Source organism: Loxodonta africana, chromosome 15 (assembly GCF_030014295.1).
Source record: "Loxodonta africana isolate mLoxAfr1 chromosome 15, mLoxAfr1.hap2, whole genome shotgun sequence".
NCBI lineage: Eukaryota > Metazoa > Chordata > Mammalia > Proboscidea > Elephantidae > Loxodonta > Loxodonta africana.
This window is the reverse complement of record NC_087356.1, coordinates 83,602,271-83,674,359: the sequence shown is the minus strand read 5'-3', so window position 1 is coordinate 83,674,359 and position 72,089 is coordinate 83,602,271. Positions and strand designations below refer to the sequence as shown.

The following is a 72,089-nucleotide window of genomic DNA, read 5'->3' as shown; positions in this document are numbered from 1 at the left end:
CTCGAATAAACTAAATATATTTTAGATATTAAACTTTAAATATGCAGCCATAGTTATAGCACTTTTTTCTTATTCTGTTGCATCTTCTTTTGTCTGTGTTTTTGCAGAATTTCATTATTCCAAAGCTTTACATTTTTATATAATTGCACCTGTCATTATTTTTTCCTTTGAAATTCTTCTATTCTTTAAGCCGTAAAGGAAACCCTGGTGATATAGTGGTTAAGTGCTATGGCTGCTAACCAAGAGATCCGCAGTTCAAATCCGCCAGGTGCTTCTTGGAAACTCTGTGGGGCAGTTCTACTCTGTCATATACAGCCGCTATGAGTGGGAATCGACTGGACGGCAGTGGGTTTAGTTGTTTTGGTTTAAGCCGTAAAAAGAAAGACTCTATAGTTAGGAAAGCATTCTATTTTCTTTTTTTTAATAATACAATGTTTAACTCTTTGATGCACATATACAAAATGAAAAATCCAGGGCTTTGAACCGGTTCACTCTGGTTCGAACCCCTGCTGATAAATTGGCATTTCTAACAAGTTCCCAGCTGATGCTAATGAGTCCACCTCTACCGTTTAACAAGATCTCCAAGTGATTCTTATATACTTATAACACATAAGAGTCCCCTGGGGATTAGTTAAAAGGTATCTTCTAATTCAGTATATTTGGGGTAGAATCATTAACATCGACTGGAAATTTGTTAGAAATCCAAATTTCTCAGCAGGGGTTCAGACAGGAATGAACTAGTTCAAAGTTCTGGAAAAATCCTTCACTTGTGTAAAATGTGAGGGTGTAAGTAAAAAACAGACTTGCCTGTTGACTATCCTTCTACATCAGTGGTTCTGAACACGTGGTCCTGGACTAGCAGCATCAGCATCACCTAGGAACTTGCCAGAAATGTAAATTCTCAGGCCATATTCCACATCGAAAGAATCAGAAACTCTGGAATGGTACCTAATAATCTGTTTTAGCAAGCCCTCCAGATGATTCCGATGCAACCTAAAGTTTGAAAACCACGCTTCTAAATCAGTTCTAACACATTTCTACTTTGATAAACTCAGTGCAGCAATAATGGTTACTTCTAACTTTTTTTACATATATAATTTTTATTGTGCTTTAAGTGAAAGTTTACAAATCAAGTCAGTCTCTCACACAAAAACCCATATACACCTAGCTACACACTCCCAATTACTCTCCCCCTAAGGAGACAGCCCACTCCGTCCCTTCACTCTCTCTTTTTGTGTCCATTTAGCCAGCTTCTACCCCCTCCACCCTCTCATCTCTTCTCCAGGCAGGAGATGCCAACATAGTCTCAAGTATCATCCTGATCCAAGAAGCTCACTCCTCACCAGCATCCCTCTTCAACCCATTGAACATTCCAATCCATGTCTGAAGAGCTGGCTTTGGGAATGGTTCCTGTCCTGGGCCAACAGAAGGTCTGGGGGCCATGACCACCGGAGTCCTTCTAGTCTCAGTCAGACCATTAAGTCTGGTCTTTTTACGAGAATTTGGGGTCTGCGTCCCACTGCTCTCCTACTCCCTCAGGGGTTCTCTGCTGTGTTCCCTGTCAGGGCAGTCATCCGTTGTAGCTAGACACCATCGAGTTCTTCTGGTCTCAGGATGATATAAGTCCATGTGGCCCTTTTTGTCTCTTGGGCTCATAGTTACCGTGTGACCTTGGTGTTCTCCATTTTCTTTGATCCAGGTGGGTTGAGACCAATTGATGCATCTTAGATGGCCACTTGCTAGTATTTAAGACCCCAGATGCCACTCTTCAGAGTAGGATGCAGAATGTTTTCTTAATAGATTTTATTATGCCAGTTGACTTAGATGTCCCCTGAAACCATGGTCCCCAGACCCCTGCCCCTGCTATGCTGGCTTCTGAAGCATTCAGTTTATTCAGGAAACTTCTTTCCTTTTGGTTTAGTCCAATTGTGCTGACCTACCCTGTATTCTGTCTTTCCCTTCACCTAAAGTAATACTTATCTACTATCTAATTAGTGGATGCCCCTCTCCCACCCTCCCTCCCCCCTCTCATAATCACAAGAGAATGTTTTCTTCCCAGTTTAAACTATTTCTCAAGTTCTTATAATAGTGGTCTTACACAGTATTTGTCCTTTTGCAACTAATTTCACTCAGCATAATGCCTTCCAGGTTCCTCCATGTTATGAAATGTTTCACAGATTCCTCACTGTTCTTTATCGATGCGTAGTATTCCATTGTGTGAATATACCATAAATTATTTATCCATTCATCCGTTGATGGGCACCTTGGTTGCTTCCATCTTTTTGCTCCTGTAAACAGTGCTGCAATAAACATCAGTGTGCATATATCTGTTCGTATAAAAGCTCTTATTTCTCTAGGATATATTCCAAGGAGTGGGATTGCTGGATCATATGGTAGTTCTATTTCTAGCTTTTAAAGGAAGCGCCAAATCAATTTCCAAAGTGGTTGTACCATTTGACATTCCCACCAGCAGTGTAGAAGTGTTCCAATCTCTCCACAGCCTCTCCAACATTTCTTATTTTGTGTTTTTTGGATTAATGCCAGCCTTGTTGGAGTGAGATGAAATCTCATTGTAGTTTTGATCTGCATTTCTCTAATGGCTAATGATGGTGAACATTTCCTCATGTATCTGTTAGCTACCTGAATGTCTTCTTTAGTGAAGTGTCTATTCATATCTTTTGCCCATTTTTTAATAGGATTATTTGACTTTTTGCAGTTGAATTTTTGCAATATCATGTAGATTTTAGAGATCAGAAATGGCATAGCTAAAAACATTTTCCCAGTCTGTAGGTAGTCTTTTTACTCTTTTGGTGAAGTCTTTGGATAAGCATAGGTGTTTGATTTTTAGGAGCTCCCAGTTATCTAGTTTTTCTTCTACATTCTTTATAATGTTTTGTATACTGTTTATGCCATGTATTAGGGCTCCTAACGTTGTCCCTATTTTTCTTCCATAATCTTTATCATTTTAGATTTTATATTTAGGTCCTCGTTCCCTTTTGAGTTAGTTTTTGTGCATGGTGTGAGGTATGGGTCCTGTTTCATTTTTTTGCAGATGGATATCCAGTTATGCCAGCACCATTTGTTAAAAAGACTGTCTTTTCCCCATTTAACTGTTTTGGGGCCTTTGTCAAATATCAACTGCTCATATGTGGATGAATTTATGTCTGGATTCTCAGTTCTGTTCCACTGACCCATGTATCTGTTGTTGTACCAGTACCAGGCTGTTCTGACTACTGTGGCGGTATAATAGGTTCTAAAATCAGGTAAAGTAAGGCCTCCCACCTTGTTCTTCTTTTTCAGTAATGCCTTGTTTATCCGGGGCCTCTTTTCCTTCCATATGAAGTTAGTGATTTGTTTCTCCTTCTCATTAAAGAATGTCATTGGGATTTGGATCGGAATTGCATTAAATATATAGATCGCTTTTGGTAGAATAGACATTTTTATAATGTTAAGTCTTCCTATCCACAAGCCAGGTATGTTCTTCCACTTATGTAAGTCTCTTTTGGTTTCTTGCAGAAATGTACTGTAGTTTTTTTTTGTATAAGTCTTTTACATCTGTGGTAAGATTTATTCCTAAGTATTTTATCTTCTTGCGGGCTACTGTAAATGGCATTGATTTGGTGATGTCCTCTTTGATGTTCTTTTTGTTGGTGTAGAGAAATCCAGCTGATTTTTGTATGTTTATCTTGTATCCCAATACTCTGCTGAACTCTTCCATTAGTTTCAGTAGTTTTCTGGAGGATTCTTTAGGGTTTTCTCTGTATAAGATCATGTCATCTGCAAATAGAGATACTTCTTCCTTGCCAATCTGGATGCTCTTTATTTCTTTATCTAGCCTAATTGCTCTGGCTAGGACTTCCAGCACAATGTTGAATAAGAGTGGTGATAAAGGGCATCCTTGTCTGGTTCCCGATCTCAATGGGAATGTTTTCAGCTCTCTCCTTTTAGGGTGATGTTGGCTGTTGGCTTTGAATAAATGCCCTTTATTATGTTGAGGCATTTTCCTTCTATTCCTATTTTGCTGAGAGTTTTTATCAGGAATGAGTGTTGAACTTTGTCAAATGCGTTTTCTGCATCAATTGATAAAATCATGTGAGTCTTGTTTTTTGTTTTATTTATGTGGTGGATTACATTAATTGTTTTTCAAATGTTGAACCATCCGTGCATACCTGGTATGAATCCCACTTGGTCATGGTGAATTATTTTTTTAATATGTTGTTGAATTCTATTGGCTAGAATTTTGTTGAGTTTTGCGTCTACATTCATGAGGGATATAGGTCTATAATTTTCTTTTCTTGCAGTGTCTTTACCTGGTTTTGGTATCAGGGATATGGTGGCTTCATAGAATGAGTTTGGGAGTATTCCGTCCTTTTCTACGCTCTGAAATACATTCAGTGGTAGTGGTGTTAACTCTTCTCTGAAAGTTTGGTAGAACTCTGCCGTGAAGCCATCAGGGCCAGAGCTTTTTTTTGTTGGGAGTTTTTTGATTACCTTTTCAATCTCTTCTTTTGTTATGGGTCTATTTAGTTGTTCTACCTCTGTTTGTGTTAGTTTAGGTAGGTAGTGTGTTTCTGGGCAATCATCCATTTCTTCTAGGTTTTCAGATTTGTTAGAGTACAATTTTTCGTACTAATCTGATACGATTCTTTTAATTTCGGTTGGGTCTGTTGTAATATCGCCCGTCTCATTTCTTATTCAGGTTATTTGCTTTCTCTTCTGTTTTTCTTTTGTCAGTTTGGCCAGTGGTTTATCAATTTTGTTGATTATTTCAAAAAAACAGCTTTTGGTTTTGTTAATTCTTTTGATTGTTTTTCTGTTTTCGATTTCATTTAGTTCAGCTCTAATTTTTTTTATTTGTTTTCTTCTGGTGCCTGTGGGTTTCTTTTGTTGCTCTCTTTCTATTCGTTCAAGTTGTAGGGATAATTCTTTGATTTTGGCCCTTTCTTCTTTTTGGATGTGTGCATTTATTGATATAAATTGGCCTCTGAGCACCGCTTTTGCTGTGTCCCAAAGGTTCTGATAGGAAGTGTTTTCATTCTCATTGGATTCTCTGAATTTCTTTATTCCATCCTTAATGTCTTCTATAATCCAGTCTTTTTTTGAGCACAGTATTGTTCAGTTTCCAAGTGTTTGATTTCTTTTCCCTGCTTTTTCTGTTATTGATTTCCACTTTTATGGCCTTATGGTTAGAGAAGATGCTGTATAATATTTCAATGTTTTGGATTCTGCTAAGGCTTGCTTTATGGCCTAATATGTGGTCTATTCTAGAGAATGTTCCATGTGCACTAGAAAAGAAAGTATACTTGATTGTTGTTGGGTGGAGTGTTCTGTATATGTCTACGAGGTCAGCTTGGTTGATTGTGGCATTTAGATCTTCCCTGTCTTTATTGAGCTTCTTTCTGGATGTCCTGTCCTTCACCGAAAGTGGTGTGTTGAAGTCTCCTAGTATTATTGTGGAGCTGTCTACCTCACTTTTCAATGCTGATAGAGTTTGTTTATGTGTCTTGCAGCCCTGTCATTGGGTACATAAATATTTAATATGGTTATATCTTCTTGGTGTATTGTCCCTTTAATCATTGTATAGTGTCCTTCCTCATCCTTTCTGATGGATTTAACTTTAAAGTCTATTTTGTCAGAAATTAATATTGCCACTCCTGCTCTGCTTGGATTGTTGTTTGCTTGATCTATTTTTTTCTTCCTTTGAGCTTTAGTTTGTTTGTGTCTCTAAGTCTAAGTTGTGTCTCTTGTAGGCAGCATATAGATGGATCTTGTTTTTTAATCCATTCTGCCACTCTCTGTCTCTTTATTGGTGCATTTAGTACATTTACACTCTCTGTCTCTTTATCGGTGCATTTAGTCCATTTAGATTCAGGGTAATTATGGATAGGTACGAATTTAGTGCTATCATTTTGATGTCTTTTTTTGTGTGTTGTTCACAGTTTCTTTTTCCCATTTGATTTTATGTGCTGAGTAGATTTTCTTTATATATTTTCCTTTCCTCATATTTGTTGTTGTTGATTTTGTTTCTGCTGAGTCTGTATTTTTCCCTTGTATTTTATTTTGATGAGTAGGAAAGTTTGTCTCCTTTGTGGTTACCTCATTATTTATCCCTATTTTTCTAAATTTAAAACTAACTTTTATTTCTTTTTATCACTGGATCTTCCTCTCCATATGGAAGGTGTATGATTACATTTCTTAGTCCCTCTTTATTATTTTAATGTTGTTTTCTTGTATATAATAACATCTCTGTTACCCTGTTTTGGGTTTTTTTTTTTTTTAAATAATCTTGCTTTGTTTTTTTGGATTTCCCTGTTTGGGTTGACTTGTGTTTGCTCTGCCCGGTGTTCTAGTCTTGGGTTGATACCTGGTATTACTGATTTTCTAACCAAAGAACTCCCTCCTTTAGTATTTCTTGTAGTTTTGGTTTGGTTTTTATGAATTCCCTAAACTTGTGTTTATCTGGAAATATTTTAATTTCACCTTCATATTTAAGAGACAGTTTTGCTGGATATATGATTCTTGGCAAGCAATTTTTTCCTTCAATATTTTAAATATGTCATCCCATTGCCTTCTTGCCTGCATGGTTTCTGCTGAGTAGTCCGAGCTTATTCTTATTGGCTCTCCTTTGTAGGTGACTTTTCGTTTATCCCTTGCTGCTTTTAAAATTCTGTCTTTATCTTAGGTTTTGGCAGGTTTGATTATAATATGTCTTGGTAAGTTTCTTTTAAGATCTACCTTATGTGGAGTTCAATGAGCATCTTGGATAGATATCTTCTCATCTTTCACAATATCAGGGAAATTTTCTGCCAACAAATCTCCAACAATTTTTTCTGTATTTTCTATTATCCCTCCCTGTTCTGGTACTCCAATCACTCATAGGTTATTTCTCTTGATAGAGTCCCACATGATTCTTAAGTTTTCTTCATTTTTTAAAATTATTTTATCTGATTTTTCTTCAAATATATTAGTGCCAAGTGATTTATCATCGAGTTCAGAAATTCTAGCTTCTACTTGCTCAATTCTGCTCCTCTGACTTTCTATTGAGTTGTCTAATTCTGTAATTTTATTGTTAATCTTCTGAATTTCTGATTGCTGTTTATAGATTTTTCCAGCTTATTAAACTTTTCATTATGTTCCTGAATAATCTTTCTAATTTCTTTATTTGCTTTATCTGTGTGTTCCTTGGCTTGTTCTGTGTATTGCCTCATTTCCTTCCTGATGTCTTAAAGGGTTCTGTATATTAAACTTTTGTATTCTGCATCTCATAATTGCCAGAATGCGGTTTCATCTAGAAGATCCTTGGATTCTTTGTTTTGAGAGCTTGTTGAGGTGATCATGCTGTTTCTTTATGTGACTTGATATTGACTGTTGTCTCCGAGCCATCTATAAGTTATTGTACTAGTTTATGTTTGCTTACTCTGTTGTAGCTGCTTGCTTTGTTTTGTTTTGGTATACCCCTATGGGTTGCTTGAGTGAGTTAGCTTGATTATTTTCGCCTTTGGAGCTCTGGTATCCTGCCCCCAGCTGGCTAAAGCTATTATCAGGTATATCAGTCTAGGAGTCCATTCAGTTTTCTTGTATGAATTCAGCTCAGGTTTCCAGGTAGCTGATATCAAGTGTGTGGTACAGGCTCTGTCCTACAGTCTTAGAGTGGCAGGGGTGATTGGTATATATACCAGTATCTGATTGCAGCAGGGGGTTAGGCTCTGAACAAGGCAGGGGGCTGAGAACTGACCCCCAAGTGTCTCCGAGGAAAATGCGTCTCTGTTCTCTAAAGCGTGCTTGTGGGTGGGTTCTGCACAGGGACCGTGGGCACCCAAAGTTTTTGGTTGTAAGGACTGGGAGGTACCAGTTATCTTTGGACCCCTGTTGTGCATGGCTGGGTGATCTGAGTGAAGCTACCAGTCCTTAGGTCCTTGGGTACGTGAGGACCTTGTTTAATAGGCAAAGCAATGTCAAATGTCAAACACCCACCTCTCCACCGCACAGCTGAAATGGTTGGCATTTGGCAACAGGGGCTTATTTTCCTGAAATAGGCCCACACAGGTCCATGCAGATGGGAAAGGTGCTCAAGGTCCACGGACGGTTTATGCCTGGACAGAAACTGCTTCTGTATTGAGCTCCCTCGGTTAATGGAGCTAGCAAATTATCTTTTCCCCCCAATTGTAATTTTTTTTCCTTCACCAAGGCTGGGAGGATGGCTCTACGTGCTCAACAGGGTCTATCTCAGGCCCAGGGATTCGGCTGCTGAAGCTAGCTTGGGCGTAGTGGTGGAGGGGAGAGCGCAGTAAAATATACACAAGTATTTAGCTTTTGCCAAGAGTGCCGTTCTCCTCAGGTTCCAGAGGTGTGAGTAGGCTGTGTGGTTGGCTGCTTCTCCCTGAGGAAACTGCGGCCAAATGCTAGTACCAGCCTGCCACTGCCGCCACTCCGGGAATGGTGCCTGAGGGCTCCCCGCTGTTCACGTCTGGTAAGTCCTCTCTACTTCTGAATGGTCTCTTCCTCCCCTGTCCCTCAGTTGGTTGTCTAAGCTTGCTTTTGATGCTCAGGGCTCCCACCTTGTCACAAATATACTCGTTTCACTTGTTTTTTCGGGTCTTTATTGTAAAAAGGGCTCGCCGGAAGCGTCTATTCCGCCGTCTTGGCTCTGCCTCTCTGGTTACGTCTAACTTGTAATTAACTGACAGTAGAAATCATGTTTTTTTTTTACTAAGCAACTCTTTTGGGGCTAATATAACATCAATGATTTGGTTTATCAAAATGCCTAACTACAATCCCTTTCCACTCCCACCCCTTACTAGTGGGAAAAAATTACATACCCATGTCTTCAAATTGCAGTTTTGCTTGTAGCCACCCCTTTACCAAACACCCCCAGTACTACTTTTATACTCTTTAAGATTTGCATGAAGATATTCTTCAGATCCCCTCATGAGTTATTAGCTTTGAGATGTTATGTAAATTTTTGTCTCTGCTTATGGAGAGTTTCTCAGCTATGCTTTGTTTTCTTTTTCCCAAGGTCAGTTTTGAAGCACCCTTCAAAAATAAATACAAAATTAGCTAAAGACAATATTCTTAAAATATTGACTTTTGAAATACCAGAGGAAATTTTCAGAAAAATATAAGAAATATCAGTGTTGCTAAATAGGCATGCCATTAGCTATACAGGAAGTCTTCCAAAGCTCAGGATGTGGATGGTGTCACAATAGGTGCTCCACATTATGGTCCTCATCTTTGGACATCCACAAAGTGGATTTTATCAGTTTACCCAGAGTTGATCAGGCTGCCAAGAAACCGATAAATAAAAATAAGCTTCAAATATGCCAATACTGTCTGGGACTATCTTCCAGAATCCTTCTCTCTCTGGTCTATTCCATTTCAAATTATTTCCCATCTATGAAGCCTCACCTAATCTGTTAAACCATTCCTGCTACACCTGGCCTGTGTAGAGGCCACTCTCCATAACTCAACTGGCCTTTACAATCTGAGATAGATGCAATGCAAAAAGAACTATATTTTTACCAGCACCAGCACCAGCTCCATCACCTGATGCACTGGAAAAAGGACAACCCGAGAATGACCCTTGAAACCAGCAACTCCCTGAAGAATGCTTTACAATGCATCACAACTATTGTCTGGAGAGTCTGCGTATGTCCCAAAACTGCTTTGCCAGGCAGAAGGTGTCTGAGAATGTTTGACCAAATCTGTATCTGTAGGTTGGACAATCACACTTATATTTCATTTCTTTCAGCTGATGAAGTTAAGTTGTGGACATCCCAATGTTTTTCACAGCAATGATTCAGTCCTCTTAATAACCTTTTCCCACTTGCCACCATTCCAATTCCCAGAAAGACAATAGCTTGAATTTGCCTCAGGCTTTCCCATTCTAGACCTCCTCAGGCAGGATCTCGCTCTATAAGCCTCAGGTGTGACAATCTTCCCAAGAAATTTTTAGGAGATTTCTGGTATTTACCACACATATCAGTTCTAGAGTGTGATGGTTAAGATTGTCTAACGACTTGGCTGGGCCATGATTCTCAGTGTTTATATGTGATCCCCCCACGATTGAGTCTGCTGTGAGTAGCCAATCATTTGAAGGGATGTTTCCTTGGGGGTGTGGCCTGCATCTAAATATAAGCAGACTTTCTGGCTTTTTTTGCTCACTCTGGCTTGTACTGGCTGCCTCCTATTCATCTGACCTCCAGCTCTTGGGGCTTTAGCTATCAGCTTATCTGCAGATCTTGGAATTTGTGGATCTTCACAGCCTAAGAGTGGGAGGCCCGCTCTCTGACCTGCCAATCTTGGGTTCGCCAACCCTTGCAGCTACGTAGATTGAGAGAAGCCTCTATTCTGATACACAGACTTGGGACATTTTAGCCACTACAATCATGTGAGCCATTTCCTTGATATAAATCTCTATGTATATTTATACGCTTTACTGGTTTTGCTTCTCTAGAGAACTAGCCTAAGACATAGAGCCATATCTATTGCATAGCAACATGGAAGCATTAAAATCCTTGTGCCTGAAAAACATGGGGCAGTGGAGATAACCAATCGTGTGGCAGGCTACCACCTTTACTAGGTAATTAGCAGAAGTGAGGAGAGAGCCGTTGCACTCCTACGCTCTGCATCTCATATCATTTGTGGAGGCTTCAGTGTAATCTGAACTCCCAAAATATTTTAAGGTAATTAGAACAATTTCTCAGGCTCCTCATCCAACTTCAAATCATAAATATTTGTAGCCAGGATCTGTGATTTGAGGGAAAGTACAGAAATGGGTTATTTCTTGTTGAAACACGGCAACCTCCTGTTGATGGGTTACATAGGGCATCTCCCCTTCATCAGGACTCAGGGTCCCATGTAGGAGAACTTAGTTAACTTGTCATCCAGAAGCTCAGTCAGGGAAGGATCCAGCTAACTGGAGCCAGTGAATGTGGGCTGCAGACCCAGCTGCCATCTTGGAAAATACACCTGCAGAGCATAGTTCTGAGACGGACACAGAGGGTTCTGAAGGATCAACAAATTCAGAACCCTGAGCTTGTCAATTCCCTTTGTAATTGGCAGCGCAGGCAGGCCTTTTCTGACCCACCCCACAATTAGAGATTTAGACATTCACATGATGATCCTTATACACCCCAGGGTACCAGTTCATTAATTCACAATGGTGGCTATACATTTGCAGACAGTGGTGGTTCAGTGGTAGAATTCTCACCTTTCAGGTGGAAGACCCAGGTTCAATTCCCAGCCAGCTACTGCCCGTCTGTCAGAGGAGGCTGGTGTGTTGCTAAGATGCTGAACAGCCTCAGCTCAGCTTCCAGACTAAGATGGACTAGGAAGAAAGGTCTGGTTGTCTACTTCTGAAAAAAATCAGCCAATAAAAATCCTATGAATCACAATGGTCCAGGCCCATTGTACCTGGGGTTGCCGTGAATGGGGTGAAGGGTAGGGGGAAGGTCGATTCAATGGGAGCTAACAACAACAGCAAAATACATTTCTAGTGACTGAAAGTGACCTCTTTTCAAGGAACCCACTTAATAATATCGAGTGACTGAACAATCATTGGCTGAAAGGCTGCTTCCAAAAAAACCCACTGCTGTCGAGTCACCTCCAACTCATAGTGACCCTATAGGACAGAGTAGAACTGCCACATAGAGTTTCCAAGCCTGGAAAGGCTGCTTAGTGGGCAAATAATCAGAGTTTATGGCTTGAGTGGTCTTGAGCGATTTTATTCAGGTCACACATGAAAGCCTACTCTACAGAGAGAAGAATGGTAAGAAGGTCTGTGCTCATCAGCTTTTGTTACTCTCTCTCTTCTCTGGGATGCGCTGGGTAAAAACTAACACATTCTTACTGTTCAGTTGTCTTTCTTGTACAAGCTAAACATATTATTCCCATAATGATACACTAATTATAAGAACAATAAAATAACTGATGTGGATTAATGATGCTTATGTTCTTAAGTTTCATTCCACTTATTGTGTTGTTAGGTGCCATTGAGTCGGTTCCAACTCCTAGCAACCCTATGTACAATACAATGAAACACTGCCCGGGCCTGTGCCATCCTCACAATCGCTGCTGTATTTGAGTCCGTCATTGCAGCCAGTGTGTCCCATTCCATTATATTCATTTATTCATTTGCTTAACAAGTATTTATTGCGGTTCTATTAGTCAGGTAATATTCTAGGAACCAAGGAATAAAAAAAAAAAAAAAGGAATAGTTGTGAAAAATATAAGAAAGATCCTGCACCTATGAGGCTTGTATACTCTCCTTTATATTTTCTAGTATACACACCATCCACTTTAATCAGACCTGGGTTTTTCCCAGTATCTCCACACAGTGATGTTACAAATCACACTTTGAGGTGACTATCTTAGTTTTGAGGGTGCCATTACACGGACGGAAGGCACCCTGGTGGCGCAAGTGGTTACGCGTTCAACTGCTAACCAAAAAGTTGGTGGTTCAAACCTACCAGCTGCTCTGAGGGAGAAAGATGTGGCAGTCTATTCCCGTAAAGATTTATAGCCTTGGAAACATTTTGGGGCAGTTATAGGGTTGCTATGAGTCAAAATTGACTCGATGGCTATGGGTTTGATTTTTTGGTATACATGGACCACACTTGTATAAAAGAAAATAGTTTACTTTGGTAATGACCACTAATATCTGACATCATGGTAGCATTTTCCTAGTTAAACAGTTAGCTTTGGCACCAACAACATGTAAACAAATGTGGCAGATTTCATGACCAGGCAGATTTTTTCCAGTGACACATAGGAAGCAAGATAATTCAATTCAAGGGAATACGCTGAGTTTTCCAAATGCAATTTGACAGTGTTTGGAGATTTGTCCCTGAAAATGTTTATTTCTGAAATAAATGTACATCTCACATTGGATCTGTATCTTATGAGCATAATGAAAAAAATTATTCTGTAATGTCATGGAAACCCAGGTGGCATAGTTGTTAAGAGCTATGGCTGCTAACAAAAAGGTTACAGTTCCAATCCACCGGTGCTCCTTGGAAACTCTGTAGGGCAGTTCTACTCTGTCTCATAGGGTCGCTATGACTTGGAATTGACTCAACAGCAATGGGTTCTTTTGGTTTGTAGTATTGTGGAAGACTCAGTGAGATTTCCCTCACTGTAAAGGAGCCATCGGCAATGTGTTACCTGAGCCCTATTCACATTTGTTATCGTGTGCACTCATTTTGTAATAAGATCTGCATAGTGCTTGTACCAGACACTGTCAGTTCCCTATCCAACAGCATTTCCTTTCCTTCTTCTTTACTAGCACAGTTGGGACTTTCTTAGGGTGGTTCAGGGAGAAAGACTCTCCTGCTCCTCAGTCCAGAAGATGAAGCATGATTGGCCTGAAGTCTCATTCTCCTTGCCAGTAATTGGCTTAGGTGTGAAACTTTGATGTGATCTGGCCAAGGAGGCATGCGGGGAAATCTGCTTGGAGGCTTCCAGGATGGGTTTCTTCACTTTAAAAATGAGGAGGGCAAGGAGAAACCAACTTTTCCCACCTCTGAATGTTACAGAATGAAGATGGGATGCTTGAAGTTGTCGTTTTGCAATCACGTGAGGAAAGACATGAAGAAAGACCTCAGGACAAAAAATAAAAACACGCACATGCAGGATGGCAGAGCATAAAAATGGAAAAAACTCTTGGGCTCTTGTGATGTCCTTGAGGAATCACTCTGAACTTGTTGGAGATAGTAAAAACCTTATAATTTAAGTCAGTGGTCTCCAAAATGGAAGGAAGGGGAAAAAAGAACATTGACTTCTGTTTAAATTTTTTTTGTTGTTGTTAAATCATAAACATGTTGTTACAGATTGAATTGTGTCTCTCAGAAAGCTATGCTGAAGTCCTAACATCTGTACCTGTAAATATGACCCTGTTTAGAAATAAGGATTTTCTTTTGTTTTGTTTTATGTTTTTATTTAAATGAGCTAGGGGTGTACAGTACAGTCAAAAAAATATAGAGGACCACTGGTTTGTTCTAATTTTCTTTGGGCCTTCTGTTCCTTGTAGTCAATATATCCTCAACTAGTGCCTTACTAGGAAATGACTTTCATGTACACTTTTGAAATTCAAAACCCTGACTGGCACAGAGGTAGGTCAAAGGTCTTTAATTTACTCATTTACAGATGAGCTAAGTGAGGCCCAGGGCTGTTAGGGAGTTTGGTCATTGTCTTTCAGAGACTCAGAATCAGGTCTGCTGCTGCCAAGCCCCCAGTGTTTTCCTCTGTATTGCATCTCTAGATTGCAGGGTCAAACATATATATGCACTGGCTTCAAAATGAGTTGAGTGCCTAGTGTCTACCTGGCCTGTGTGCAAAACGAACCCAGTGTTTAGCAGAGACACAGAACTACTCCATAACAACCTGACTACCAAGCTACCAGCAGCACTTAATGACTGGGGACACTCACTGACATCTTGTGGCATCCAGGGGACCGGAAGTGAGGAAATTGGCAGCCCCACATGCCAGAAATGAAAGTGGCCAAGCTGTTAGGAAGCGGCTGCTGAAACCTTCCCTTAAACATCAGACTTACCTCACTGGAGCTATTGTCTAAATACTAAGAATCCAAGTAAGTGGCTGGTACTGAACTACAGCTGTCCCGCGCTCTCAAACCTCTTGCTATTTCACAAGTACGTCCCCAAAGCTGAGTGGGAAATCATTCTCCTGGGTTGTATATTACATGTGACATACTTCCAAGCCATCTAAAAAATCCATTTTTCTTTATTTTTTTTATTAGAAAATAATACATGTTTGAAAAAAGAATTCAAAAGTATAGACAATTATAAGAATAAAATAAAAATCACATACTTTTACCACACAGAGATCACCACCATTAACAAGTTGGTAATTCCCTGCTAGCATTTATTTCGTGATTATATCTAGTGTTTGAGTGTTGCTCTTTCTAATTACTTTTAATTAATTATTTTTCATTGGATCCACCAAAACTGGGTGTGTGTTTATCTGGATTTTTGGGTTATGTTTTATAATGGGTATTTCCTGTGACATTGCATATACTTCATGAATATGACTTTCAATGGTTGTATTATACTCCACCATACGGTTCTATAATTATTTAATAATTCCTCTACTGTTAGAAAATTTGCTATCATAATTATATTCTCAAAGCACAACTACATATATATATATACATATAACCTAAACCAAACTCATTGCCGTCAAAGTCTATTCCAACTCAGTGTGACCCTATAGGACAGAGTAGAACTGCCCCATAGGGTTTCCAAAAAACGGCCGATGGATTAGAACTGCCGACCTTTTGGTTAGAAGCCATAGTTTTTAACCACTGCGCCATCAGGACTCTCTCTCTCTGTATATATATATCTCTTCATTCATATCTCTCATTTCAAAATTACCCTTCTTAAATATGGACAAGGATATTTTTTGTCCTAGGAGGCAACCCTCTTGAAAGATTTTGTGTCAGTTTTGTCAAAATATGTGGTTTTAACACAGCAGTGCCATATTTCTTCCCACTGTCTTCACATTTGAAAACAATGTGAGACACTTACTTGTCTCTTTTCCATCAATTTGTTCTTGTCCTTCTGGTAGCTCTTAGTCAGACATAAATATCTTTTTTTTTTTCATTTAAGATAGAGATGTAAGATAGTAGCCTTTAAAGGGAGGTACTAAAATGAAAACTAATCCAAAGAACCGTCAAAAACAAAAAACAAACAAAAAAACCCATACAGACTTGTCATTAATAAGGACCCGCCAACTAGAACTTGCCAATAGTTTAAATGCTTCTCTGCAGGAGGATTACTGAGATGACCCAAAACTTGAGTTTCCTCACTTTTGAAATGTACATATATAAATGCAAGGTTCTGATAATAAATTATGGTGTTAGCGAAGAATATTGAATATACTATGGACTGCCAAAAGAAAGAACAAATCTGTCTTGGAAGAAGTACAGCCAGAATGCTCCTTAAGAGCGAGAATGGCAAGACTCCATCTTACATGCTTTGGACATGTTATCAGGAGGGATCAGACCCTGGAGAAGGACATTGTGCTTAGTAAAGTGGAGGGCCAGGGAAAAAGAGGAAGACCCTCAATAAGATGGATTAACACAGTGGCTGCTATGATGGGCTCAAGCATAGGAGCAATTGTGACGGTGCAAGACAGGGCAGTGTTTCGTTCTGTTGTGCATACGGTCACTATGAGTCGGAGCTGACTCAACAACAACTGGGATGCCTGTATATATATAGTACACATATATATACACACACACACACACATATATGGTTTATGGAAACCCTGGTGGTATAGTGGTTAAGAGCTACGGCTGCTAACCAAAAGGTCGGCAGTGTGAATGCACCAGGCACTCCTTGCAAACTGTATGAGGCAGTTCTGTTCTGTCCTATAGGGTCACTATGAGTTGGAATCGACTCGACAGCAATGGGTATGTATGTGTATTTATGTACATAAACCCAAAACCCACTGCCATTGATTCTGACTCATAGTGACCCTATGTGGCCCTGCCACACCACTTGAGAAATACCATTGTAACATTTATTTTTCTAATCCCTAGCCATTCCTAGCTCATAACAGCCACCCAATATTTGTTTGTTGAACTGAAATGGTCTGTATGAACACTTCCTGAAAGAATCCTAATTGTACAACCCTGGCAGTGGCAGCTAAGATGGGCACCTACACTCCTAGAGTCCTTTTGGAGGCACCCATCTCCAACTGGCAGAGGAGGTTTCTACCTCACCACAGCATCATGCCCTCAGGGCTCCTCTGAGGCAGCCAGCCCACACCCTGACCACAGCAGCAGCTCCTGGAGATAGCTCAACTGATCTAAGTCTTATCATAAAAAGGACAAGAGCTGGGCTTCCCAAACCCCTCGCCACAACTGTGTTTTCTCTGATAAACAGGACTGGCTTTTGTTGGGCTCTAGCCAGGTTCTGATCCAGTAGCACATCCAGAAACTGGGCTGGCCCAGGTATCTGTAGTTAAGATGATAACTAAATCAACCAATGACCTGCATTTCAATACAATTGCTTGTCCAGTAGATTAAAACACTTGGGGACTGAGTAGACCCAATGGTTATTGATAGTTCCAATCTGTCCAGTACATAAAGCACAAACAGTAACGGAAGATACATGCCTTCCCCTTCTTAACTCTTTAGGCTTTGTTATGTGGATACAGCTACCGTTACGGCCATCGATCCCTCATTTTCCAGCTCAGAGCTGTCTTCCTTGTTCCTACCACAGATGTATCACTTACTTGTTAGACCAAATCATGGAGTCCATATATAAATGCACCACTAGAGGTTTCCACAGGAAGAAGACAAAAAAAGCTGGTTTCCTTGCCAAGTGCATATGTCAGTCAGCACCCAAGCATTTGGGGAACGTGATGGAAATTGCATATACAGAAAAGTAGGCCGTTAGTGCATTAGCTAGGGTGACCTATTCTTTTAGGCGATTCAGAGAAATAACTGTCATTTGCCGTGATTTCAGTCAACTGCTCTCTCTGCCATTTTATGTAATTGGGGGCAGCCCTTTTCTTGAGGGTGGCAAAACATGCAGGGAATCAGGTTCCCCCACCCCATGGGACAGCTCCATTTCTGTAGCCCTCAGAACATGAATGGACTTTGAGGGGAGAGAGTCATTCAGGCAGCAGTGGCGTCCACATGGAACACGGCGGTAGCCAGGCAAAGAGACAGGTATGGCTAACATGCTCTCACCTCCGTGGTGCAGGAAAGATGAGTGACAGAGCTGTTTGCTGCATGTCCTATCTGTCTGTCACCTGTGCCAAAATGCCCCCTTGGATATCTGGCCCCCTATTTTTATCACCTGAGATGAGAACCCCTAAAAACTTGAAAGACCATGTATTTTTACATGTTAGAGGAGGGAGTGATAAAATAAATTTTTCCTGCCACACAGGATGAAGAGAATTTAAATGTGTGATTGTTTTCCGCAGTTGCTTTGTTCGAGCACTACCCCTTTTTCTACTCCTCTTAGAAATGACTTCATTTAGCCAAACTGTTCCCCTCCTGCCTCCCACCACCGGCTTTCTCAAAGCATCAGCCACATGGCTCCGCTTTATTAGCATTTTTGTTTGTGTACCGGCATCATAGATGATATCATTTATAGCTCTGGGAGTAGGGTTCATATACGAACATCATTAGGAACAAACAGCAAACAGCTTCTCGCGGGAGCAAAGCCCATTCCCTACGCTGACACTTAGAGCCTAAGAAATAGAATTCCTTCTCGGTCCTGCTTATGCTGATACTTAAACTTTTTCTTATATTAACTCTGGTGTATTCTCCAGAGTTTAGACAACTAATCCCCTATACCAGTATAGGAAGAGTTGTGTTTTTTAAAAAAACGAGATTCACAAACAGTAGCCCTGTCACTGCCAGTATCTAGGCAATCCCAGAGTTGTAATTTTTCATGTTTTTTAGCTGTATCAGGTTGTCATTAAGTCACAATCTTATCTGTGGCATCCAGAGACTAAATGAAGCCTTGGCTCTCCGCATTTCAATTTATACAACTAAATTAAAAAACATACACACACACACAAAACTTGCACATTAAAAAATAACTCTTCTGTTGTAGATTTGCTATCTAATAAATGATGGATTTTGACAATAAAAATCAAACTACTGTGTTGCTAACATTTGAGAGATATGATTAGAACAATACCAATAATACTTTCTCAAGTGAATTTCCTGTGGTTTTATTTATATAAATGCTGAAAGACCAACTTCTGAAGCATTGTAAACCTGGAGAATGGCATTACTGAATCAAGTATTTCAGCTGACCACATTTTCCCAGTTACCTCAAGGCCACATTGGCAAGCAACCTATCAACTACTGAATGGCCAGTGCTTCCTACCAACTAGCTCATATTTGCTTTTTATTTGATCAATTTCTTAGGCCAAAGCCGTTAATAAAACAAAATGTCTCTACAACAGTAGAGTCCATAAAACACACAGAGACGTGGCCAATAATCTGCTATCTTTCCAGTTTAGCTTTGATCACCTGTAAATAGTGGCTTCTTGTTGTTGTCAGGTGCTGTGGAGTCCATTCTGAACCACAGGGACCCCATGTGACAGAGTAGAACAGCCCCAGAGGTTTTTCTAAGCTGTAATCTTTATGGGAGCAGCTGGCCAGGTCTTGCTCCTGAGTAGCCAGTAGGTAGGTCTGAACTGCCAACCTTTCTATTAGCAACTGAGCACTTAACAGTCACACCATCAGGGCTCCTTTGTCTATGGTCTGAACTGTCCTATTATTAAGTACCCAAAAGAATTAGTTCTGTTTTCCTGGTCTGGATCCTCAGGCAAAATGTATCTTAGACAACAAGGATAGGTGCAAACAGTCCTTCTGCCAACTGACCACATCTGCTTGAACTCTTTGTTACACTTTGTCCAAGCAGAAAATCACTCTACTGTGGCTGACAGCCTGCAGGTGAAATGTGAGAGAAGGTCCTTGGGGAGCATCTTCACAGCCCTGGGGAAAAGCCCGGGACTGTGCTGAACTCTTGGTGATTTACCAGTTGCCAGAGTTGCTCTCCTCCCCATGGAGAAGCTGGTGGTTGGGGACAAGCAATGTTTGTGTTCTCTGCCATAATGTCACAGCCTTAATGTATGGTGGGTGTGATGTCTGTCATAAACTTGCAGGTTGGTCCTTGCAAGGCTGGATTTTCTGATGTTATCTGAGTCATCCTAGATATGATGTCTATACTTCAGCTAAGACACCAGCAAGCATAGAGAGGTCTAGACCAGGAGTCGGTAAACTTTTTCTATAAAGGACCAGGTAGTAAATATTTTGGGCTTTGTGGGACAGGCAGTTTCTGTTACAGCTACTGCATTTTGCCATTGTATGGGTTAGGGCAAAAGCAGATACCAAACCATGCTTGTTGCTGTCAAGTCGATTCTGACTCACCGGGACCCTATAGTTGCTATAGATAATACATAAACAAATGAGCGTGGCTGTGTTTTCATTGAATATTATTTACAAAAGAGGTAATAGACTGGATTTAGCCCATGGGACATAGCTGCCAATCCTTGTTCTAAAGCAGTGGTCTCCATTTTTTTTTTAATTGTGCATGCTACCGGCCAAAACAAAACACACACAAAATCAAAACACTTTTAAATACGTGCCCCCAGTATATGTTTACTCATTTATAAATTATATACATGAATGCATGTGCTAATATATTGTGTACATTACAAAACATACACAAAAATGGAATTAAGAAAGTAATATATAAATTCAATAATGCTTCAAATATAATTTTAATTATGATAATTTCACATTATTACCTGCAATCTAAAAGTACAATATGTACTAAGGACTAGGTTCACAGTTAATTATTTAAAAAAAAAAAAACATATGCTACCATTCAAATCAGCTGGCATTGAGTCGATCAATGGCTGTTTTTTGGAATTAGATCACCAGGCCGTTCTTCCGAGGTGCCTCTGGGTGGACTTGAACCTCCCACCTTTCTGTCAGCAGTCAAGCTCTCTAACAGTTTGCACCACCCAGAAACTCCCTGAAGAACACTTCCTCAATAAATCACCTATTCCCAAATCCTCATCTCAATCTGTGAACCAGAAATCTTGGTGCCACATCCAACCTCATATCCTCAGGGTGTCCACTTAGGGCTACTCCTGTTGCCATGTCTGATCCCGTGCCTGTTTTGGTTCAGTTCTTGCTCAACAACCAGCCATTACAAAATCCACCTTCAGCAGAAATTCTTAGCCTGCCCTGGAACAGAGGCTAGGATAATTATAGAGGAATTATACGAGGCTGTACACTTTTCCCTCTTTTCACTCTACATTCTTTCTCTGCCCAATTTCATGTAGTCATTTACTTGTTGCAACTAACCCTTTCAAGGTGGTAATTCCTAAAGTGTACACCTATAGCTCTCACCTTTGTTCTGAGCTCCAGACCTGCATATCCCAACTGCCCATTGGACATCTTCACCTTGATGGGCCATAGATATCCCTTCTCCTCACCAGTAACCCTGGTGGTGCCGCGGTTAAAGAGCTAGGCTGCTAACAAAATGGTTGGCAGTTTGAATCTACCAACTGTTCCTTGGAACCATCTGGGGCAGTGCTAGTCTGTCTTATTGCGTCACTATGAGTTGAAGGTGACTCCAAGGCAATGGGTTTGGTTTTTTGTTGTTGTTGTTCACCAATAACCCCAGCTTCCCCTAAGTTCTTTTTTCAAAAAATAGCATCAAAGTCTGCAGTCTTCTTGATCATGGGAGCTAGAAACTTGAATTTATTTTATAGCCTTCTTTACCCTTCATATTCTATTGTTAACTCTATCTCCTATCTAACTTTCCCTTTAACATTTTGACCATTGCAATAGCTTCCAAAGTGTTTTTTTTTAATAATATTTTATTGTGTTTTAGGTGAAATGTTACCCAGCAAATTATGTTCCGATTTAACGACTTATATACAAATTGTTCTATGACATTGGTTACAATTTTAAGAATGTATCAGCATTTTCATTATTTCCATTCTCTTTGTTCTGTTTTCATTTATCCAGCTTCCCTTCCCCTCCTTGCCTTCTCCTCTTTGCTTTAGGGTAAATGTTGACCATTTGGTCTCATATAGTTGATTGTTTAAGGGAACACGTTACTTATGGGTGATATTTTTTAATTTGTATGCCAATCTATTATTTGGCTGAAAGGTGACCTCCAGAAATAGCTTCAGTTCCAAGTTAAAGGGTTATCTTATGTTGATGGTCTCAAAGGTTCATCTAGTCTCTATCAGTCCAATAGGTCTGGCCTTTTTTAGGAACTTGAATTTTGTTATACGTTTTTCTCCCATTCTGTCTGGGACCTTCTACCGTGTTCCTGGTCAGAACGGCCGGTAGTGGTAGCCAGGAGCCATCTAGTTCCTCTAGTCTCAGGTTAGAAGAGGCCGTGTTTTGTGTGGGCTGTTAATCCTATGGACTAGTTTCTTCTTTGAGTCTTTGGTTTTCTTTATTCTCTTTTGCTCCATACGAGTAGAAACCAATAGTTGTATCTTAGATGGGCATTCGCAAGCCTTTAAGATCCCAGATGGTACTCACCAAACTAGGATGTAGAATATTATCTTTATGAACTATGTTATCACGATTGACTAAGTGCCCTGAGTCTTCAGCTTTCTCGTATTTCCAATTATTTCTTAATATCAGCTACAATAATGTCTTTAATATGAAAGTAAAATATTCACAGCTTACTTTGTGCCAGGAATTGTGCTAAGTTATTTCACATGTACAATCTTATTTGATCCTCCCAATTACTTTAGATAGTAACTACTATTACTATCTTCATTTTACGGATTAAAAACCTGTGCCCCAAAAGTTTATTAATGTTTACCAGGGGCTGGGGGATTAGAGAGGGAAATGGGAGTTTATTGCTTAAAGGGCACTGGGTTTCTGTTTAGGGTGATGAAATACATTTGAAAATGGATAGTGGTGATAGCTGTACCACATGGTGAATGCAATTAATGTTACTGAATTGTACACTTAAAAATGGTTAAAATGGCAGCTTTTTGTTATATATATTTTACTGCAATAAAGTTAAAACAAAACAAGCAAATAACTTGTGCCCAAGTTCACAAAGCTCTCAAATGTCAGAATTGGGATTTGAAGTTTTACCAACTCTGACATAGTGCTTCCTTGGATCACATCATAATATCTCAAAACAAAGCACTGGCACGGCACGTCGGCCAGCACTCAGCTCTGTTCCCAGCCTTGTTGCCCTATACGTTCCTCCACAACCCTCTGCTCTGAGCACACCAGGCTGCTCACCATTCCCTGAACACGTGGCTTCACTTTCCTGCCCTCACGGCTTTGGTCATGCTTTTCCCTCAATCTAGAAAGCCGACATTTTTCCACTGCCTGAAACGCTTCACACACCTCAACACCAAACTTACCTACTACCTCTTTTACTGATGCCGCCAAGTCAGAATTTAAAAAACAAAAGAGCAAGCCAGTTGCTGTCAAGTTGACTCACGGCAGCCCTGTGTGGTCAGAGTAGAACTGTGCTCCACAGGGTTTTCAACGGCTGATTTTTTAGAAGTAGATCACCAGGCCTTTCTTCTGGGGTGCCTCTGAGTGAACTCTGACCTCTAAACTTTTGGCTAGTAGCCAGGGGCATCAACTATTTGCACCATCCAGGGACTCTCAAGTTAGAATTAGCTGCTCCTTTTTTTAGGTTGCAGATTTAGAATTTAGGCTATTCCACCTTGCTTTATAGCTACTCATTTACATTTTTATTTCTTCCATTTCTTGCTGGCCTCTTAATTCAAGGACCATGTCACTCAGTGTTGTCATTTATTTTCCTCCCGTCTCTATCACAGTGCCTCAACAAATGTTTGCTTATTTGAATTGCTAATAATAGTAAGTCATTAAGATAATAATGTTGGAAAGCCATTGCTAAGCATTAATACTCAATAGTTTTAGCAAGATTTGAAAAATAAAGTTTTTTTTTTAAAACATTGCATCCATTTTCCTTTTCCCACAACTGAAAAGAAATATCTTAATCTATTTATTTTTTTTTAAGTAAAATGAGAGCTTCCTTTGAAATACCTACCCATGTCTATTCAATTTAATGCTTTGGCATGATGGATACTCAGTTGTTGTGTGATGAGTGTGCTCTGTTAGTGACTTAAGGCTATGTCCCAGGTAGTTGGGATCTAACCCGGGACCTGTTATACTTCATGAGGTCAAAATTAGTTGAAAATAATGTATGCACTCTTAAAATCAAATGAAAGTTTAGCTTAACTAGTAAAAAAGGTCTGCCTTGAGCATTATGCTCTTTTAAGATCTATCTGTATGGGATCAAACTGACAGCAGCGACTTGAAAGACTAGATAGGAATGTTAACGGGCAGTGAGTTTATGTTAATGAGGGAGGAACAACTCAGGAAAGGAGGATGAGAACGGCTACACAACTGAAAGAATGTAATCTGTGTCACTGAATGGCACCCGTAGAAGCTGTTGAATTCGTGTATGTTTTGCTGTGTATATTCTCAACAACAACAGCAAAATAAATAAAATTATAAAAAAGTACATGGAGTAAATAAAATAAGAATATGAGTTCAAGGAGAAACAAACACACACGCACAACAAAACCCGTTGCCATCGAGCCGATTCTGACTCATAGCAACCCCACAGGACAGAGTAGAACTGCCCCATAGGGTTTCCAAGGAGCGCCTGGTGGATTCGAACAGCTGACCTTTTGGTTAGCAGCTGAATTAAATGGAGCATTAAACTGATAAAGAAGAAAAAAGAAAGAAAACACATGCACCTCGTACTCTTACGATTCTGGCATCTCCAATCACTTATTTCAGAATCTCTGTTACCTGACGTGGGGTTAAGTCTCAGGCTTTGGGAAAACGAAAAGAACCCAAAGAAGAAACCAGAAGAAACTAAATGATCCCCACGGGAAATCCGGCCAAAGTGGACATCTTGGCAAGTTGACAGAAAAACTTTCTGCTCAAAGGAGAAATGATTTAGAAGTCAGTCATGTGCAAATGATTAAACAAAATGGTTATAAGTGTTGGGTGCCTTAACAAGGAACAGACTGAAGAAAGTGATTGGGAAATAATTAAAAGGGAAACAGAATATTCCGATAGCACAGGAAAGTGATGAAAAATAAAGTTATCACCCTTCCCTCTTGGGCTTTGCTTTTTCCAACTAGAGAAATATCCTTGTTTCTGTCTGTAACTGGAAATATCTAGAACATTGAATTTATTGACAGGAAATGTACTTACCATCTAATCAGAGAAATCCTAAAAGGAAACGAGTCTTGTAGACATCAGAGGTACCCCAGAGACTTCAGCTGTTCATAACTCTGCATGAATGGGGGTAAGTGCCATATTCCCATTAAAGAGCAACACAGTTGGTTAAAGGATGAACAAAAAGCAGCATTTCTTCATTAGTGTCATTGCAGGAAGCTGATGCTGTGAAAGCTGGAGGCCATCAAACGGGATATTGCAGCAATAAAACAGAATGAAAAAATGAAATGCTGCACTCCCTTGTCAGTCTCACAGGCTTGCCTCGTTCTGTTATACACTGGGCACTACCCTAGTAAGCTGATGCCTTCTGCGGTGTCGTTTTGTGCCTGGTAATTGTGCTAAGGGCACTTAGTCATTTGACAGAATTTGCTTTAAATGAAGGAAACTGGCAGGTTATAAGAAAAAACCCAATGTTGCCAAGTCACCAATTAAGGAAGCTCCCAGGGGGAAAGCTGGTCCTGAGACTGGTATCAGTAAAAACGATATGATGATGCTGTACTTCAAAATCCATTTTGAAGAGACACTTAATGAAGGAGATAAAAAGAGATGGATTACAAGGTAGCTAAATATATATGACTGTCAAATTTAGACCGTGAAGATAAAAGACAATGGGGGACAGTCATTTTTGCAAAGTTTTGGACATCTAAACAATAAACATACCTGGTTGCGATGCATTTGACAGAAAGGCTGATTCTCTTTCCACAAATGGAAGCTTCATAATCAATTCTGTTTAAGACTCCTTACTGTGAAAAGATGTCACCTTGGTAGGCACTGGGGATATGAAAATGAGTTAGAGATAGTCCTGGCCCACACTCGTGAATCTCATAATCTGGCAAAGGAATAAGTATGCACACACGCTAATTGTATGTAGCCCCTTACTTATGCCTTCATACCCGGGAAGGCACGTAAGTACCAGAAAGAAAATATATAGAGTCCAAGGATGAAGCAAAACATTCCATTACTTTTCCTGAAATATGAACATAGGTAAGACATCTCCTAGAGACTTCCAGAAGGGCTTGGTGGCTGGGATTTTGCAAAGAATCGAATTCCTTTCATGAGCAATTAAACCCAAGAATTAGCAAGATTTAGGTATGAATCTTAAGAAATCCCAAGCTTGGGTCCACAGGCTGATGATGCCCAGAGGCACTTGAGTCACATCACACAAAACCATTTTATTTTATAGTGGTGTCCTGTGAAAGTTCAGGATTGAGGGAGGTTGCCAGGGTGGTGGTGGTCATGCACACCAATGCAGAAGATGACCAAACATAATTGTTTCAATCTGGGTTGCTTTTGCTCATTGAATTCTTACTCTCAGTAGGCTGATCAAACCGAAAAAGTGGAAGCAGTTAAGAGCATAGGAATTTTGGAAGGATAGAAACCAGTGAGAACAGGAACAGCCACAGAAAAAACATTCGTGGTAGGGGTAGATAGCCCAAGAAATTTGGCAAGGAGAGTATTAAGTAAAGGATTTTTATTGATACTGGTATCCGATTATATGTACCTGAATACACTCTCCACAGCCTGGGACTATCAGGCAGATCAGCTACTATCTCAACATTCTTGTACTTGGGAGTAGGAAAAGAAGGCAGAAGAAAGATTTGGTCATAATCCTGTCCATATCGAGTACCATACCATACCTTTAGGTTCCATATATTGAAGTTAGTTAGACACCTTAGACAACCTGTCAGTTTCTCATACTGTGGTGCCTTGTGTGTTGCTGTGATGCTGGAATTTATGCCACTAGTATTTCAAATATCAGCAGGATAACCCATGGTGGACAGATTTCAACAGAATTTCCAGACTAAGAAGACTAGAAAGAAAGGCCTGGCAATCTGCATCTGAAAATTAGCGAGTAAAAATCCTATGGTCACCACAGAACATTGTCTGTTACAGGGCTGGAAGAGGAGCTCCCTAGGTTGGCAGGTGCCACACAATAGCCACAACAATCAACTCAAGCATACCAATGATTACGAAGATGGTGCAAGACCAGGCAACATTTCGTTTTGTTGTAAATATGCTGCCATAAGCCAGAGCCAATTTAACAGCAACTAACAACAACAATAATCTTTTCCAAGGCAGCTTTGTCTTCAGAGAATGGTAGGGATAAAAAAGAACTGAAGAGCTACCTGTGTTATTGCTCCAGAGCTGTCCCTTAGCCAGCTCTGTGCCCTTGACCAAGTCACTTTATGTCTGTGATCCTGTTGCCTCATCTGACTTTATGTAAGTGTGAAACACACTGCTGGCTTTCATTCTTCCTGTCCTTCAGAGTAACAAGGCAATGTACCAAGGCGCAGGGCTGGCCAGCTATACTGGCCAACTGCAAGGCTGGCCAGTAGCTTTTTAAATTCACAGCCATCTGTGCAAGAAGATGTGACTGTTTTCTCCCATGGAATGTGCAAGAGTGATATATCCTATTGCCAGGGTGGTGTCTAAAAACCAGACCAGGCAAGGCCATACACTCTTCCCTTTCTACTGACTGCAAACCAGATAAGGTGACCACCCAGAACAGGTTAATGCCTTAGCAGATGACAAAGAAACAAGATGCAGGAGCTTGGCTCCTGAATAATTGCAGGAGGGGAACTTCCTGCTGAGCCAAATTGTCTACGTGAGAAAAAAAATTTCTTATCTTGCTTGAGCTACTACATCTTAGAGATCTCTTTGCTACTGAAGGTTAACCTTATTCTAGTTGAGAATACCTCACAGAACTGTGGGAAGCCAAGGAAAATAGAGACTGTGACACCTCTTACGAACTATAAAGTGTCTTGCAAATGTATTATGGTTGACACATAATTGAGTGAGCTATCAGTGAAAACAATTCTGAAAAATTAAAAATATTCTATTATCCATCCCAGTTAATTGGCCTAATACCATGTTTACTGCTTCTGTTCTATTTCCTGGTTCACTGCATAGTTCCCAGGGTCTTAAAGGTTTGCAAGTGGCCATTCAAGGTATAACGATTAGTCTCAATTTTCCTGGAGAAACAGAGTAAGAAGGAGAGTCAGAAATAGGAGGAAATGGAGTGCATGGCTAACTGCTTCCATGAGTAACCGCCTCCTTTGCCATGAGACCAGAAGAGCTGGATGAGTTTGGTATCTATTACTGAACATTTTGATCAAACGTTCTATAGGAGAATTGTGACCAAAAATGGAAAAACGTGAAATAGAATTTCAGATTCTCAGAGAATCCAGACTTTCTGGAGCCATAGAGGCTGGACAAACACCCAAAACTATTGTCCTGAGATAATCCCTCTGAAGTCTTCTTTAAACCAAACAATAAAAAAAAAATAGTGTAGCTTAATTAGTAAAGATGGTCTTCCCTGAGCATTGTGCTCTTTTAAAGAACTATCGTTACAGGACCAAACTGACAACAGCAACTCAAACGGTTAGAGAGGAAGCTTAGGGGGCAGTGTGTTTATGTTAATGGAAGGAGAATCAATTCAGAATAGGAGGGTGAGAATGGTTGTGCAACTCGAAGAATGTAATCAACGTCACAGAATTGTACATGTAGAGATTGCTGAATTGGTATGTGTTCTGCTGTGTGTTATGTCCAACAACAATAAAAATAAAATATTAATTAAAAGAAAAAATATCCTATTGTTTAGCTGAGTTATCCAGCCTGATCTTGAGCAAATTAACCAAGGGTAATGGACACATCCTTCCTGTTAGCACCCTTCTCTTCCCATCAGCACCCTACTCGTCTTTGGGAAGTCTTGGTGGTAGTAGCCACGAAGCCTCAGGAGCCGGCGCCCCCTTCTGCTCCTACACATAATCAGCCTAACGTGAAGACAGCTGGAGTTCCTGTCCGTCACCAAGCAGAGTGGCGGCAATGGATTGGACACTGCCCTTTGCCACCAAGAACCTTGACTGATGCCTCAGGCAATGGTCAGCTCTCCGCATCTGAGCTTGCTTGTAAGACACCACCTAAGCTATCTGTCTCAAGGAGCTCCTGGTTCTCTTCACTACGGTCCTTCCGAAACCCCTCAACATCCCGGAGAAAGTGAAAAGCAGGTATATACCTTTCCTAACCTGACAGCAAGCAGATGTTTGGGGAAGGAATTAGGCAATCCAGAGGGCAGACAGTAACAGAAGAGAGTGTAGCACAGCTGCCTTGGGCACCTGTATCTGATCAGCCCTAGAAAGCCTACTTTCTACCTAAAAATATTGCCCTCCCTGCGCCTTGGGGAGCCAAAGAACTGTTGGAGATGAGAGACTCATTCTTTTATCTTTCCTAGGTATTACTTTCTTTCTTTTTTCTTTTTTTAAGATGCAGAAAGCTTTGGGGAGGGGGCTCACAGTTTTCCTTATTACCTGAAGGGATGAGTCACAATGGAGGCGTCCAGCCCCTGGGGGGAGGGGCGTCCAGAACACCAGGCTATAAATGACACACCTGGGATTAGAAGGCATCTCTCTCCCACTGTAGAGCGCAAGAATGCCCTTTCCATTTTCCCACACTCCGTCCCCAGAAGACAAGTCAAGAACATTAATTGGGTCCCATTTCTGAAACTTCTTCCATTTCCTGTCATTTAACCTCCCCAGAATAGCTTTTTTGCTTCCGGTAATTTTCTGCTAGGCTCGTTTTTCCTGTTTCGTTGTTCTGTCAGGATTTCCTGTTATGTCGTTGAGGAGCGGTGCAAACGACAAAACCTCTCCCAATGGCCCCCGCAATGCGAGGCGGCTAAGAGAAAAATGGCGGACCTCCGGGTGCAGTCAGACAACCACTGATGGGGCACCATGCCATTGCTGTTTTTTCCAGAATGTTTACTTACATACAAACTTAACCCTTGGATTCAAGTGTAACCCACCGACCCACACACTTACGAACAACAAGGCACAGCCTCTGAATGTTTTCCATCCGTTTTGGAAACAGAAATCCTTTCCTTTTCCCCCAACTTCCTATTTGCTGCACTTGTGTAGCCTTCTGATCTCTCTTTAAATTCTAGCCTCCTGCAGTAGGCCATGGTTCTCCTGAAGACCGGTTTCTCCTCCCAGTTACTATCCCTTGAACTTTCTTAGAGGCAAGTGTCGTTTCTTGGGGGGAGGGGGGAGCGGTTGCTGTAGAGTCGATTTCGACTCATCGAGACCCTATAGGACAGAGTAAAACTGCCCTATAGGGTTTCCAAAGGGCAGCTGGTGGATTCGAACTGCCAACCTTTTGGTTACCAGCCATAGCTCTTAACCACTGCACCACCTAGAACGCAAAGGAAGTTCTAAAAGCTTGTTTCTAACTCATACCTTCATTTGCTCTAACGGTAGGCAGGTGCCTTTAAGGAGGCATCTAGAGAGCTAGAATCTGACATGAACCCTCATGTAGTCACACCTGGATCTGAGGACCAGGGTGCCTACTCACTTGCTGTGACAATATGGACTAATTTCTTCACGACTCGGTTTCCTCCTCTGTAAAATGGGGATAAACACCCCTTCCTCATGGGCTTGATGTAAAAATTTAAAGATATAACATATTTTAAGTACCTAGCACTCAGTAGAAAAACAAACCTGAAATCAGCAGTCAACTCAGGGACCCTATAGGACAGAGTAGAACTGCCCTGTAGGGTTTTCAAGAAGCAGCTGGGGGATTTGAATTGCTATCCTTTTGGTTAGCAGCCAAGCTCTTAACCATTGCACCACCAGGACTCTGACACTCAGTAAATACTGTTATTTTCCAGTGAGTCATCTCCAACTCATCGCAACCCCACGTACAACAGAATGGAACACTGCCTGGTCCTGTATACCATCTTCACCACCATTGGTATGCTCGAGTACATTGAGGCCACTGTGTATTTTGAGTGCCTTCCAACCTAGAGGGCTCATCTTCCAGCACTGTATCAGACAATATTCTGTTGTGATCCATAAGGTTTTCATTGGCTGATTTTCAGAAGTAGATTGACAAGCCTTTCTTCCTAGTCTGGCTTAGTTTAGAAGCTCCACTGAAACAGGTCCACCATGGGTGACCCTACGGGTATTTAAAATACCAGTGGACTAGCTTCCATCATCATAGTAACACGCAAGGCGGTAGGACAAACTGACAGATGGGTAGTGGCAATTAATACTAGTTTCCCTCGTTTTCCAGTTTCCGGTAGATAAAGAATCTGGAGGAGGTAGTGGTGTTGAGACCAACAATACTTTAGATATGCTTCAGCACTGTTTCCGTAGTAAAATATAAAGAAACATTACAGAAGAGACTGCACCCTGCCCCCCTTCCAGCGCTTCGCTCTCCTCCAGTGAGATGCTGTAGTCTGAGTGGGCTCTCATTAAATGAAAGCAACAACAGCCTATTTTAAATTCACTACAACTGATGTGTTAAAGTGACTCCTGCAGTAATTAAAAAAAAAAGTAAACTATCAACTTAAAATATAAAATATTAAGCTGGGCAATAGAATGAAATCTGATAATTTGCTCATTTATTTCTTCGATTTTTAAAAACTTTTGAATAGCTATATTTGGACTCTCCTAAATAAAAGAAGTATACTTGAATTTTTATTCGGTTCTTACCTTTGAGATAAACCATGTGTTCCCAAACAGTCCAATATTTGGCCCTAATTTAGGCTACTTCATATATTTTGTTTGACCAAAGAAGATATCAGTGTCAAAAGATGGGACAAAGTATGAACCTGCCTGTGTGTGAGAGCCAGCACGTGCCTTAGCCTTAAACTATAGCTTAACAATAAAAAATACAATCATTTCAAAGAGCAAGTTTTATAAAGAAATCTGTAGGACAAAAACTGAAATGGTCTTGTGCTCCATATGATGTGGTAACTTCCTCTTCAACACTGGTCGGGTGTAAAATAGCTTTGAATTAGGTCCTTAGAGAAGGAGCTCTGTGTTTGGAGCAGGAGTTTTTACCTGGCGCTCCAGACTCTTTAAAATTATCTGGCAAATTTTGCACACGTATGACTATGCACATATTTTTTTTTTTTCTGAGTAGAAAGCCCATCTCTTTCAGTAGGTTCTCGAAAGTGTCCTTTACTCTCTAAAAAGTTTAGAAGTCTGATTTTGAGGTTGTTGTACAATGCCAAGATGAAACCCATTTTTTAAAATATCTTATTACCACTTCTAGGCCAGGATATCAACTCCACCTCTCTCCCACTGTTCTTCCCAGTTGCAGGTCCAAGTAGATGTTAATAGAGAGTCTTCTCTATTTTATTACAGAAGGTACAGTTCATCAAACCTCCCCAACCTATCAGGCCAATTTCCTTCTCCCAGAAAGTCATCTCATCCTGATGCCATCAAAAGCAAAACAATGGGTGTCAACTAGAAGCTGTCTATTCATTAACAGACCCTGAGCACTGCTTCTTTTCCAGGTACTTCCCTACGACTAAGTACTTCGTCTAATTTGATCCTCACTACAACTTCTTGAAGAGCTATTTTTATTACTATTTTACGGAGGAAGCAAACAAGTCTCAAAATGGTTAAGAAACTTGTCCAGGTTCAGACGTCTGGCAAATTCAAAAGGAAACCAGTGAAGGGAAGTAAATTAGAGAGCAAGGTAATCAGGTTTGCATTCTTAAAAGGTCACTGATGTCAGTGTGGAAAATAAGTTGAAGTGGCACAAGAGTGCGAGTAGAAAGAACAGTTTAGAAGCTATTACAGTGCTATAGACAACAGAGATGGTGGCTTAGAGTGTTAACAATGACAGAGTCAAGGTATAGGTGGCGTAAACTGGATTGACATCGACTGAAGGTGGTGCAGAGAGTAGATGTCAAAGATGACTCTCAGATTCCTGGCATGAACAGCTGGAGAGGCAGTTGTGGTAGCCAGCCTCCAAGTGGCTCCAGTGATCCTTGTTTCCTGGTCTTCACACCTTTGTGTAGTAAGTACCCTTCCACACTGAATCATGGCTAGCCTGTGAGGAAGGGACAGTGTTTGCCTTCTGAGGCTAGATCAGAAAAGACATTGAGGCTTCCTCCTTGCTGTGTCTTAGATCGCGTGCTCTGGAGGAAGCTAGTCACCATGTTCTAAGGACACTCAGGCAGCCCTATTAAGGTACCCATGTGGAGAGGAACTGAGGTCTCCTACCAACAGACAGCACGTGAGTGAGCCATCTTGGAAAAGGATCTTCCATTCCCGTTCGAGTCCTCAGATGACCGCAGTCCTGGCTACCATCTTGACTGCAATCTCATGAGAGATTTTGAGCCCAAACCACACAGCTAAGCTACCTTCGGATTCCTGACCCACAGAGCCTGAGATAATACATGTTCATTGTTGTTTTAAGCCACTAAATTTTGGACTAGTTTGTTTCACAGCAATAGATAACTAATTCAACAGTAGTGCTATGTTTGGGTTTTTTGAAAGAGGGGTGATGAGTTTGGTTTGGGCATGTTTAATTCAAGATGCCATCTAGGTAGAGATATTGAGTAAACAGTTGTACATAGTTATATGAAGCTCAGAAGATTGCTGGGGCCGGAGACTTAAAATTTGTAGTCCTTAGCATATTGATGGTATTTGAAACTGGGCAAGAGTGTGAAGAAACGGAAGATAGAAAGGAAATCTTCTGAGATGAAGTAATACCTGAGCTAAATTTTGATATACAACTGGGAGTTAGCTTGGAAAAGGAGTTGGGTGATGTGAACAGGAGGGATATTCCATGTCCTTTAGGAACTTAGGGTATTAAATAAACTATGTGTTGAAAACTGGCATCCATTTCATTGGAGGGTATGTGCATTTCTAAGGATCTCCTGGCAAAATGATAAAATTCTCAATCCATACATATATCCCCTCCAAAGGAAATCTCTAATATCACGTTAAAGGATAAATGGAATTAGAACATAAATATAAAGTTCGTGCTTAATAAAATGCACGTGCAGCAAAATAGTCCATTTTGCACATGGAAAATTAGAATTAGCAATAACAAAGAAATTGGTAATTTATATTCTACACCCTGACAGACCCCCTTTCACAAGCCAAGAGGCTTGAAAAATAGGTTATTTCCACCCAGCTGACCCTCATTTCTCTCTGTGTCCTGGTTGCTACATTGAATCTATATTATAAACAAAGCTTTGATACTTATTCGAATGATACATAAAAAGTGGCAGAGAGAATAGCTGGAAAGAGTTTAGACATGAGTTAGACTATAAGAATCAAATAAGAACTGCAGAAGTAGTAATCAGAAAACTGACACACAGATATTTACAGGTACACTGCTGTTAGACTGGATGGAACGGTGAGGGTCAAGGTACACAATCCCTATGTTCAATAGAAAAGAGGAACATTTTTTCTTTTCTGGCCACAGACACGTGACAAAGGATTAACTCAGCTACCTGACTTTAGAGATGTAATGGGTGTATTTATGGAGGAATATTTTTATTAGAGGTGGCTGGTCTCGGTTCGCTACGAGTCGGAATTGACTCCACGGCAACGGGTAACAGGTAATGGGTGTTGGTTCAAAAATGCTAAATTCCCTAAACCAGGACTCTGTTTTCAAAAAAAAATTCAAGATGCATTTAGCAAAGCAAGGAAAAATAAATTCAGGCTGCTAGCTTGGCGGCTGGTCTGGATACAGTATTTTGCTCCGTTCACTCTGTCAGGAAGCCAGTTCCATTGGATTAAATTCTGAAATTAGAATGCAGGCACTCAAGAAGACACCCAGCAGCTTCCTGCTTTTACCCTCACGGAAAAAGCGATTACGGAAATGAACTCCAGGGCGCAGCAGCAGAAGAGGTCAGTGCAACAGCTGTATCCAACCAGGCTCGGTGGGCTCGACCTTTGCTTTACGAAAACGGATGGCTTCAGCAAAGGAACCGTGCCCACACCACACAACTGCCGTGTTGCTCTGAACTCAGGGCCGGAGAAGAGCCAAGTGGGACTGCCGGCAAACATCGTGGCAGCAGCACCCATGCAGATCCACTCGCACACCACAAAACTAAAATTCAGCCAAAAGGGGAGATAATTGAAGAATTTATATGCACAGTCTGCCCACATCGACGTATTGGATTATTTTCAAAATTGCTGTTATGTCCTAATTGGGTGATGTTTTTCAGAATTCTCCCACAAAAAAAAAAAAAAAACAAAACTCTAAGTTCTCTGTGGGTGTGGCAACATCTTTCACTTTCCATGAAATGAAGTAGGATATGAATAATCCTTTATATGTGAAATACTGTCTGAGGCCAGATATAACCAGAAAACTTAGGCAAAACTGCCTCACTGTGTTAATTTACCCAGTTAAGAGAGAGAAAAGGTAGGACGGTAAAATTTCATTGGAAAACATTTAAATTGGAATCTGTGGTTGCCCAAGTCTTCACTTTAGCCACGCTATTGTTGTTAGTTGCCCTCAGATAGATTCCAACAAATGGCAACCGTATGTGTGCAGAGCAGAACTGCGCTGCAGAGCATTTTCAGGCTGTGGACTTGCGGAAGCACATTCCCCAGACCTGTCTTCTGAGGCACCTCTGGGTGGTTCAAACTGCCAACCTTCTGGCCAGTAGTTGAGCTACTTTGGCCATACAGATTTGTTAATGTGTAATATTGAAAAACAAAATGGAATGAACGTATCATTAATTGATATACCTGAAAAGCACAGACTTGTGAAGGGAATGGGACCCATGAGATGCTGCACTGGAGGACTGTCCAGATAAGAATTTCTAAAATAGGGTACACCGATACGGATTGTTGTGGGTTGAATTTGTTTCCCCCAACAATATGTGTCAACTTGGCTAGCCCATGATTCCCAGTATTGTGTGGTTGTCCTCCATTTTGTGATTTTCCTATGTGTTATAAATGATAATCTCTGCTTGTGGCTAAAGAGGATTAGGGTGGGATTTAACACCCTTGTTCAGGTCACGTTCCTGAGCCCATGTAAAGGGAGTTTCCCTGGGGTGTAGCCTGAACCGCCTTTTATGTTACAAGACATAATAGGAAAGTGGAGCAAACAGAAAGTTGGAGACCTCATACTGCCAAGAAAGCAGTGCTGGGAGCAGAGGATGTCCTTTGGACCCCGGGTTCCTGCGCAGAGAAGCCCCTAGTCCAGGGAAAGATTGATGAGAAGGAACTTCCTCCAGAGCTGACAGAAAAAGAAGGTCTACCCATGGAGCTGATGCCCTGAATTTGGGCTTCTAGTCTACTAGACTGTGAGAAAATAAATTTCTCTTTGCTGAAGCCATCCACTTGTGGTATTTCTGTTATATAGCAGCACTAGGTGACTAGACATGGACACTCTGTTCCAGGATGTGATGCTCAGGTTTCATACATCAAGGAACTATTTGTATGGACCTCCAAATACGTTTGGATCCTCTGGGTCTGTTTCATGCTAACCAAACTCACAAGAAGCTGATACATAAAGCAGAATGCTAATAACCATGGGACTTGGAATGCTCAGGTCAGCTTATGAGTGCACTCTCTCCCTCAAGACATGCTAAATGGATGGTTGATTGGTTGATGGGTCAGCTTGGAGCCAGCATAAAAACAGCTGATAGATCTCACTTGGCAGTTGGATCTGGCTATGCAACCATCTCTACAGACAAGATGTTGATGTTCTTACGTTGGGGCACACTCTTCCTTCCACAGGAGAAAACCCGGCAAATTCCTACTTAAGGGACTGCTTTTTCATAGATACTATGCAGATCATCCCTGTTGATACAATCTTTGTTTGGACAGGGCTTAAGACAAATGATTCAGCAAGACCGATACATTTGGTTTTTAGTCTACAGTGTACCTGGCACTTGCTATCACCCCTATATATCATCTATGATAGTTCTGAAATGATCTACTAGGAAGATAATGCAAGAATTGATTGTTTTATGTTAAGGAGTTAAAACTAACGACATAACCCAATTGACCTTAGTATGATTAAGGATAGTAGTGGTCTTATTAAAATATTTTAGATGATTTTTAAAAGGATATTTTGAAAATAAAAATATACAATTGTTTTGTAAATTCAGAAAAATATGAGCATATATCACAAATTACTCAAAAGGCCACCACCCAAAAATAACATTTTGGCAAAACTACTTCTAGTCTTTTCTGTGCATATTTTATTCAAATAGGTGAGCTCACATAATACATATCATTCTATATCCAGCTTTTGTTATACATAGCGTAAATGTCCTTATAACACGAACGCCCATGTTACTAAAACTTCATGAATATTTCAATGGCTTCACAAAATGCCATCTTAAACCAGGGATTACAAGCTCAAATGGCTTCTGGGCCAGACAGGTAACTAAAATATGCAAAATGAGTAAGTATGAGATAGTAAGGGACGATGTTAAATGAAAATGCATGCCCCACCAAGAGGTATTCAAATTCAGTTTCAATTTTTAAAAAATATGCTGGCAAAATCAAGTGGGGAAAATTAGCAGGTCCTAGAGAAATACATGTAGCTTAATGCCATTTGTATTGTTTTAAAACATGTGTAGCAAATTGATATAACACTTAAGGCTATATTAGAAATACATGTGTAGTGAAAATAGTTTCATAAAAGCATAAGAATGAGAAACACCAAATTCAGGACAGTGATTACCTCTGGCGGAGGAGGAGTGAAGTGATCAGAAGGTTATCAGAGTGAGGTAAACAGAAAGGATTGTAAGTGTGGGGCAATATTTTATTTAAATTAGGTAGTAAGTACATGGATATTGGTGGCATTGTACTTTTAGATGGTTTGTACATCTTAAATGTTATATATCTTTTTAAGGAAAAAAACTAAAACCCCATGCTGTGTTTGGCCACTCACTTGCAGTTGGCCACCCTAGGACAGTAAGTAGTATAAGCGCTAGATTGCTAATGAAAAGGTTGGTAGTCCAACCCACCCAGCAGTTCTGAGAAAGAAAGACCTTGAGCTCTGCTTCTGTAAAGATGACAGCCAAGGAAACCCTGTGGGGCAGTTCTACTCTAGCTACCTGCCTAGCCCTGGAAGCCATTTGACCTTGCAACCTGCTATGAGTCAGACTCACCCGGAGGGCACACGACAACAACGATAGTCACCAAGGAAGTCGCTGGGTGGTGCAAATTGTTAATGTGCTCAGCAGCTAACCAAAAGGTTGGAATTTGAATCCAACTAGAGATGCCTCAAAGGAAAGGCCTGGCAATCTATTTCCAAACAGCCACTGAAAACCCTACAGAGCACTGCTATACTCTGATACATATGAGGTTGCCATGCGTAGGAATCAACTCCACAGCAACCAGTATGTGTAGTGCCTCCATCAGTAGATAATTTTATGCCCTCAGACAGTTACCAAAATTTTCTGCAACCTCAGGCCCATGGGACAAATCTAGTCCACTGCTGGTTTTTGTATAGCCCTCCAGCTAAGAATAAAAAACCAGCTGCGGACGAGTAGATTCCGATTCATAGCGACCCAACAGAACTGAGTAGAACTGCCCCATAGAGTTTCCAAGGAAGGCCTGGTGGATTCAAACTGCTGACCTTTTGCTTAGTTGCCGTAGCACTTAACCACTATGCCACCAGGGTTTTCTCCAGCTAAGAACAGGCTTACGTTTTTAAGTGGTGGGAAGAACCGCACTTAATCACTGTTGCAAAAGTTTGAATGGCTTGAGAAATTAGCTTTGTTACAGACTTGATAACATTGCTCTATGAATTAAACCTAAAATTGTAAGACAAAACATTGCTTTCAACTGAAACATACTGTGTTAAATTCATTTTGATAAACACTAACGTTTTTTAATCATGAGTAATGTTAAGTTGCTTTATACACTTCCTGTGCTGTCCAAAGTTAAAACTAGACATCAGCTCTCCATGCCCACACAAGTTTGCAGCAGATATATTTTCCAAACTGAAACTACAGTTCAAGAACTGTCCTTTGGACCTCAGTGTAAGTGCAAAGAAATTTTTCATATTTCAAAATCCATTGAACCGGGCAATTGAAGAAGTTCCACCTAACCTTCAGTTGGCAATGATTAACCTGCAAGGTAAACGCATGCTAAAAAGTAAATATGAAGAGAAGAGTTGAATAGAATTCTGTAAATGCCTTCAAGCGATGAATATGCTCATTTTCAAAGATGAAGCCCCTGAAGCCTCATTACAGATGAGCGTTTGCTATTGATTTTGACGATTGAGAACACTGACTGACTCATCTTCAGTAAAACCTTATCGTTCCCCCCAAAGAATTCCATCCTTCTTTTTAGTAGCGTTATAATATTATATAATAAAGTACTCTGCTACATTTTGAATGTTGTCAATAAAAATATTGTGAATATTTGTTTTCCCTCTTGCTATAAAAAAAAAACAAAAAAACTCCTTGCCAAGTCAATTCCAACTCATAGCAAGTGGAACTGCCCCACAGGGTTTCCAAGGAGTGGCTGGTGGATTTGAACTGCTGACCTTTTCGTTAACAACTGAGCTCTTAACCACTGCACCACCAGCGCTCCCTTGCTGTATAAGCACCTGAATAATAGGCTCTATTTTGTCTTTTGGACCGAAAAGCCTAAACAATTTACCACCAGCCCTTTACAAAGTTTGCCAATCTATGTCACAGAGTGATTTGAGGATTAAATAAAATAATCCTTGTGAAAGTCGTTATTAGAACCCTAGCACATAGTAACCACTCTTTTTTTTTTTGCTTTACAGGTCATCTATTTTGGGTATACAGGTTATTTCCCTATTTTTTATAAATGGAGAAAATGTTAAATGCATTCAACATTATATTTGTCCACATCTTGGATTAGATTATATTGCTAAAGGTAGATAGGTTTCAAATTGAAGTAAACTTTTAAACAGAAAGTATTTTGTCTTGTCATACTACTGTTACATGCCCAGGCAACTGGAGAATTTTAGACCAAAGAGACTATATAATTCCTGCCCTTGCCTCCAGGAATGTTTCATTTTTGGATTTTTAATTTTTCTATTTTTTTTTAACATTCTTTACTTTTTTAAATTTTATTGTGCCTTAGGTGAAAGCTTACAGCACAAAATAGTTTCTCACTCAAAAACTTATACACAAATTGTTTTTATGAGAGGCAAAGAAGAACAAAGTGGGAGGCCTCACTCTACCTGATTTTGGAACCTATTATGCTGCCACGGTAGTCAGAACACCGTGGTACTGGTACAACAACAGGCTGCTCAGCCGTATCTTGAACAGTACCTGAGCCAATTTTTTTTCCTTCTTCTTTCTGTCCTTTCCCTCCCCTAGCCCATCCCTGCCTCCAAGTAAGATCCTGATGTTAGCTCCCCAAATGGTTAAGTGTTGACCAATGTTTCCTCTAAGACTGTAGAAAACAAGTGATACTGATCTAAGCTTGTCAAATAAGACGAAGGATGGCACCAGCTACCCCCTGAGCTGATGGGATAATGGCAGGACAAGATCAACATGTTTGAGATACGACCACCAAAACCAAACAGAAGAAACAGAGTGCACATTCCACAAGTCCCTAAAACTTATGGCCCCTTTTCCCTTAAAAACCCGAGCTGATCGGTAGTCTAGTGAGACAGGCAACTTTAGGAGGAGATCATTCCCCTCTGTCTCCATATACCGGTATATCTAATAAAGCTCTTGCTACCCACCTCACCCCGTCTCAAAAATCGGCTATTTGCGCCAGGCGGCTCTAACTCACAAAATTGCGGTAACAGTACAACAGATACACAGACCAATGGAACAGAATTAAGAATCCAGACATAAACCCATCCACATATGAGCAGATGATATTTGACAGAGGCCCAAAGTCAGTTAATTGAGGAAAAGACAGTCTTTTTAACAAATGGTGCTGGCATAACTGGATATCCATCTGCAAAAAAAGAAACAAGACCCATACCTTATACCATGCACGAAAACTAACTCAAAATGGATCAAAGACCTAAACATTTGGTGGCCCACATGGGGACTCCAGCCGTTTGAGACATGGTGGCCCTGTGGAGGGGCCCAGGCCTGATGAACAGTTCTCCTACCAAGCTGCTCCTCGGGACTCTGTTTGTCCCCGGAGGCTGTCCCCAGACCCCGGCTCCCCTGCAGGGCCACCGGTCCCCAACCGCGCCAAAAAGATGGATGAAGGCAAGACCTAACCAGGATCCTGAGGTGAGTCCGCGACCCTCTCCCTGTTGCACTCAGGGCCAGGGCAGATAGGGTGGGACAGTGTGGCTTCCGGAACTGGACCCGGGCCCTTGGTTTCTAAGGCAAGTGGCGCCTTGGATGACCGTGCCCGTGAGTAGGATCACAAGGAGGAACTCTTGGTGACTCTAGAGCTGGGCAGGCCTATGAATGTGTATCAGCCGTTGGTTTTTGTGTTTGGATTGTTGTCTGTCTCTGGTTGGTGCACCCTGACTTTGGGGAGTGGGTATAGGCATCTCTATCGGCTTAGATTGGGAGATTGAAGCCCCTCCATCTGGCACTGGGGATAGGAGGTATCTGGAGGATTGAAGTGGAGATTCAGACATTCCTAGTAGTGTGTTAGACCTCACTAAGATTATCCTCATTCCCCTTTTCCCTTCTGGATTGTCTGGTCCAAGCGCTCTGTTCGTCTGTTCATCTTATGGGTGAATCTTATGTGTGTCTGGGGCTGTCTGGGAGGCTGAGGCTGCCAAGATCACCTCTGTAACCTGGATGGCTGTCTGGGAGGTGAGACTGCAAGATTATCTTGGTCACCTCTGTCTGTGTCATGTGTAATTTATATGTGATGCGTAGAAAGTGACTGGTGAAAATATATATATTCAGGGTGAATTAAAACATATATATATATTTTTTTACAGAGACTCCTGAGGATTTGTTGATTGGGCTGACAAAAAAAGGAGAGATGCATGGGGAGATCAGATTTTCAGTATATACTGGGATTTGAATCACAATACAGAGAACACTCAGGGCAGAGTGTTAAGATTTTAAAAAGAGGTTCTCTCCCAGAGCTCAGAAGACTCTTGGCTGCAGTGCGTGGGACAAATAAATTCCTATTAGACTAAAAGAAAAAGCTGGTGGTATCAGCTACCCATAAAAATAAAAAACTAGGTTCTTGAGAATAGTTAGTTAGACAGAATGAAAAATCAAGAAAACGTACTAAGAGATTCACCCTTAGGGTGCATCCTTAAACATTAGAAATTCTGAAATTCTTTTCTTAAGGAAAAAAAAAAAAAAGGCTTCAAAAACTGAAAGAAGTATAAGGTTAAAAATCTCTTGGCTAATAGAACTGACCTGGCAAGTTTACTCTGAGATAAAGAGAAAGAAATTGTTATCTTTTGCCTTTCAAAATACCTAGGTGCCCTTAAACATATATAAATGAACTGGGATGACTCCCTCCAGCCCCCAGTCTCCCTAACTAAAAACTGATGGGTTCATTTACAAAACGGCTAAAAAAAACTTTGGTACTTACTGGGTAAACAGACTTTCAAAAATGCCTAGGTCAATTTAAACATGAATCAGAATGAATCAGAAATGACCTAATCTTGTCTTCTGCCTAGAATTAAAAGGCAGGTAGGGCAGGGCACGATCAGGCCTTCTCAGCTTCCAGTCCTAGTCTCCAGGGTCATATAGCTCCAGAGAAACTTTTAAAAGATTTCTTTCAACAAGTAAAAACTCTTTTAAGACAAAAGATAAAGAAAATTGGTGTTTCACTATAGTTATCAAAAACTGGGTGGATCCTAGTCATAAAAAAAAAAAAACACTGTAAAGAAGCTCTCTCTATTGAAAGAGAACTTTAAGAAGCCAAAAAGAAAAATATATATGTGTATATTAGAGAGGCCTCTAACTTAGGTAGGCGCGGTCGACCAGGTTGTTCCACTGGTCTCGGGAATTAGGCAAGAAGAGGGTGGCTGAGCACAGTCCTAAGACCCAGACCCCGTAACAAGGAGGGAAATAGGGGTTGTGGCCCACTGGGACCCGCTCTCGCCTAATTAAGGGGCCCTCGCCCCATTGGCGATTTGGCGGGTTCAAGTCCCTCTGCGTTTTTTGGAACATTCTTCTCCTCTTTCTCATCTTAGTATCCACTCTGCTCTTTTTGCTCTCCGTATTTTATTTCCTCTTTCTTTCTTTTCCATGTAGAAAAGGGTGGGTTTTTTTTTTTCTTTTCACCCCTGAGAAGACTGTAATCCCAAGAATTAACCAACCCTAGCTGTGGGTTGTAGATGTAGGTCTCGGTTTGAGAATAGCCGAAGAAAATAAGCTTGAGAGTCCCTCCGTGGCCTTAAATTTTTTTCCTCTTTCTTTAAAAAAAAAAAAAAAGATAACATGGCGAAAACAGATTTTCAGTCTAGACTTGGACAGAGAACACCCCGGGCACAGTGTTAAGATTTTAAAAAGAGGTTGTCTCCCAGAGCTGAGAAAACTCTTGGCTGCAGTGCATGAGACAAATAAATTCCTATTACGCTAAAAGAAAAGCTTCAAAAACTGAAAGAAGTATAGGGTTAAAAAATCTCTTGGCTAATAGAACTGACCTGCTGAGTTTACTCTGAGATAAAGAGAAAGAAATTGTTTTGCCTTTCAAAATGCCTAGGTGCACTTAAACATATGTAAATGAATCAGGAGGACCTAATCTTGCCTGGATTTAAAAGGTAGGTAGGGCAGGACACAATCAGGCCTCCTCAGCCCCCAGCCCTCAGCCACCAAGGTCAAATAAAAATCAGAATGATACACCCAAAATGGCCTAGAAAAATGTTTCCAACCCTAGCCAGAGACTTGAAGGTTATATCCATATCAACGAATTGATCAATTAAACAGAGGCTTTGTGATTTCCAAAGCCAGTTGATGAAATCTTTAAGGGCTAAAATTAGATTGGAAAAAAATATATATGGGAAATAGTAAAAGTTAAATGAAAACTTGGAATATTTAAAGCAACTTTATTTCAATTTGTAATGTTTTATGGAATACGGGCTTAAAATAATTTCTTATTGATGTTGAATTAATAGATATTTTTCATAATTTAAGCTTATATACTTTTGCTTTTTATACCACAAGAAAAAGGATATATGTGTGTGTATATTTGGGTCAGCTCATAAGTGAGTTCATTTTGCCATTTAAAGGGGTGTGCAAGTTTATTAAAAAGAAATTTATTTGATATGGTCAAAAGTTTTATCTGTCTGACTGAATTTTAATGGTTTAATTTATGAGATTTTTAAGAGCTTTTATAGCACATAAAACAAAGAATTAGGTTTCTCGCTGTTAAAATAACAAAATTTTCTTTTATTTCTGAGTTAAAGAGCTAATTTATTAATGTAACCTGCCTCTAAAACAAAGGTTCGGTCTCATTAGAATAAGATTCCTGAGTCAGAAACCAAGCCACATGGCTTTAAGAAGAAAAAAGCTAAGGTTTTTATTTTGAGATCTTTGGTGAAATAATTTAAGTATTGTTTCACAGTAACTTATGATAAACTCTTGACAAGTTTGAAACTTCATGGAAAGCCACAAAATTTTTATGAAAGTGCTGAGAAGTTTTATTTAACATGTTATAAAATACATGGAACCTGTTGTTAAAATCAAGAGAAGTGCTGATTCTTTCTCTTTGGGTTAAAATTTATATGTTAGTATACTAATTCCTCTTACGTTTTTGCCTAATATTAGACAACAAATGCATAATATTATGTCATAATTTTATTATTTCTTTATTGCTAACTTGGTTTAACTTTATTTTTTGAATCTAACATCATCAAAGCCAATAGTTTTACTGGAGAATTCAAATCATTTACCTATGAAGTTATTTTTTTGATTACTATTCAGGTATTTAGAGACTTGATAATCTTGGTATATTCTTAGTATAAACTGACTATATGGTTTTATGTCTCAAGATTATTATGTGTTATGTCTGAAGTTCTTTAAAAATACGGTTATTAGTGGTTATATTTAAAAATATTTTTATCTAAAGTGTTTTTTTTAACTGATTTTACTTGGCCTTTATATTATGCTTGTAATTAATTTCTATCAGGTCTTTGACTATTAAGAGTTATGTTTATAAATTAATCATGGCCATGATAAGTTTTGTCATCTACAGATAAATTTTTACTTTGCCGATTTTCTGAAAACATTTGACTTGAATATCTCAACAAAAAATATGGACTGTATTGAACTTGCAAAAAAAGACTGTGACCAGACTCAATCAAGATTTCCAGAGCTCTGTACAGAAGCTGATGGTTTTACAGACTGCAGTCGATCCAGGATCACCTGCAACAGAAGCTAACTACATAAGACTGAGTAAACGAAATGATACTATGGGTTTCATGTAAAAATATTTCTGATATTTTAAAGTCTTTCTTTCTGGAAATAATGCTTTAAGGTCCTACATTCTAGATATAAGAAATCATTTTCCTTTTTTCTCCTAAATTACTACCGAATGGGTTTAATTGTTTTAACTCTTGAATTAGAAGTTCCTTTTGGTAAACTTAGCAAAGTTGTAAATATCATAACCAGAAAAGTGTCTAAAATTTGAGCTATGATTTTACAAATTAGAATAACATCAGATTTTCTATTAGTTCTCTCAAAGAATAGTTTGTTCCTTAATAGATAAATGTTGCTGTGTTCATATTAATATACAATCTTAGGTTTGAGAGAATGTAGTTGTTACTGAGACACATGAAAAACAGCTAGTGATGCTACTTATGTGTAAACAAACACCTTATGAGATTTGTTTCCTTGGTTCAAAGACCTTAGAGTCATGACTTCATTGATTATTGCAGACAATTGGCCTAGTGTTAGTGTTTCTATTCCACCTCCTGATTTACTTGTATGGTGCCTGAGATCTTAAAAACCAGATTGTGCCCAATTACCATTTATTAAACATTTTTAATCAAGGATTCTATTACAAGATCCTGATACAAAGAGGGAACCATGAAAGACTGTATATAATTTTACTAAAATCCAGATTTCTGACTATCATAGAGGTTGGGACAACCTACATGGGCCATTGCCTTTGGGTGTCCTTTTAAACCTTGAGCTTTGAGAAAAAAAACTGATTCCTAAAGCTGCTAGTAGTCAAACAATTGTCCAGATAAACTAACAAGACCATTTTGCTCCAGATGTTATGCTTTTTTTTTTGAAGAATTCGGTCTGTTTTGAGAAATTGTCTCCAAAGATCAGTAAATAGAGTTATATTTAAGGTAAATCAGTAACTGGTTTAATCAGTTTTCAAGACAATGTTGTATGAAGTACCTGTCTAATGCTTGTAATCAAACTCTTACCCTCTTGCTATATAGAAAATCATGTAACTTAAAGAAATCAGGTTCTCAGAGATCAACCTCATGACTCAGATTCCACTTTGTCTTAAATTCCACTTGTGCTTCTGAGAAAGTGACCCATGACTTAATAAGTAAACCAATGAGAGACAGCTTGCCCTCAGGGAAAACACTTAATATGTTTTAGACAGATGAACTAGAGACCTCTAACAGGAGAAGTCCATCCTGTATTATCTTGCTAATCCCGTATTCTTTAATAGAAACTTGTTTGTCATATATAAATTTTTCTATGCCTTCTGTTTTCTCTAGACAAACTTTGTGTACTTTATAGACAATATGTTTTTGTGTAGACAATATGTTTTTGTGTGGTAGATCCAGCTAAACAAATTTAGATGCTCCCTTTCCAACTAATAGTGAATTTAGATAGTCAATCTCTTGTTTAGATTCCTAGCTAATCTGGGCAATGAATACACTTCGAGAACTTTAAGATTATCTTTAGATATTTGCAGTAAATACTAAAAAGGTAATGTTGATTTGTTATCCTTTGCAAAACAAGAGTCAGAAGAAAGCCCATTGGTCCAACACTCAAGGTATGGTTGGTAAATTTAATTCCTACTTACGGTATATTTGAATTGGAGAAATCTTTTTAAGAAATTTTTTTACATGACAAGTAACAGACATAGTGATGTTGCTAGTGACAAAGAAACACAACAGTGATCTCTGACCTCATTAAGCCAAGGTGACAAGAGATAACAAAATTGCCTTCGATTTTATTTATTGGTCCAAGAAAGTGTAATATGTGCTGTAGCAAATACCTCTCGTTAAAACCCACCAAAACCCGTTGAGTTACATTTAGATAAATAACACAGGAGAAATAGAACAGGATATACATAACACTGGATAGCAAGCTACTTGGTCACACACTGTAACACCCTTACAAACACCAGATGTATTTGTACTACTACAAGTAATATTCTGGTAGTATTATTAGGCATAATAAACATTTATCCTATCGTCTTACACACCTAAAAGGCAAAAGAAGGCTTCGGGCTAAAATGTTGATGTACATTGAGCTTGCTCACTTCAACAATACAATTAATGAGAACTTCGCTCTTAAGATCCTGGTGAAGAACCAGATGGTATCAGGTGGTAAACCAGCACCGTGAGTTTAAAGAACCTGCCATGGTTGCCATCTAGGAGCTTGACTAAGTCCAGGTATTGATCATCGATGTGGTATCTCCAATCTCCAACCAAAAAGAAGAAACGATTTAAGAAATGATATTAGAGTCATTATTACCTGTCCTTGAGCATAAAGAATGTGACCCAGCTAGAGCTGGACTCACAAGGACACATCAGCTAGGCCCTGAGGTATACAGACAATAGATAGAATAATCTTAGAAAAGGTCTTGTAGGGAAACTTTCACATAAGCCAGAACACAAAAGACTTTTCACACGTATCTTTTTCTATTAACATCTAGTAAACAGAAATTTGTTGGAGCAATGAAGACCCTCCTGATTGTCATTAACTGAAACCTGTACCAACGATCACTAAAAAAGACAATTCAAAATATAAAATCACAGGTTCTAGCCAATTTGTGAAAAGGTGAAGCTTTCAATGGTTTTGCTCATTTTATACCCTATTAATATTCTCAAGGCTTGAAAAGACATGACTCTAACAACATGCTTATCTACTTCTCACCTTTGCCTTTTTATAAAAATACGAACCAGTGAAAAGACTTAAGTGGCTATTTAAGAGATGAAACAAAGACGGGTAAATAAGTATCATAAAAATAAGTACTGTAAAAGTATTAAGAATTGTTTTCGCTCTAGCGATTTTACTGATTTCTATTTTAACCTTTGCTTGTGCTGTTCCTCTCTCCAGACAAGCTTATGTGTCTTGGTGTAGGCCTTAATGAGTTGGTGCCTTCTCCCCGGAAGGGTAGAGTCATTTCAAGTGATTCAAAAGTTCCAGCTCCAAATGATGGTTGCCCAGAAATTTCGACCCATCCCCCATCAAGAAGAGATACAGCAGCATTTTTTTATAGGGTCGCTATGGGTTTTTTTTTTTTTTTATAGATACAAGAGAGATCCAATGGTTTAACGCAGACAACACAAGAGCTCCACTTCTCTAACCCTTAGGCCTCCACAACCCCACACAGCAGGAAGCAGCTGGAGAGACACGGCGCCCTGTTTCCCAAGACTGAGAAACCTACAACAAAAAGGGGGGATTGAAACAGGCTGCTCAGCCGTATCTTGAACAGTACCTGAGCCAATTTTTTTTCCTTCTTCTTTCTGTCCTTTCCCTCCCCTAGCCCATCCCTGCCTCCAAGTAAGATCCTGATGTTAGCTCCCAAAATGGTTAAGTGTTGACCAATGTTTCCTCTAAGACTGTAGAAAACAAGTGATACTGATCTAAGCTTGTCAGATAAGACGAAGGATGGCACCAGCTACCCCCTGAGCTGATGGGATAATGGCAGGACAAGATCAGCATGTTTGAGATACGACCACCAAAACCAAACAGAAGAAAGAGAGTGCACATTCCACAAGTCCCTAAAACTTATGGCCCCTTTTCCCTTGAAAACCCGAGCTAATCAGTAGTCTAGTGAGACAGGCAACTTTAGGAGGAGATCATTCCCCTCTGTCTCCATATACCGGTATATCTAATAAAGCTCTTGCTACCCACCTCACCCCGTCTCAAAAATCGGCTATTTGCGCCAGGTGGCTCTAACTCACGAAATTGTGGTAACAGTACAACAGATACATAGACCAATGGAACAGAATTAAGAATCCAGACATAAACCCATCCACATATGAGCAGATGATACTTGACAGAGGCCCAAAGTCAGTTAATTGAGGAAAAGACAGTCTTTTTAACAAATGGTGCTGGCATAACTGGATATCCATCTGCAAAAAAATGAAACAAGACCCATACCTTACACCATGCACAAAAACTAATTCAAAATGGATTAAAGACCTAAACATAAAGCCTAAAACAATAAAGATCATGGAAGAAAAAATACAGCCAACGTTAGGAGCTCTAATACATGCCATAAACAGAATACAAAACATTACTAAAAATGCCGGAGAGAAACCAGATAACTGGGAGCCCCTAAAAATCAAATACCTATGCTCATCCAAAGACTTCACGAAAAGGGTAAAAAGACTACCTACAGGCTGGGAAAATGTTTTTAGCCATGACATTTCCGATCAGCGCCTGATCTCTAAAATCTACATGATTCTGCTAGAACTCAACCATAAAAAGACAAATAGCCTAATTAAAAGATGGGCAAAAGATATGAACAAGCACTTCACCAAAGAAGACATTCAGGCCGCTTACAGATATATGAGGAAATCCTCACGATCATTAGCCATTAGAGAAATGCAAATCAAAACTACAAAGAGATTCCATCTCACTCCAACAAAGCTGGCATTAATCCAAAAAACACATAATAATAAATGTTGGAGAGGTTGTGGAGAGACTGGAACACTTACACACTGCTGGTGGGAATGTAAAATGGTACAACCACTTTGAAAATCGATTCAGCACTTCCTCAAAAAACCAGAAATAGAACTACCATATGATCCAGAAATCCCACTCTTTGGAATATATCCTAGAGAAATAAGAGCCTTTACATGAACAGATATATGCACACCCATGTTTATTGCACCACTGTTTACAATAGCAAAAAGTTGGAAGCAACCAAGGTGCCCATCAACGGATGAATAGATAAATAAACTATGGTATATTCACACAGTGGAACACTATGCATCGATAAAGAACAATGTTGAATCCATGAAACATTTCATAACATGAAGAAGTCTGGAAGACATTATGCTGAGTGAAATTAGTCAATTGCAAAAGGGCAAATATTGTATAAGAGCATTATTATAAGAACTGGAGAAACAGATTAAACAGAGAAGAAAATATTCTTTGATGGTTATGAGAGGGGGGAGGGAGGAAGGGAAGGAGGTATTCGCTAATTAGATAGTAGATAAGTTTTATTTTAGGTGAAGGGAAAGACAATACAAAATACAGGAGAGGTCAACAAAAATGGACTAAACCAAAAGCCAAGAAGTTTCCTGAATAATGTGGATGCTTCAAAGGCCAGTGCAGCAGGGGCGGGGGTTTGAGGACCATGCTTTTAGGGGACATCTAAGTCAATTGGCATAATAAAATCTATAAAGAAAACATTCTGCACCCCACTTTGGAGAGTGGCTTCTGGGGTCTTAACTACTAGCAAGCGGCCATCTAAGACGCATCAATTGGTCTCAACCCACCTGGAGCAAGGAAGAATGAAGAATGCCAAAGATACAAGGTAATTATGAGCCCAAGAGACAGAAAGAGCCACATAAACCAGAGACTACATCAGCCTGAGACCAGAACTAGATGGTGCCCAGCCGCAACCGATGACTGCCCTGACGGGGAACTCAACAAAGAAACCCTCAGGGATCAGGAGAGCAGTGGGATGCAGACCCCAAATTAGACTGGGACTTGAGGGAACCCGGAGGCCATGGTCCCCAGACCTTCTGTTAGCCCAGGAGAGGAACCATTCCCAAAGCCAACTCTTCAGACAGGGATTGGACTCAGATAGGGGATGGAAAATGACACTGGTGAAGAACGAGCTTCTTGGATCAAGTGGACACATTAGACTATGTCGGCATCTCCTGTCTGGAGGGGGGATGAGAGGGCAAAGGGGGCCAGAAGCTACCTGAATGGATGCGAGGAGAGAGAGTGGAGGGAAGAACTGTGCTGTCTCATTGGAGGGAGAGCAGTTAGGAGTGTATGGCACGGTGTATGTAAATTTTTGTAGGAGAGACTGACCTGATTTGTAAACTCTCACTTAAAGCACAATAAAAATTAATTAAAAAAAAAAAAAGTTTTGTGACATTGGTTACAAACCTTGCAATGTGTCAGCACTCTCCCCCTTTCCTTTTCTATCCAGGGTTCCCTGTGTCCATTTGTCTAGTTTTCCTGCCTTCTCATCTTTGCTTTTGGGCATATGTTGCCCATTTATTTAGTCTGGTATACTTGGTGGAACTAAACTAGGTAGCACGTCATTGCTTTATAGGCCTGTCTAGTCTTTGGCTGAAAGGTGGACTTCGAGAGTGACTTCAGTTCTTAGTTAGCAGGGTGTCAGGGGCCATAGTCTCCAGGGTTCCTTCAGTGTCTGTCAGACTAGTAAGTCGGTTTTTTTGTGTGTGTGAAATTGAATTTTGTTCTGTATTTTTCTCCCGCTCTGTCTAGGAGCACCATCTGTCACGATCTCCATCAGAGCTGTTGGTGGTGGTAGCCAGGCACCACTAATTCTGGGCTCAGGCTGGTGGAGGCTATGGTACATTTTTAATTTTGAATTCAATGAGAAATAGTCTGTGAAGTTCACTCATTCATTCCACAGGCATTCATTATCTACTCTCTGGACACTTACATGTACAAATAAAGATAAATTTAAACATTTTATGCTTCAATGTAGTAGGGGAGATGAAACATAGGAAGAACAACCAATTTAGTTAACTAGGATAGGCACAGCACAGAGGCCGAAAAAAGCAGTAACCACCTGGGGGAATTAGGAGTAAGAGAGAAGGTTGGTAAGGTAGCTTGGTCAGATTATGGAAGGTCGAAAATGTTTGTGTATGGAGTGTGGTTTCTTAGAGTTGCACTATTTCAGTGACTGTCAGGTCTTTGGGATATTGAAGGCAATAGTTTGCAGAAGGCACAATAATTTCCTCTGACTAAAAGTGCATTTTGAAGCAGAAATTGCAGCGAAATAAGTCAAGTAAATCATTATTTTTTTTAAATCACATCATTAGCATACTTAGGAAATAAGTGCACCCACCTTTATTCATCAGGGAACGTTCCTAGTATATTTCATTAGTAACATGTCAGTCTCGATCCTCAGTCTCTAGGGAATCAGCAGTGGCACGATTGCTTTGTTCTCCCCAGCCTGCCCACTAAAGGCATGAGTAACATTCATTATGTGCAATAAAGATGGGGCTGGATCTTATCAAATCATGTATGTGAGGAAACCAACCAATTTGACTAATGACATCCTGGAAACTTAATAAAATCTACCACACTATATAAAAATCCATTTCTAATATCAGGAAAATTGGATCCAGTGGGGGAACTAATGGAGCTTTTACGTAAAGCTTCATTTCTCATTGTTTCTGTAGAATAACGGATCCAGTGTCATGGATTTTATTGTGTCCCCCCAAAAATATGTGTCAACTTGGTTAGGCCATGATTCCCAGTATTGTGTAGTTGCTCTCCATTTTGTGATTGTAATTTTATGTTGAGAGGATTCAGGTAGGATTGTAACACCGCTCTTTCTCAGGTCACCATCCTGATCCAGTGTAAAGGGAGTTTCCCTAGGGTGTGGCCTCCACCACTTTTTCTCTCTCAAGAAATAAAAGAAAACGGAAGTGAGCAGAGTTGGTGACTTCATACCACCAAGAAAGCAGCACCAGAAGCAGAGTGTGTCCTTTGGACATGGGGTCCCTGCACCTGAGAAGCATCTCAACCAGGGGAAGATTAAAGACAAGGACCGTCCTCCAGAGCTGACACAGAGAGAAAGCCTTCCCCTGGAGCTGATGCCCTGAATTTGGACTTGTAACCTACTAGACCGTGAGGAAATAAATTTCTCTTTGTCAAAGCCATCCACTTGTGGTATTTCTGTTATGGCAGCACTAGATGACTAAGACACTCAGGAAGATAAGTAGTATGTAAAAATTCTTAAAATTTATGGACAAATAAAACACTAGTTAAAACAAAGTTAAACTGTTTTCCTTTCTGAAGGAAATTATCGGATCCCTTGTCATGGATTGAATTGTGTTCTCTAAAAATATGTGCTAACTTGGTTAGGCCGTGGTTCTAAGTATTGTGGTATTTTCCTCCATTTTGTGATTGTAATTTTGTGTTAAAGAGGATTAGGGTGGGATTGTAACACACTAAGGTCACATCCCTGATCCAATGTAAAAGGAATTTCCCTGGGGTATGGCCTGCTCCTCCTTTTATTTTACAAGAGATAAAAGGAAAGGGGAGCAAGCAGGGTTGGGGTGACCTCACTGGAAGCAGAGCGTGTCCTTTGGACCTGGGGTTCCCGCACAAAGAAGCTCCTGGTCCAGGTGAAGATTGATGAGAAGCACGTTCCTTCAGAGCTGACAGACTGACAGAGAGAGAAAGCCTTCGCCTGGAGCTGATGCCCTGAATTTGTACTCTAGCCTACTAGGCTATGAGAAAATAAATTTCTCTTTCTTAAAGGCATCCACTTGTGGTATCTCTATTATAGGAACACCAGCTGACCAAAACACCCCTTAAGATGCTATTACACATTGTAGGTCTCTAAGGTGATGAAACATGTACCACTTGTCGATTTATTGACCTGGTGTCTTTTTTTTTTCTCAGAGAACTATCTTGTATTTCTGGACGTTTCTGTGGAACATACTTTGGGGAACACTGGAGTGGTAGCTATCTGATCAGAGATGTGTTTTGGGAACATAAATCTGGAGGTGATATAAATACAGGATGGAGACAAAAAGACAAAACAGACTATATGTCCAGGTAACTATGATGCAAGTGATGAAAGCGGCAATTGTGGAAATGTAATGTGAATACATTGTGAAGAAAAGATGCACAGGGCTTCACAATCGAATGGACAAGGGAGTGGACGTCAGTGGTAAGGAGTCAGAGGTATTCAAGCTTATATGTTTGGTTGGCTAAGAAAACAGACATACGTTTAATGGAAAATGGAAGAGACAATCTTCACCTCAGTGAGATATGGGTAAATTCACCGAAGGAATGAAAGACACAGTTAATTTTACTTGCAAGACAGTTGAGCCTTCTGACCATCAGAAATTCATTTACTATTCCCTTCCGTAGGGCTTAAGGAAACAGCTTTCCTCCTGCTTTTCCTTCCTTTCTTCTGCCCAAGTCATTCCTCTTAGAGTTATTCTTATCTCCAAATCTGGCTACTGAAGGAAACAGACTCTTTGGTCTCTTTTTTTGCTATATATCAAATGGATGATCATTTCAAATGTTTTGATGCTGATGAGTAGAGGAAGTAAATCTTCTCACAGGACTCCACTTCAACATACGCTACTAAACTGCTTGGGTATAATAGGAGCATCTTAGTTATCTAGTGCTGCTATGACAGAAATACCATAAGTGGATGGCTTTGACAAACAGAAGTTTATTCTCTCACCTTTTAGGAGGCTAGAAGTCTGAACGCAGGGTGCCAGCTCCAGGGGAAGCCTTTCTCTTTCGGCTCTGGGGGAAAGTCCTTGTCATCAATCTTCCCCTGTAGGAGCTCCTCAGTGCAGGGACCTTGGGTCCAAAGGACACACTCCCTTCCTGGTTCTGCATTCTTGGTGGTAGGAGGTCCCCCTGTCTTTCTATTCGCTTCTCTCTTTTATATCTCAAAAAAGATCAACTCAATATACAACCTAATCTAGTAGATTCAGTCCTGCCTCACTAACATCATAAACGTAGGATTTACAACACACAGGAAAATCACATCAGATGATAAAATGGTGGACAGTCACACAATACTGAGAATCATGGCCAAGCCAAGTTGACACACATTTTGGGGGCACACAATTCATAATAGGGAGCAACAATAGCAAACAAATAGGAAGTTACAATGACATTTTTAAAATTTAAAGTACTTTTTTTTTTATTATTACTCTTAGAACTCATCTATTTTAGAATGACAGCATGCTACACTTAGCCACTCATATCAAATAAAAATGTATAATGGACTGTTCATTAAAAGTACATCAGAGGTTTAAGTTCATTCTTGCTTCCACAGGACACACTTTAATTTGGACACTACTGCAGATGTTAAGAATTTACACATCCCTTGGCACAGACTTGAAATGATCAAGCATTTATGTGAACAAGGTTCTCCTTTTGTCAAACAAAGCACAATAAACCACACCTTTTTTTTCCTGGCACTGACTATTATTCAACCAAAGCCCTACTCCTGATGACCTCATGCCAGAAGGGAAATAAAATCATTCCCACTTGGTTGTCCCTCTATTTGTGCACTCTGATGTCAGACTTTCGTTCCCCCATTCACAAATCTCAGCATTCTTCCCCTGATAGCAAAGGAGTACTCTTCAAAGGTGCATTTACTGCCAAATCATCTCCTGGGCTTACATAAGCCAGCTGGCCTGCCTGGGACAGCCTGTTGCCTCAGCGTAATTGATAGCACTTTTTTCCCATCTCTAAAGTGTCCTTCCTGGTTTGCACAATAAATTACATGGTTACCTTACGTATCCGACCTCATTGCTCCCTTCTCATTCTGCCAATGCTCCATTTGAATTATAAGCAAGTTTATTTTTAATGATATACAATTATGGATTAAATGGAAAAGAAAAACTGCAGAAGTCATCTAGCACAATTCCACACTGAGAATTTGACAAAATCCTTGACAGGATTCAGCCTTTATCTGAACTTCCTGGCAGCTAATCCATTACCTTGTGAGGTGGTCTTTTCCACTACCAGGAATTGTTCAGCTTTAAAAAAATCTTCCTTACTCTCAGCCTAAGTTTTATTATCCTTCCCCAATCTAAAATTCAGAGTATGTAGGTTACCGATTCCTTTCTCAACCACAACTTTTCAAGACTCCTGAACGCTTGGCCCAAGGCATCCATTGTATGTCATAAATTAACTTGTTTCCTAGACATCTGGAATCCCAAAACTCATTGCCGTCATGTTGATCCCGACTTTTTTTTTTTCATAGCGATCCTACAGGACAGAGTAGAACTTCCCCATAGGGTTTCCAAGGAGTGGCTGAGAGACATCTAGAGTAGTTCTTATGTACTATCACTGGGAGAATTGAGAAAATTGTCATTCAAATAGTTCTTTGTGTTGTGTGGTTCAGACAATGAATTTCAGTTAAAAGACAGCAAGACTCTACCGCTTACTAGCCTTGTGACCTTGGAAAATTTATTTCATCTCTTTGAGCCTCAGTTTCTCAGCAGTGAAATAAAGTATGTGTGTGTATATATATATATATATATATATATATATACATATAAATAATATATAAAAACTAAGTTGCTGTCAATTCTGACTCATGACAACACCACGTGTTAGAGTAGAACTGTGCTCCACAGGGTTTTCAATGGCTGATTTTTCAAAAGCAGATCATCAGCCATTTCTTCTGAAGTGCCTCTGGGTGGATTTGAACCTCCAACCTTTTGCTTAGCAGCTGAGCCCATTTGCAACATCTCTCTTATGGGCTGCTCTGAGAATTAAACAGCATACAAAGCTCCGTAAGAGCAGACTGCTTTGTTCCCCACTTTATTCTCAGTGCCTGGCACAGTAGCAGGCACAGAATTAGTCCTCAAAAATAATTGCAAACAAACAATAAAAGCCCCTAGCACACTGTCTTGTGCATAGCACTCAATAAAAGGTAGATATCATTCTTGCAATCATTCTCCCCCAACCTAGTTTCCAGATCTCTCACTGTATTCACTCTTATGGAAGCTCTCTGGTTTAGCCACATTCTTCTGAAGACGTGGCTCTAATAATTGAATACTGTGTGGTATGTAGTAATTTTGCTTTATCTGAACATCATTACTTTAAGTCTAAACGGATAGGGTCCACTATAAGGACAGAACCAGGACGGTACAGAATTATGAAAAGCTGTTGCAGCCAGTGCTTATTCTTATCACTGTGACTATTGAACAGACCAGTATGGTGATTACATTTATTAGCCTCCTCAACTAATTTACTCCTTGATGGCAGAAGTTCATTCACAGTGATTACCACAAGAAGATGCTCAAATATTGTTGAACAGTTGAGTGAGTAAAGGCTAAAAATTTCAAGGAAGATGCTGTAGTGAAGATGGACAAACAGCTTTATGGTAAGAGACTTTAGACTTTAGGACTACAGTTTCCACCAGTGTGTTCTGGGACAGGAGGGATTGAGGGGCTGGAATCCAAAGTGAATAATAAAATGAAAAAACATAAAAATTAATTCTAAGCCATTGGCAAATAAAAGAATGTACTTTGGCTTAATTTGAAAGAGTAGAAAGGTTTAGGTTTTATTTTTTGTTGTTTTGAGTTTGGCTGAGATTGGAGCTCGTCTGTAAATACTCCTTTAGAAAAGGTGAAGGGAGGGATGATGGAAGATGTTAAGTGTTGGGGAAAAGACTGAAGAACAAATGTCGGGCCATAGGTGGAAGAATAAGTAATGAAGCATTTCTTTTACACCAACAGAAGTAAAGGCAAAGGGTAAGATTCTGAGCAAGGGGCAGTTAAGGAAGCTTGAATTAGAAGCCTCGAAGTAGGAGAATCAGCTGGTGGGGGGTGGGGGAGGGTAATACCTGTGGAAATCAGTGAAGTTTGGATTCGTTGCTGGAATGCACAAAGGGTGAATAAAAACTTGACTTTGTGGAGGGTGGCTCAATCAGTTCGGCTTTCCGACTACCTAAGAAATAATCTCTCCTACCTCTTCCTGATCTCATTTTGGCTGCATTCCATCTGACTTAACAGTAAAATTTTCCTTTGAATAGGCTGTCAATAAAGTCCCGATGCATTTTATGTGTTTATGTCAAAATGAAAACATTTTTCTAAAAATAAGACTGCGAATGCACCGAGAGGATTTTGGAAAAGCCTTATTCATAAGCTAATCAAGAGTAGCCGAAGGAGGCATTCGTTTTAAGCTGGGACTGGGGCTGCGGCGACACCTCCAAGGGCTACCAGATGCCGCTGCAGCACACTTCTTAAGGGATCAAGTTTAACCCCAGGCGCAGGGTACCGGGAGGCGCAGGGTACCGGGAGGCGCTGGGTACGGGGAGACTCTGGCTCGGCGGCCCCGGCGCCGGCCTTCCGACGCTCCTCCCTTTATAAGGCGGGTAGGACCCCCACCTCCGGCAGCTAGCCTCCGGTTCTCGGTGCGAACGCTCGGCCGCACGCTCTGCCGAGGGCCTGGTCCTGCGTAAATCGCCCCAGGTCTGGCGGTGAAAACGCTGTCTCCAGACACCATGGCCAAAGCAACGGCCGAGGGGCCGAGGTCGCCGCGAGCGGCGCGGGGGGCCGTCCGGCACCCTTGGTCGCCAGCGGACAGGGACGCACAGTTCAGGGCCATCCTCGCACACTGCCGCAGTATTCGCGTTACGTCTCCCGATCGAGGCAGGCCCTTCGCAGCGCCACAGACCCGCCCCAGAGACGAGCACCTCCCGACGCCATAATCCAAGCGGCGGCCGATCGAGAAGCCGCCTCTGAAGAGCTCTCTTCTCGCGAGTGTACGTCATGCGTCGCCGCACGTCGACGCCGGCCGAGAGCGAGCGTGAGGACGTTTACGTCCCGAGACGCCTGGGAGCGCGAGGGCGTGAGGTTTCCGAGCGTGCGCAGTGGGTTCGTCGGCCCGGACCCTTCGACTTAGCGGGGCGGGGGCGACGGTGAGATGGGGGCAGCGGCCGCGGAAGCGGACCGGACTCTCTTTGTGGGCAACCTTGAAGCTAAGGTGACAGAAGAGATCCTCTTCGAGCTTTTCCACCAGGTGAGCGGCTGGCCCCGTTTCCTTTCGTTTTCCGGCTCGCGTGGGGCCGGGCCCAGCGGCCGTCGCCGCTGTCTTCGCGCGAGCTTGGCGGTGGCTCCGAGCCCCCGACGGGTGGCGCTTTTCGGGGCGAGGCCCTCGCGGGGAATCGCGTCGTTAGAAGAACTCCGGTTAGGTGGGGCCGAGAGCGACGGCTAACGGCGACGGAGGAATCCTCCGTCAGGCATACTCGTGGCGAAGATTCGGGTTCTTAGACTTAGGGAAACCCTGGTGGTGCAATGGTTAAGAGCTGCGGTTGCCTAGCAAAAGGGCGGCAGATCGAACCCACCAGGCACTCGTTGGAAACTGTGGGGCAGTTCTGCTCTGTCCTGTGGGGTCACTATGAGTCGGAGGCGTTTGGGTTTCATTAAGAGAAATACTTGTGAGTTCTTCGCTGGGCAGTGCTTTCTCTCTTCTTCCTTTCCTCTTTTTCCCTTTAGGGTAATTTGTCTTTAGCTGATCTTCCCACGGGCTGATAAGTTATATTTCAATATCTTTGTCAGTCACTGTTTCTTTTTAACTTAAGTTCCCTATAAAATCGCAGTGTTGCTTAAGTATTTTAAATAGACTCAGTAAAACTCCGTAGAAAAGCAGCAGTGCAGCGTTTCTGTATGTTAAAAAGTATTCCATTCCACCCACCCCCATACCCAGTATCTGGTAATGTCTGATTAATCGATAAAAAACGCGAATTTTTAGCCCAAGAAAATCACTTCTTCTTTCTTTTGAAAAACGGAAATTTCCATGTGGGAGCAAATGTTGGATGATTGTCACCTTGTTAAAAATTCGCACTGTAGATTCAGTTAGTTTCCCCAGTTTCTTGTGGGCTGCCTCCCCAAATAAGTTAGTCGAATTTTCAGTCATAACTGGGGGATTTTTACTCCAACCAAGATGGAAATCCTTGTGGATCTCTTTCTCCCTCTTTTTTTAAAGTTACTGTTACTTTTCTGTTGCTTTTAAACTTTGTTGACTCTCTTATTTGCAAAATTTGAATATTTTTATATTGCCCATTTACATTCGAACACTTATTTGTTTGCTTATAGGCTGGGCCAGTAATAAAAGTAAAAATCCCAAAAGATAAGGATGGTAAACCAAAGCAATTTGCATTTGTGAATTTCAAACATGAAGTATCCGTCCCTTATGCAATGAATCTGCTTAATGGAATCAAACTTTTTGGAAGGCCCATCAAAATTCAGTTTAGATCAGGTAACTATTCAGTGATGTTTTAAGGGGGATTTTGTTTGCTTCTTTGGTTTTTGTTTTGAATTTCATTGTTCGGTTTTAAAAAAAGTCTCTCTTCGGGGCAAAAATATTTTCTTAAGCTTTTTCTAATAGCAAACTTTATACTTCCTTGAAAATGAGTAACATTAACAATGTGGATTATAAACATTGTAATTTTAAAACCACAGTTAAAATTTCAGCTTGGGTTAGTGAAAAGAACATAGCTTTATTGTTAAGACTTTGACTTAGACTATCTGAAAGGAGCAGGGTTATTTTCTGAAAATACGTTTCCTGGCTGCTTTGTAATTTACTTCTACAGATTTTTGATTTTTGAAAATGTGAGGATGAAATTTGCCATTTATTCAGTCATTGTCTGGTACCTTGTTTGGTATCTTTGTTTTGGATACCTGGTATTATGCATTTATAATTCTCATTAATCAAACTGCAAACTAGTCTACTACAGTTTGAGGTTGTTTTCCCTTTCAGCTTATGTCTTATATTTTTGGAGTGATTTAGGGTGGGGGAGACAATCTCAAGTTAAATTTTCTATCAAGAAGAATTTTTCACATTATTTCATTTTAGGCAGTAGCCATGCCCTGCAGGATGTCAGTATGCCACATTCCCAGTATCACGGTGGGAATTCAAGCCCTACTGCTACTCCCACATCTCCTAGCAGGTAATATGTCTCACCTATTAATATATATCGGGAATTTTCTTAGGTAGTGATCTCATAATGCATAATGAGTGAATAGCTTCCTTCTTTATGCTCCTCTATCTCGTAACTCTTCTGCTGTATTACATGTCACATTGAATTATAGTTTATGTGTATCTATTCTAAGGGGGAATATAGACAGAATACACATGATATATAGGCTTCTTATAGTAGAGAGATATTTATATGTATTTTTTCATATATAAGGACATATGCCCATACCCACATGTACCCAAAATTTCTCAAAACATTACCTACCCTTACTACTTGCAGTGCACTCTGGTATTTTCTATTTTATTTCGTCTCTTAAAGGTTTAAATTAATTTCATAACCACTAATTGGCTGTTTTTTGTGGTTTAAAAAAATAATGATTAGTAGACAGACGATTGGACTAAGAGTTTGTAGAATTGGATTCTAGATCTGCCTGTACAATTAATTGTGTAACCTTGAGCTAGTCTTATATCCCTGATCCTATTCTTTGATTTGGAAGAACAAGAAGTTGAATTAAATGATCTGTAAAATTCCTTCCAGCTACAGAGAGTTAGAGAAGATACCGTATTTACTTAAATAATTTTGTTTGCTTTGGGGTGGCTGATATTTTACCAGGAACAATTTTTCCCTGGTAACATCCACAGTACTGTTACTGGGCTTCGTTCAAGAATGATTTAACAAGCACCTGCCGTGTGTCAGGTTCTTTGCTAAGTCCTTTGCATATACTATTTATTCCTCACAGTAGTCTTATGAGTTAGGGATTATTATGACCATCTTATATGTGAAGAAGAGCTGATAAGCAGTGGGACTGGGATTCAAACCCAGATAGTATGGTAGAGCCCAGTTACTATAATGTAGTGTTTCAACCAAAACTGAACCCTTTACCATCGAGTTGATGCTGAATCATAGCGACCCCACAGGACAGAGTGGAACACCCCTAGGATTCCCAAGGAGCGACTGGTGGATTCAAACTGCTGACCTCTTGGTTAGCAGCCAAGCTTTTAACTACTGCGCCACCAGCGTTCCATATGTATTGACTCGCGGAGCTTAAAGTTTAGATGAAGACGCATGCATGTTTCTGTGACAACCTGTTTATTTACTGTAATAAGTTCTCTGAAGAAGCAGTAGAGAGTGCTTTGAGAAAGTTTTAACAGGAGAGACTTAAAGAAGATGGATGTGGAAACCGAAAGAGGCCAGTATACCTAGAACATAATGAAGATAAAGGTGATATCGATCAAGTAGATACAGGCCAGATAATACAGTGTCTTTTTTACAGAACATAGTCAAGATACTGAGATTTTACCCTAAGAACAGTAGGAAGACACTGTAAGGTTTTAAGCAGGGTAGTTTCAGGAACAGGTTTATATTTTAAGAAGTTTTTGGTCTCAGTGGAAGAATGGATTGGAGGGAAAAAGATTGAAAATGGACAGCTGTTTTTTAGGAACCAGTACAGGTGAGGTTGGTGGTTTGGATTAGGGTGGGGCCAAGAGCCGAAAAGAAGTGATGATATTGGAAAGTGGAATTATAAACAAGCAATAGTGCAAAAAAGGTACCCTCTTAGTATCCTCACTTGCCAGCTAAAATTAATGGTTTTTAAACTATTCTTATTAAGGTGGGAATTCAGGACATCTCCAACCACTTTCATGGAACTTTCAGAGGTGATTTAGGTGGAGAATTAAAAACAGGTTTGTTTCGGGTTTTTTCCCCTCAATTTCTAAAAAAAAAAAAAAATATATATATATATATACAAGTAAATAGTTCTAATGAAAGGCTAGTGTGTTTATCTTTCTTTTACTGTTTTTATAATACGTATAAAATTGTATTCTTTTCTCCTTTAGCATACAGGTATATAAACTGCTCTAAGAATACCCCAAATATAAAGATACAAACTATAAAACAAGTCAGTTATTTGATTTCAAAAGTATATTTTGAAATAAAATTAATTTGTTAAAACACTTTGTAAATGAGTTTTTCTGTAAAGCAAGGTACCTCTTTAGGAAATGAGGAATAAGGTTTATTTAAAACCTTAAAATCAGTATCCTATGTATGCTACAAAACTCCTAGCTCCTTAAGTCCCAAAACCTCTTTCCTGTCTCAGTAAATGGAATCACTATCTACCCAGTTGCTCAAGCCAAAAATCTAGATTTTATCCTTTATTTCTTGTTTTCCACATCCCTTGTATCTAATCAATCAAATCCTTTTAGTTTTATTTCTCAGTCTAGGCCTTTGTAGTGCCTGGATTGACTTTTTTTTTCTCCCTGTAAAGGGCCCAGTATTTCAGACTTTGGAGGCCATACAGTCTCTGTCGCAAGTACTCAACTACGCTGCCTAGAACTAAAGTAGCCGTGGATCATACATAACCAAAGATCATGACTTTTCCAATAAAATTGTATTTACAAAAACAGGCAGCAGGCGGGGTTTGGCCTACAGGCTGTAGTTCGTTCACCTCTGCACTAGTCCTTCCCTCAGCTGGGAATGTACTACCTCCAGGTAATCTTATTATTCAGGTCTTACTTCATATGTTTTCTTATTTAGAAAGGCCATCTCTGACTAACCAAGCTAAAAAAGGACCCCCTCTTTCTCTTACCTCCAGTTGCTTTTTATATTATACATTATAACACTTGTAACCATGTGAAATTATCTTGTCTATATCTATAACCCAGCTCCATGAGAGCAGGTACCTTTCCTGTCTTGTTTATTCCCAGCTTTGGGAACTGTGTCTTGCTCATGGTTGGTATTCAGTGAATATTTTTTGGATGAATGATTATTTGTTGGTTTTCTTATTTTTAGCAGGTATGAAAGGCCCATGGATAACATGATTCCATCAGCACAGACAATTCAGAGATCGTTTTCTTCTCCAGAAAATTTTCAGAGACAAGCAGTGGTAGGCTGGTTTTTCAGCTTTTGAGTTCCTAAGTTGAAATATTCATATTCTGTCAGATAACTGTTGCTTTTAATTAACTTTGTTAAGTTCAGGTTTAATTCCTTAAACTGTAAGAAGCAAATTAACTTTTTAAATTAAGTATTAAGTTAACTGTTTCTTAAATTTTAGTTAAACTAGCATGATTTTTGTAGATCACTCTTTAATTTTCACTTAACTGAAATATACGCTTAAAAAATTCAAGATAATAAGAAGTAGAACTTCATTTCACATTTGTATTCCTTTTTTCAACCACTGTTTATATGTGTGTGTGTGTTTACAAACAATGGAGACTTATTCTCTGTTCTTGCAGCCTATGCTGAGTGACTTCTCATAATAAGCTCTTTTTAGTACTTTAGTATACTGAAGTCTTGTAGACCAGCGCCTTCTTGACTTTCCACTTTTCTGAAACAGTGTCACTTTGAGACTATGCTTAACATCTTAGCTATCTGTTAACTGCTTCATCTTTGTCTCAAGTTTCCAAGTCCTTCATTTTTTTCTTTGCAGTAGTTCTTGCATTCATTTCTTTATTTTCTCTACTTAAACCATGATCTTGTCTAGTGGTACTCAGGTTTTTGTATTTCACAGATCTAAAAAAAGAAAAAAAAAAAAAAACAGAAGAGTGAAATAAAATTGACAGAATAGTATAAAAGGGTGTCAATATTTTATATGTATGGTTAATTTTTCTTGTTTTGCCGTAGGCCATTTAAAAATCATAGCAGACTAATGCAGATCTTTAGGATAGAATTTGAGAACCACTGATCTAGTTTATTATCACTTGCCTGTATTTTTCCCTCATTAGTCCATCTTGCACACCATTTCTAAATTAGCATTATAATCCTGTTTTGCTTATCTTCCTTGCACATAGACTCCCCTTGTTGGCAGGGTAAACACAGAATTCTCTAGCCTGGTTCTTAAATACTCAGGAGCCCAACTCCAGTGAACCTTTCTAGCCTTACCTTCCATTAGTCATTGCTTGTAAGATCTATAACCTGTCTCAGCCAGAATCACTTGCTATTCTGTGAAGCTGTCCTGTCTTTTCCTGTTATTTTTAATATGCCTCCCCCTTAAAATATTGTCCTTACATATCCCATCCATTCACGAAGTCTTTGCTAATGATACTTTGTTCCTGGTTCTTTATATGTTCATCATTCAGAGATTTGTATTATAGTCATTTTGTATGACTTTGTCCCATCTGAGCTTTATTCTTGAGGGCAAGCAGTATATTTATGTATTAAAATCTTGTAACTACACATTGGAGTGAATTAAGGTGTTGTACTGTACTACTTTTGGTCATATCTAACTTAGGATCTGTCTTGGTAACCTAGTGCTGCTATATCAGAATTACCACAAGTGGACGGCTTTAACAAAGAGAAATTTATTCTCTCACAATCTAATGGGTTACAAGTCCAAATTCAGGGCGTCAGCTCCAGGGGAAGGCTTTCTCTCTCTTCCAGCTCTGGAGGAAGGTCCTTGTCCTCAATCTTCCCCTGGTCAAGGAGCTTCTCAGGAGTAGGGACATGCTCTGCTCTTGATGCTGCTTTCTTGGTGGTATGAGGTCTTCAACTCTGCTTGCTTCTCTTTCCCTTTATCTCTTGAGAGATAAAAGGTGGTGCGGGCCACACCCCAGGGAACCTCTCTTTACATTGGATAAGGGAGGTGACCTGAGTAAGGGTGGCCGTTACAATGCCACCCTAATCCTCTCAACATAAAATTACAATCACAAAATGGAGGACAACTACACAACACTGGGAATCATGGCCTAACCAAGTTGATACACATGTTTTTGGGGGGACATAAGTCAATCCATGACATTCCCACCCTTTGGCCCCCCCCAAAAAAATCACATCCTTGCAACATGCAAAACATATTCATCCCATCATATCATAGCAGATGTCTTAACTCCAAGTCCAAAATCCAAAAATTACTCTTCATCTGTGAAATGTAGAATACAAGTTATCCGCTTCCAAAGGTACAGTAGTAGAACAGGTACGAGTTAGACATTTCCATTACCAGTGAGAGAAACTGGAGAGAAAGAAGGCATAGCACGCACTGAGCAAGTCAATAGAAAGCATTACATTAGTCCTCAAAAAGCTTTGAAAATAATCTTCTTTTCTCTGAGACAATTGACATAATAACTCTGCCTTCCAGCCTCTAGGTGTTGGCCACATTCTTCAGATTCTGCGTGGAGGACACCCCCCCCCCACCCCCCCGCTTCAGCTCTGCCTTCCAGGCCCACTGGGACAGTGACTGCTCTCTTAGCTTTAGGCACTACATTCTCTTAGTCCATCTGAGTGGTGACTCTACCCTTAGAAACACCAGAGGCCATGACTTCACCGTTTGAAACACCTGAGGTCACAGCTATACCTTCTGAGACCTGAGGCGGCTTGGCTTCTTGTGTGCCTTGTCTCTAGGGCTTCTTGGCTTCTTGGGGATGAGGCTTCTTGGGGCTCACACGCGCATCTGCCCTGTTGGGGCAAATGTTCCAAAGCTCAGTGGCTCCACCGAGACGTGCCTGGAGGCACCCTACTCTGCCAGGAAGCCTCCTGCGCACAGGCACTGAGCTCCGTGGGTTGGCAAGCCTGGCTCTATTAAGTGCCCAGAGGTTGGGCACCCCACTCTGCCAGGAAGCCTCCTGCGCACAGGCACTGAGCTCCGTGGGTTGGCAAGCCTGGCTCTATTAATAAGTGCCCAGAGGTTGGGCACCCCACTCCGCCAGGAAGCCTCCTGCACACAGGCACTGAGCTCCGTGGGTTGGCAAGCCTGGCTCTATTAATAAGTGTCCAGAGGTTGGGCACCCCACTCTGCCAGGAAGCCTCCTGCGCACAGGCACTGAGCTCCGTGGGTTGGCAAGCCTGGCTCTATTAATAAGTGTCCAGAGGTTGGGCACCCCACTCTGCCAGGAAGCCTCCTGCACACAGGCACTGAGCTCCGTGGGTTGGCAAGCCTGGCTCTATTAATAAGTGCCCAGAGGTTGGGCACCCCACTCCACCAGGAAGCCTCCTGCGCACAGGCATGCAGCTCTTTCGCTCCATGGGTTGGCTCCAGCGCTGTCTTGTGCCAGCCTCCTGGTCTGCTGCTGCCGCTTCTCTGCAGCTGCAGGTTCTCTTCTGCGCTGGTCCTCTGCCTCTGTCGCTCCTCTGTCTGTTCACAGTTTCAAAACCACTTCCACATTTTAGGTATCTGTTAGAGCACCGCCTCCCCCCCCCCCCAACTCCTGGTACCAAATTCTGTCTTGGTCATCTAGTGCTACTATAACAGAAATACCCCAAGTGCATGGCTTTCACAAAGAGAAATTTATTCTCTCACAATCTGATGGATTACAAGTCCAAATTCAGGGCGTCAGCTCCAGGGGAAGGCTTTCTCTCTCTGTAAGCTCTGGAGGAAGGTCTTTGTCCTCAATCTTCCCTGGGTCGAGGAGCTTCTCTGGCGTAGGGACCCCAGGTTCAAAGGACACACTCTGCTCCTGGTGCTGCTTTCTTGGTGGTATGAGGTCCCCAGCTCTCTGCTTGCTTCCCTTTCCTTTTATCTCTTGAGGGAAAAAAGATGGTACAGGCCACGCCCCAGGGAAACTCTCTTTGCACTGGATCAGGGAGGTGACCTGAGTAAGGGTGGTATTACAATCCCACCCTAATCCTCTTAACATGAAATTATAATCACAAAATGGAGGACAGCCACATAATACTGGGAAATAAGGCCTAACCAAGTTGATACACACGTTTTTGGGGGGACATAATTCAATCCATGACAGGACCCATCTAGGCAAGAGTGATTTTGCTTTTTTATTATTTAGTATTATTTTATTTTTCATATGCGTTGTTAACTCTAACCATATACATACTGGCTTTGATAATCTAGAAATACTTGTGGTTAACTTTTCTTTCTTTTTCTCCTCCCTCAGATGAAAAATGTTTTGAGACACATGTCATGTGGTGGGAAATTTGGTTCTATACAGCTGGACCAGCCAGGATTCTCCCCAACAATTCAGCCACATAATCATTCTCCTAACCAGCCTTCAAGCTCCCAGTGGCGCCAAGATACATCATCATCCCAGCGTAAAGTTAGACATAATTCTCATCCCTATGTAGCAGATAGACATTATAGTCGTGAACACTGTTACGCCGATCACGGGTCTGACCATCATTACAGAGGAAGCAGAGAAGATTTCTTTTATGAAGATAGGAATCACGATGGCTGGAGTCATGACTATGATAACAGAAGAGACAATAGTAGAGATGGAAAATGGCGCTCATCTCGACACTAACAAGTGTTAAAAGGACATTTTCTTTTTGTAGGTTCATTTTAGGCCCTTTTGGCTAAATTGATCTGGAAGAGTTTTGTTGAAAAACAGTGCAGAGCACCTTTACAAGTTGCCACATCTCTTTAAAAATTTTTTTAAACCCATAACTACAGTTTAATAACAGAAATGAGAAGAATTGTGGTTCCGGTTTTATTACATTAATAACCTTTCACCTCAGGGTTTTATGCAGAAGAAAGTGTCACAATTCCTAATCATTTAGACAGTTTAGAAAAAGGTGAATTGTACAGTTTAGTTGTATTATAAATCAAATATTTTAATTATTTGTAATCCTTTTGTATTGCAAGAAATTTCTTGCTAGTGTATCAGATTTGGGTGTGTATAATAGAAAATATCCAAGTTGATAGTCTGACTTGGCTAACGGTATTTTGTTAATAAATTAAAAGATAAAACTTTTCAGTGATTCATTTTGCTAGCATTATATTTGAGGAAGCTTATTGGTAAAGTTTGGGGATCAATCATATTGTTTGACCTCTTAGACAAGTATAAAAATTCAATAATATGTTCTTTTGAGCTTTACCCTAATTGAAAAATACAAGTGTAAATTTGTACATAACATTGTTTCACTGTAAAATATAGGATTTGTTAATTAAATCATGTTTGATATATGGCTAAAGTCACTCAGAGGTTAAATGTCTCTAGATATGTGTTTTTTACATCGAGAAAACAGTATTTAAATTCCCTTTTCCAAGAAGAAAAAACTTGTCGATGCATAGTCATAAAATGGTAAAATGTTTTACTGAAAGTATGCTTTTTTGGTGGAAAAGATTCATGAAGCCTTTAACTACATGGTCTCTGCTGCTCAAACTTTAAAAATTTTAATATTTTCAAAATGCCCAGGGCATGTGTATAAGGACACATTTTATTATAAAGATTGTGCAGGTTGCTTTTCTGTTTGAACATTTGAAAAAATTTAGTCTTAAATATTTCCTGGTTTTAAAATTTTTCAATCTTGTTTGATAACACTTTTGTGTATCTAGATGATTGATAACTGTTTACCTTTCATTACGGAATATGACTTGTTTATAAAAATTTATTTGTTGAGAACTCTGGATCCTTTTTAATACTGACAATGGCATTTGTATTATGTTGCTTTTTAATATATTTAAAATTAAACATCCAAAGGAGGGTTCTGTCTCATTTTTAAAATCATGAACTTCAGAGACATTTTATATAAAAAGCAATTTAAAAAAATTGTTTTTAATTGTACTTTGGATAAAGGTTTACAGAGCAAACTAGTTTCTTATTAAACAATACACATACTGTTTCATAGCATTGGTTGCCAACCCCATAACATGTCAACACTCTCCTCTTCACGACCTTGGGTTCCCCATTACCAGCTTTCCTACCCCCTTCTGCCTGCTTGTCCTTGCCTCTGGGCCGGTAAGCACAATTAGTCTTGTTTTGTTTAATTGGTCTGTTTAATCTTTGTCTGAAGGAAGAACCTCAGGAGTGACTTCATTACTGAGCTATAAGGGTGTCTGGGGCCATACTCTCAGGATTTCTCCATTCTCTGTCAGACCAGTAAGTCTTTTTGTGTGTGTGTGAGTTAAAATTTTGTTTTACATTTTTCTCCAGGTCTGTCTGGGACCCTCTATCTTGATCCCTGTCAGAGAAGTCGGTGGCGGTAGCTGAGCACCATCAAAAAGCAGTATTTTTCATTCAGGGATTGGCTGGGTGTTCACAATGTTCCTTAACTTGGAACATTCTGAGACTCAATAAGTGATCCCATGCACAGCAGAGTGAAACACTGCTCGGTCCTGCATCATCCTCATAATCGTTACGCTTGAGCCCATTGTTGTAGCCACTGGGTCAGTCTGTCTCATTGAGGGTCTTCTTTTTCGATGACCCACTGCTTTGCCAAAGATGCCCTCCAAGGACTGGTTCCTCCTGATAACGTGTCCAAAGTATACAAGACAAAGTCTCACCATCCTTGCTTCTAAGGAGCATTCTGGCCGTACTTCCAAGACAGAATTGTTCTGTTGATAGTACACGGTAGGTTCAATATTCTCCCCCAACACCATAATTCAAAGGCATCGATTCTTCAGTCTTCCAGCTTTTGCATGTGTATGAGGCGGTTGAAAATACCACGGCTTAGGTCAGATGCACCTTAGTCCTCAAAGTAATATCTTCTGAACTCTTCAAAGAGGTCTTTTGCAGCAGATTCGCTCAATGTAATCATGTCATTTAATAACTGCTGCTTCCGTGGGATTAATTTTGAATCTAAGTAAAATGAATTCCTTGACAGTTGAAGTATTTGCTTCATTTATAATGATGTTGCTTATTGATCCAGTTGTGAGAATTTTTGTTTTCTTAGTGTTGAGATGTACTCAACTGAAAGGAGGTCTGGAGACGCAGTGGGTAAGCGCTTGGCTGCTAACTGAAAGATCAGCAGTTTGAACCCACCAGCTTCTCCACAAGAGAAAGATGTGGCAGTCTGGTTCCACAAAGATTAAAAAAAAAAAGATTACAGCCTTGGAAATCCTATAGGGCAGTTCTGTTCTGCTATGGGGTCTCTATGAGTTGAAATCGACGTGATGGCAATGGGGTTTTTTAAGCCATACCGAAGGCTATAGTCTTTTATCTTCATCAGTAAGTGCTTCAAGTCCTCTTCACATTCAGCAAGCAAGATTGTGTCATCTGCATATTGCAGGTTGTTAATGAGACCCTCCAATCATGATGCTGCATTTTTTTTCGTGTAATCCAGCTTCTCACTGAAACCTGTCCACGAAGCATGACCCTGGTGGTATTTGAAATAATGGTGGCATAGCTTCCAGCATCACAGCAACACACGTTAGCACAGTATGAGAAGATGACAGACAAGTAGATATGTGTGTACGTATATCTTTTGTACATATGGAACTTAATTCTTTAGGATCAGATTTTCAGTGACACATTTTCTGTTTTTCTAAATACATTCAGTTTTTCTGTTTCTAGGTAAATGGGGCCTATCCAATTTCTCAGTGCAGAGAGCATTAAGACCAAGAGTTTCTGTTTACTTAAACGCTTTAATAGTAGAATTTGTTTCCAATGAACCTGTTATTTTCAGGTATCTTATTTATATGAGAATTTATTTATTCTAAGATTTTGTAGGTACTAGCAGATTAATACTGCTTTATTTCAACTTAACCTGCAGGCCCTATCCATTCATACTGATTCGTAGGTGATCCTGGCTCAGAATAATATATATATATATATGTATTTTAATAATTTTTATTGTGCTTTAAGTGAAGGTTTACAAATCAAGTCAGTCTCTCACACAAAAACCCATATACACCTTGCTACACACTCCCAATTACTCTCCCCCTAATGAGACAGCCCACTCTCTCCCTCCACTCTTTTCCTGTCCATTTCACCAGCTTCTAAAGAATAATATACTTTTTAATGGCTTTTGGGGGTACCCTTTGTGAGCTCCCAGTGAACCTTGTTCACTTCAACCTCATCCAGTGGAAGTAACAAAAATAGATATCCCAGGTTTTAGTCTTCCTTCAATCCTGATGCTGTGTTACTCTTCACGTAGTCCACTTTCTGGTATTATTTGCTCAGCATACTGACTGAATAAATATGGTGAAAGGACACAACCCTGACACACACCTTTCCTGATCTTAAACCATGCAGTATCCCCTTGTTCTGTCGAATGATTGTCTGATTGCCTATTGGTCTATGTATAGGTTCTGCATGAACACAATTAAGTGTTCTGGAATTCCCATTCTTCGCAATGTTATCCGTAATTTGTTATGATCCACACAGCTGAATGCCTTTGCATAGTCAATAAAACACAGGTAAACATCTTTCTGGTATTTTCTGCTTTCGGCCAAGATCCATCTGACATCAGCAGTGATATCCCTAGTTCCACGTCCTCTTCTGAATCTGGCTTGAATTTCTGGCAGTTCCCTCTTGATGTACTGCTGCAATTGTCTTTGAATTATCTTCAGCATAATTTTACTTGAATTAATACCATTCAATAGTTTCCATGTTCTGTTGAATCACCTTTCTTGAAGCACTGATGAAGATCAAAGACACAGTAACTGCAACAATGGGCTCAAACATAGCAACAATTGAGAGGATGGTGCGGGACTGGACAGTGTTTCATTCTCTTGTACATGGGGTCACTATGAGTTGGAATCAACTGGACGGCACATAAGAACAACAGTATTTTCCAATTTTTTTTTTTTTTGCCATGGAAGCCTTTTATACATGATACCTGTTAGCACCGTAAAGAATCTTTGACTACATCCAATCAATTATCAAATATTTTTTATACATTTTCTAATTATCTTGTATATGCTGCTTTTCCCCATACATGCTGCCACCATCCTAGCCAGCCATTATTTCAATAGGGTTATTCCAATAAAATTCCAATAGTCACCTAAAATATCTTCCTGCTTCCAGTTGCCACCGTCAAATTCCTTCCACATACTGCAAGAGTGGAGAATATAAATCCGACATCGCTTGCCTGAATAAGAGCTTCCGGTGGCCTCTGACTCCCTCTTTAAGTCCCAAATTCTCCAATCTCCTGTCATTACTTCATCCTGATCCCAGCCCTCAGAGTAACTCTCCTTCATTGCTCAACTTCGGTATGACTTCTTTAGAAAG

At 40.2% G+C, this 72,089-nt stretch overlaps 2 protein-coding genes across 9 annotated transcripts; one reads left to right on the top strand and one right to left on the bottom strand.

The window, feature by feature from the left end:
- Positions 1–42,448: 42,448 nt before the first annotated feature.
- C15H11orf71 (chromosome 15 C11orf71 homolog) lies at positions 42,449–58,106 on the bottom strand. The gene is made up of 2 exons (XM_003418234.4): positions 57,589–58,106; positions 42,449–57,554 (listed from the first exon to the last, which is right to left on the bottom strand). Exons 1-2 carry the CDS (start codon positions 57,882–57,884, stop codon positions 57,455–57,457), a joined length of 396 nt encoding a protein of 131 aa, XP_003418282.1. The 5' UTR covers positions 57,885–58,106; the 3' UTR covers positions 42,449–57,454.
- Positions 58,107–58,135: 29 nt separating this feature from the next.
- RBM7 (RNA binding motif protein 7) lies at positions 58,136–68,617 on the top strand. 8 transcript variants are annotated; one of them, XM_003418214.4, is made up of 5 exons: positions 58,136–58,298; positions 59,375–59,537; positions 60,135–60,228; positions 63,049–63,139; positions 67,077–68,617. In XM_003418214.4, the coding sequence occupies exons 1-5, from the start codon at positions 58,203–58,205 to the stop codon at positions 67,437–67,439; spliced, it is 807 nt and encodes a 268-aa protein (XP_003418262.1). In that variant the 5' UTR covers positions 58,136–58,202; the 3' UTR covers positions 67,440–68,617. The 8 variants fall into 8 exon arrangements, with proteins under 8 accessions (XP_003418262.1, XP_010596194.1, XP_023413925.1 ...); XM_010597892.3 differs by having other exon boundaries at positions 63,046–63,139; XM_023558157.2 differs by lacking the exon at positions 59,375–59,537 and having other exon boundaries at positions 58,185–58,298.
- Positions 68,618–72,089: the final 3,472 nt, after the last annotated feature.

Excerpts from the sequence above, each read along its gene's own strand:
- C15H11orf71 (XM_003418234.4), bottom strand. The coding sequence starts at position 57,884 with ATGGCCCTGAACTGTGCGTCCCTGTCCGCTGGCGACCAAGGGTGCCGG. Across the intron at positions 57,555-57,588 it reads CGCCGAGCCAGAGTCTCCCC|GTACCCTGCGCCTGGGGTTA; the intron begins GTACCCAGCGCC and ends CTGCGCCTCCCG.
- RBM7 (XM_010597892.3), top strand. The coding sequence starts at position 58,203 with ATGGGGGCAGCGGCCGCGGAAGCGGACCGGACTCTCTTTGTGGGCAAC. Across the intron at positions 59,538-60,134 it reads CAAAATTCAGTTTAGATCAG|GCAGTAGCCATGCCCTGCAG; the intron begins GTAACTATTCAG and ends ATTTCATTTTAG. Across the intron at positions 60,229-63,045 it reads ACTCCCACATCTCCTAGCAG|CAGGTATGAAAGGCCCATGG; the intron begins GTAATATGTCTC and ends TCTTATTTTTAG.